The following is a 72,089-nucleotide window of genomic DNA, read 5'->3' as shown; positions in this document are numbered from 1 at the left end:
ACATCTTTCCTTATTAATGACTACATGGCCACTTAACCATTTCCATGGCTTTTAGTCATTGAATAACTTAATTTCAGCCATTTTTTTTATCTAAGCGTGTGCTTATATAAAACATTGGCAATTCAGACAGTTCCTACTTTGTTACCATTAAAGTCATCTATGGTGAACATGCAGGGCCTGCTGTATTCACTCGGAACACTACCTAATAGTTCCCAGGTGCCTCCAACTCTCATAGGGACTTAGTGACATGTTACTCATATATTGGGTGAAATCTCAGCTATCTATCTACCTACCTACCTATTATCTATCTGTCTGTCTATCTATCTATCTATCTATCTATCTATCTATCTATCTATCTATCTATCGAACCACCTACCTACTATCTACCTACCTACTATCTAACCACCTACCTACTATTATCTATCTATCTACCTACTATCTATTTATCTATCTATCTATCATCTATATATCTATCATCTATCTATCATCCATCCACCCACCTATCCACCCACCTATCTATCTGTCTGTCTGTCTCTCTCTCTCTCTCTCTCTCTCTACTTTGTGTGTGTATGTGGTGTTTGTGTGTGTGTATACACATGCATTCGAGTACTCATGGAGGCCAGAAGAGGATATTGATTCCCCTGGAGCTGGAGTTACAGGTGATTCCTGTGATCCACCTGGTGTGAGTTCTGCCAACCAAACTTGGGTCCCATGGAAGAACAGTACTGGCCACTTAACACGTGAAGAACAAAGAGTCACAGGTTGTCAGGTTTGACAGCAGGCACCATCTTTCTGGTTCCACAAAGTGTCTATTTTTTTTAACATTTTCTCATTCAACTGCTATTTTGGCTATGTGTAGATGGGTTTTAGGCAAGCTCTTTGCCATCGGAATATATCCACAGACCATGCAAATTAATTTCAGACTCAGCAGTAAATATCTGCAGATTACTCTGGAATTTTCTGGAGAATGGATTGAATCTAGGTATCAATTTCTGAAAGTCTGATTTCAGTGTAAACATGTTGGTCTTGAATCTCGAGTCATCATAAAAGTTTTGCCGAAGTTCTAACACTTATTTGTGTTGATTCTGTTGGAGTTTGCTAGTTTGTTTCACATGGATAACCATGTCACTTGTCAATAAAGAAGACCTTTTCTCAGTTTGAATTTCTTTAATTTTCTTGTCTTATTTTGGTGCCTGGAAACTCAGCGAGTGTTTAATGGAAATTCTCCAAGCAGTTGTCTGGTTGGAGAATTCTCTTGTGGTCCTTGCTGAGCACTTGTTTAAAATTAAAAAAGTAGGTGTTGAAGTTTTGTTGACTGCTTTTTGCCCTATCACTTGAAATGATCCTCTGGTTTTCTTTTGAGCTCTGCCTATATTGTAAGTAACTGACTTTTGAGCTGTCAAACCAGACTTCTATTCCTGGAATGGGGAGTTTGAGACATAAATTTGCCCAAAATTTGTTAAAACTTGAGTTTGAGGCTGTTGTTTCTCTTTCACCTCACTGTCTTTTCTTCTGATCTCTCCTCTCTCCATCCTCGCTCTTCTGTCTTAGGGTAGCTCTCACAGAAGGAGTTCTTTGTTTCAAGCTCCCTGAAAGCTGTCTACAATCCCTGCTATTCTTCCCTTTCGCATTTGGTAGGGTTCCCAGTGCACTTGTCTGAGCCCAGAATTTTCTCCGTGACAGTTTTTAACAATGCATTCAACTTAATTGATGTAGGACCATCAAGGTGATTCAACCTGTCTTGCAGCTCATGTCTGCTGAGTGATTTGTTCATTTCATCTAAACTGTCAAATGTATTGACATAGATTTGGTCATAATATTTTGCATTTATCTTTGGACTATATTTCAGAATCTTCAGCTAAACCATCTATTATTTCTGATACTGGAAATTTGGGTGTTGGTTCTTTTTCTCTTGGGGCTTATCAGTGTTATTGTTCTGGGGGTGTGCTCTTTCTGCCTACCTTTGTCGGTTTCCCATTATTCTCTATTTTCTAATTAATTGATTTCCACCCTGGTGCTTATTTTTTTTCCTGCTTATTTAGTTTTTTTTCTTCTTATTCCCCCCCCCCCCAAATTTCTAATGGTGAGAGCCGAGGTCATTAATTTGCGACGTTCGCATTTTTGTTGTACGGGCCTTCCAGGTCTACCCTCTCACTCACAGCTAGCTGAATTCGACAAATTTTGATGAATCGTGTTTTCCTTTTCATTCCATCCAAATTACCTTCTCACTGCTATTTGCTTTCTTTTCTCATGGCTTCCTCAGAAATGTGTCCTTCAGTTTTGTCACATTTGAAGGCTCTCCTCCATATCTTTTTATTATTGGTTGATAATGAAACTCTACTTTGCAAGAAAATGTGCTGTGTATGTGTGTGTACAGTGTGTAACGTGAATTCTCATACATTTGAGGACCCTTGCTTTATGGCCTATATTATGATTCTTTTGGATAAATGGCCAATGGGCATGGGGAAGAATGTATGTTCTGTGGTACTAAAAGTTGTGAAAATGTCACTTAGGCTAAATAGGTGAGTGATGCCTAAGCGTATTCCTATTGATTTTCCGTCTACACAGGCTGTCAGTTATCGAATGGGGAGTGTGGAGATATTTCACAAAAATGCTCTCTTTTCTCTTTCTTTTCAATTCTGCCCCTTTGGGAGTTGAGTGTTTCGAGGGGGCGGCTGGATGTGTGAAGACACGGACTTGTTTTCTGCTCTTGAAGAGCTGACCTCTGTCACCGTGAAGGGGCCGTTTTGAGCTTCAATGATCCACGGCACGCCGTGGGTTTCCTCCTCTCTCAGCTGTCCTTTGCTAGTCACTTGCCTTTTTTCTGCCTTTTTCTCCTCCACAGAGGGTTTTATTAGGTGCAACTCCGTTGTGTTATTTTATTGGTTTCTTCAGGGCTTATAATTTTACATAAATCTGCATATATCCATATATAAAGTTGATATCTTTTATAGTTTTAAGTAAGAGAATTGAATAATATGGGAAAAAAAGTCACTGTATTTACCCAGGCAGTTACAATTTCTAATGAATTTTCTCCCTTTCTCTCAAGCCAGCTTTACATCTGGAATAATTCCTCCTGCCCTAGGACTCCTTTAATATTCCTCGTATTATAGGTCTGCTAGTGATACATTATTTCAGATCTTAACACGTCTGCAAAAGTCTTTGTTTTGCCTTTGTTTTTAATAAGATTTAAAACGAGTTCTGGGTCAACAGTGTTTGTGTTCCTATAAATATTCTTGAGCATTTCTATGGGACGGTTAAATTATAGAGAAGTCGGTGCAATCCACGTGGGTCTTGTCTTTTACACGAGACTATAGCTGCTTTAACTCTGAGCTCAATTCTTCTTCTCTGCAACCAAGTCAAGGCCGCGTGTTTCTCAAGTTCTAACCAACGCTGCAGGAATTAAAAACTCTTCAGTCTGGCTTCTTGGAAAAAGCTTCAAGGGAGCATATTCTCTACCTCCCCCTTGGGCAGATGTTTCCTTGTTTGTTTGAGCCCCAGTCAGCCTCTCTGTTCACCTTCTCTTGCCTTCCCACCCTAGAAGGCAACAAACCTGTTAGGACGCCATTTACGTTATGCTCTCTGACGTCAGCCTTGAGCCCATGAAAGCGAACTCTTCATTCACATTCTACACTGCCCACCAGACCATCAACCAGTTTTGTATATAGAGGTGAGTATGACATAATAGGAGGATGGGGTGGGGGAAGAAGATACATCAAGTAAGCAGACTGTATAGCAACACTCCCTTTATTCATACTTAGGGCCTTTTGCCCCCTCTTATCTTTTTCTCCCTCTTAACGAGGCCCCCTCCTTGCCCACCACCCTATCTGGAGCTACCCACCATGGGGGTTTCTTCCTTATTCTCCTATCTCTAGTCAGCCAAGGATATGCCTTGCCTTTGTTCCCTTATCGTGGCTTGTTCAAGAATGTTATCTATAGGAACACCTAATTTGTTTTGAAACCTCTCTCACCTCCTCACGACCTTCATGCAGTAGCTTCCTTAGCAAGGTCAGCTCCAGTCGCCAGCTGCAGTCTTTGTTCCTTGTCTGTGCAGCAGGCTGCATTTTATCCCACAATCCACAGAGTGAGACCGCCCACATCCATTCAGGCCTGTAAATCCAGTTGTATCTGGAGGAGGAATAAAATTCAGTACTGTCCTCTCATGGCTTCTCTTGCTGGAGCTCCTAAAGTCACTTGGCACACAGTTTCAGGCAGCAGTCCTGTCTCCGGCCTGCATTGGCCACCATTTACTGTCCTAGCCCTGAGGTACTGTGGTTCTCAGGGCTCCTAAACTGTTCGGGTACCACCAGCCACCCCTACTACTACTGTCTTTGTTCGTGGGCATCTCAAAGCGCCCCATCCTTATTTTGTTGAGTAAAGATCCATTTTCCATCTTCAGTTGGTAAAGCCTGTTGCAATTGCAGTTGATGGTGAATCTCAAACTTTCACTTTTCAGAGTTCTGAAGGGAATTTCAAGATGGAAAGGCAAAGCAGCCAGGTATCTGTGAGGACCTACTTCCGGGTTTGTTCACTGCTGTCTTTGTGTGCTTTTATGGGGAGCATCCTGAGGAGGAAGAAGCGCTTCCTATCTCCTTGTAAGGATAGTCACTCCCCAGAACCCTTCCCACAGGACCTCATCGCCTCCCACCTCACCTCCCAATACCATCACACTGGGAGGTAGGATTTCAACAGAGGAGTGAAGGAGGAAGTGATCAGATCACACTAGCTCAGAACAAAGAAAACAGATAGGTTTATTATGGGGTAGACTTACAAGGTCAGGATGGTCTGCTTGAAGGATGGACGAAGATCAGATCCAAAAGCAAACTGAACAGCCAAAACAGGGTCCAGGAGCAAGCAGAGAGAGGAAGGAAGGGAGCTGGACATGCTTCTGCATCCTGGTAAATAGTCCATGAGGCCACACCCCAGTAGGCGGGTAGGTGTTAACCTTCCAGCAGCAGATGAGTTTTCTGGGTACAGAGGTAGACCTGCGTTAGCAGCAACCCTCTCAGTGCAAACAGTTCCTAAAACCCCAAGAAGCCTTTGCTTTCTTTTTTTTTTTCCAGCATAATCTACCATAACATCTATTCCTAGAGACCCAGGGCTTTTGTAGAAGGTAGGAAGGATGCCGCCTTTTCTGCAGGGCAAATTGCCTTTCTTTGGCTCAAAAGCTAAGGCACCACCGCTGTTGTCCTGACCTTGACACAGGAAGCCTAACCCGAAGTGGGTGAAACCACACATGCGTCCATAGCTGAACAACCTGGTTACTGCCGCTTCCGAACTGGGTGGCTTGAGATGTGGGGATTATGTGAACACCTGCCTTCTGACATCTTAGGGTTATTCGGAGTATTAAGTGCCTCAGAGCTAACGCTGTTTAGAGCGTGGCTGCAGGAGTGCTAACTGTCGCTCTGAGCTGCTAATGCTGCCGCTGTTGCTGCCTTTGCTTTGTGCTCTGCATGGTGAGACGCTTCACCTGCAGAGCTTCTGAAGCCAGAACTTAAGGTAAGCGTCGTGTGTAGCCAGAATCACCTCTGAATTCTGTCGGAGGTGCACCATCGTATTTCTTAATAAGTCCGAGCCAGGCAGTTTTCCTGCCAGCATTAAATCCAATTGTGCTGTCATGGTTTGAGCACTAGATGAAGGTGCCGCCTGCGAATTTATACCTCCACTCACAGTGCACCTGGGACAGGCACTGGTTCAGTGAAAAACTGCAGAATCATCCACACCGTTTAATTTATTCTCCCCGTCCCTTCCTCTTAGTTAAACTCATATAAGTTAAACTGGAATGGGCTTCCTAAAGCCAAAAGTTCACCCCAGACTGAGCGTCACTGGGCAGGAAATTGAAGTCTCTTTTCTCTTCCAGAGGCCCTTTATGGTGAGGTCCTCCCCTCCCCCCTGCAACGGGTCCTTTATGATGGTGGCTTTGGCCAAATAAGTGAGTGAAAGTTCAAAGTCCCAAACCCGCCAATGATGCCCTTGAGGCAGGTCATGTTTCTCCGCTCATAGGGAGTGATGATAAAAGGCTGAAGTCACTGCAGTCTCTTCTCCTTGTCACAGTCCCTGGTGGCTTCTGTGAATGGTGTACACTGGTCTGGAGGGTGTTGCTAGGCTTGTAGGGAGTGGTCTTCAACCCTTCTGGTGGCTGTCTAGGAATCAATCATTCAGCTCTCTGTGGCTGCTGAGCGCCACCAATGGTCTGATGGAGATAGTCTTTGCTCCTAGCCAAGTACTAACCAGACCCAACCAAGGCTTGGGTTCTAAGGTCAGATGCACTTAGGTGAGTTCAGGTTGTTTGTGGCCATAGACAATGCTACTGGAGAAACTGGGGTTTCCTTTTGGGTTCCTTAGTCTCATTAATAAAAATCAACAGAGAACTCAAGGACAATTCTATTAGAGTTTAAAAGAAAATAGTACCAGTTAGGTAAAAATCCCAGCAGACCCTGGAGGAAATGGAAAGCAATGCCTTTGAGAAAGGCATGGGATTGGAATAGATCTTATCAGCAAGGAAGAAGCTCTCCAAGAACGGAAGTGAACCGAGGAAAGGGGCCCGAAAGCATCTGGGCACACTGGGTGTGGTTTTTATAATTCTCCTCTCCCCATCCTGTTTTCCTGCATGCTTTTCAGTTAGATGATGCTGGGCTGAGGATGGCTTCCACTCTTCCCTGCAAGCTGATTTCTTTCCCATGCTGCTCCTTAAGTAGCCTTTGAGTCCTTGCTCTCCTACCATAGTGAGACAGGCTCTCTTAAAAGAGAGGCATAGGCAATGGTTAGTCACCTGCAATAGAAAGGGGAAAATAAAGATGGAGAGACCAATGCCCTGGACCAAATAATATCAATTGAGTTGTTCTTGGCTTGCTGATGTCATTGGTTTGTTTTTGTTGTGGTTGCTTCTGCCTCTAATCTTCATTTCACCAGACTCTCTTCCCACCTCTGAGGCTCACATTCCTCATCAATACCATTAGGGAGTTGCCCGTCATGGCTCCCTGACCATCGCCCTGTGTTCTGCTAAGTCCACTCAGTCAGTGGGAATTCTTTTTTGAAGCCTTTTCATTTCAGAGACTGTGGAAGAAAATGTGACTTTGCTCAGTAGACATTGCCTGGAGTGGGAAGAACGGGGGTGTCAGTTTCCTTTGGGGAACCCCTCTGCTCCAGTCCTTCTGCTTACACCAGGTTGGGTTGACTCCATCCAGTCAGCTCCAAGGATCCTTCTGTCCTCTTTTATATACCCTAGATGGTCCATTGAAAAACCTACCATTTTGGTAGAATTGTTGGGAATGAGGACTCTCTTTCCTCCAGTATGGGCAAACCAACAAGTTGGGAGGTGGTCATCCTCACCCTTGACAGAGTATGAGGCAAGCAAGAGGACAGGCAGGAAGTGTGTGTGTGTGTGTGTGTGTGTGTGTGTGTGAGAGAGAGAGAGAGAGAGAGAGACAGAGACAGAGACAGAGACAGAGAGGAGGGGGCTTCCTTTCCTCAAGCTTTATAGTATTAAGAATCTCTAAATAACCGTTCACTTAGTCCAGTGTGAACCAGGATTCTGTTATCTGCAGTTGAGTGTTGCCCCAGCACGAGTGGGGTATGTTTCCATTACTGTGCTGAATAGAGGCCTTGACTTGTGTTTAGATGATATAGAGAAGTGTGGAGGTGAGAGAAGGGGGTATAATCCAGACAGAGGCGCAGCCTTGGAAGCATATATGGTGTACTAAGCTGAACGTTCCCCTTCTCATACTGTCTCACTGGGTCCCATAACCCCATGGGGAAGACACTCCATAGAAAAGACCCCATTTTTATCGCCTTCCTTTGTCATAGTTCCTTCTTCTGTTACTTTGATGAAAAACCTCAGCAAAAGCAGTTTAGGAAGGAGGGGTTTCAGGTTATAGTCCACCATTGCAGGGAAAGCCACAGGGGCAAGGGCTTAGGAAGCTGGGCACATTACACCCACAGTCAAGGAGCCCAAACTGAATGACTTTTTTATGCAGGGCAGTATCCCAGCTGAGGGAATGATGCCACCCATAGTGTGGAGGTCTTCACGTCAGTTAATCTAATCAACATAGACCACTATAAGCTTGCCCGGAGTCCAGGTCTCATCAAGATGGCCCTTGAGAGGGACCCTCACACCATTTCTAAGGTTGGAATGTGGAGACCACATTCAGGATGCACCCAAGGTCACAGAATAAGCAGGAAGCTATGGTTACAGCCCGACTTGTGATTGTCTGAGTTTGAACTCTGCCTCATTGAACTCAAGTTCAGTGTCGATCTCTCTTTCCTACTTGTCTGCTGGGTCAGAGTGTCAATCAAGGCATTTTGGCTCCAGTGCCTGTTGAAGGAAGCAAAAGAAGAGGTGGTAAGATCCTTAACTGGGTAGGCAGAGTCCTTCGGAACTCTGTGAGTTCAAGGCCAACCTGGTCTACAGAGTGAGTTCCGGTACAGCTGAGGGAGGGTACACAGAGAGATCCTGTCTCAAAAATAAAACAAACTAACAAACAAAGATCCTAAGTTGCTGAGATGCTTGTAAAACTGAACTGGGAGAGATAATTACTTACCCTCCCCGTGTCTAATCCCGTACAAACCAAGATGAAAAAAGACCAAGAAAATTAAGTTTTAAAATAAATCTATTTTTTATTAAAGAATTGTGGTCTAGGCATGCGTTTTAAAGCTGTTAAATAGTTTAGCAGTAAGTTTGAACGTGAGAATATGCAGCATATTGCCACATCAGCACTCTATGAAGGACACTGGGATCTGTGAGATGGGTTTCTGGGAATCTGTTTGTCACCGTTCAACACATCCTTTTAATCTTTCCTTTTGCGTGGAATGTGCATAATCTTTCAGGAGGTTGAGCAGCCCCAGCCCCCAAATCTGGTTTTCTTTCCCTTTCTTTCTTTTCTGCTTCATCATCTGTGCATCTTTCTCTATAGGTCTCTGACTGACTGCAAGGAGAATTTCAACAAAGGGTGGGCCTTGTGCCACAAGGTAACTAACTCTTGTGTTTCTCTGGTACTCAGCACTTGAAGCACCAATAAAATCTATTAAGCAGATTCATTGTGTAGTCATTGAGGGATCTCATTATAAAACATCCATAAATAATTGGAAGCTAACCTAATAATTATCCTTAACATGCACCCCAACAATCACGTAATGTCTAAGCACATGGCTGGGTTTGTTATTGCAAGCTAAGTGCACTGTGTAACCGCCACCCACGTCAAGTAGTATACTGCCGTTGGCTTCCCAGACGTTCCCCTTTCCTTCCTTCCAAATAACTGGTGTTTTGACTTCCCATTCATTAATCGATTTTGCCTGTTTTTGAAACTGATACAAACTGAGGAATTAAAATCTACAGTCTTTCACACTGGTCTATTTTAATGTCCAACATCATTTTATTGACCCGCTGATGTAGGAACAGTGATGTGTTCCTTTTCATGGCTTTAAGATCCTTTGGCCATGGCACAGCACACGACTCATTCATCCTACTGATGTTGGACATTTGGATTAAAGCGGTTTTCCTCTTATGAATAATGTCACCCTAACGTCTTGTACATATTATTAATGCTCATGCTCACGCTGGGAAGGATGCTCGAGTCCAACCAAGCATTCATATTTTCAAAGTAGGTAAATATTTCTGAACATTTTCAAAGTGATGATTTCAATTATTGCTCGTACCCTGCAGTCAAGGACGACCAGGAGTACACTTTCAGTTGAATAAAATCAGGCCCATTGTTCATTGCAGCAAGGGAGAATGTCCCTGTGGAGATTGTGAGGTGATTCAGGAAAAGGGGGCTAGACAGAATTATAAAGGAGGGTCAAAGAAGTCAGGATTTACCTCTGATAGGGACGTGTCGAGAAGCTGAACTGGTTCCCGTGTTGAGTTTTTTATCACTTTTACCCACATGTCAGAACAAATGGAATAAGGCAAAGTTGGAATGCATACGGAAGCCACATTCATGTATGTAGTCAACATGTTACATACATACATGATGCCAGGACTGTGTATTAGTCACTTTGTGTCCCTGTGACCGCACCACCTGACAGACATGAGGAAGAAAAGGTTTGGCTCACGGTTTCAGAGGGTGTCAGCTCGTCAATGTAGGGAGAATATGGTGGAGGGCTCACGGACCCGGAGCATGGGGAGTCCTTCATGTCATTGCAGACCAGGGAGAACAGGAGGAGACAGGAAAGGCAGGTGGGTATAATCTCCAAGGTCAACCCATGCTGACCCTTTCACCAGCCCAGCCCCACATCCTGAAAGTTCCCAGCTCCCCCACATGGCACCATTAGCTGAGGACCAAACATTCAAAGTTGAGGCCTGTGGAGGGCATTTCAGATCATGCCTACAGTTGCTTTTTTTTTTCTCTTTGGGGGCCTGCCGTCCAGCTCCCAAATAATTCATGGAGTCTTCTTCTTACTTATAAATGCCTGGCCTTAGCTTGGCTTGTTTCTAGTCAGGTTTTCTTAACTTAAGTTATCCCTTCTACCCTTTGCCTCTGGGCTTTAACCTTTCTCTATTGTCTATACCTTTCTTTCTTTCTTTCTTTCTTTCTTTCTTTCTTTCTTTCTTTCTTTTTGTATTTTCGAGACAGGGTTTCTCCGTAGCTTTTGGTTCCTGTCCTGGAACTAGCTCTTGTAAACCAGGCTGGCCTCGAACTCACAGGGATCTGCCTGCCTCTGCCTCCCGAGTGCATCTTACTCCAAGCCTGGCTGGGTGACAGGCTCTGGTGTTCTCTTCTTTTATTGCTCCTCCCTCTTTCTCCTCCTGTTTGTTGTCTCTCCCTGCTAGCTCCCCCCAATTCTCTTTTCTGCCTAGCCATTGGCTGTTCAGCTCTTTATTAGAACAATCACCTGTTTTAGACAGGCACAGTAACACAGCTTCACAGAGTTAAACAAATGCAACATAAAAGAATGCAACACATCTTTGCATCATTAAAAAATATTCCACAGCATAAACAAATGTAACACATCTTAAACTAATATTCCATAATACATGCCTAACAGGCTGCTATAACAAAATATGACAAGCTAGCTGCCTTAAAGCAAAAATGAATTTTTTTGTCAATTCAAGAGGCTAGAGGTCAGAAGCGAAGACTGTCAGGTTCCTGTCTGTTATGTATGGAGAGAGAACCCGTTCTGTTCTCTCTTCCGGCTATGGTTATACTTGGCATATCTTAATGTATGTTGTGGCTTAAATATGAAGTGTCTCCCATAGGTTTATGGGTTTAAATGTTTGATTCCCAGTTGGTGGCTTGTTTGAAGGTGGAAACTTGCAAGAGGAAGTACGTCCCTAGGGCAGGCTTTGAGGGTTTATGTCCTGATCCTATTCCTTGTTCTCACTCTCTACTTTCTGTGTGTGGCTGTCATGTGATCACTCCTGACAGTCAGGTCAGCCTCAAGCTCCTGCTGTCTCGCCTTCCCCACCCTGATGGGTTATGTCCTTCCTGAACTGTGAGCCAAAATCAATGCTTTCTTCTCCAGTTTGCTTTTTGTTGGGATGTATTTTTCATCACAGCAACACAAGAGTAACTTATGTAGTACGCTTTGCTTTGCAATACATCACTCCAATCTCTGCCTCTTTGCATGTTTCTTCTCCCTCCCTCTCTCCCTCCCTTCCTCCCTCCCTCTCTTTCCCCGTTCCTCCCTCTTCTGCCTCCTATTCATTTGTTTAGTCTTTGAGATAGGGTCTCATGTACCTCAGGCTGGCCTCAAATTGTTATGTGTAGCCGAGGATGACCAGTGCTGGGATCAGAGGCCTGTGCTACCATGCCCAGCCTTCACTAGTTTATTTCCTATAAGGATATCGATCAAGCTAGATCAGAGCTACACACGTGATTGTATCTGCAAAGGCCTATTTTCCAAATACGGTCAGATAGAGAGGTTTGAAAGATGTCTCTTGAGGCATAGATACAATCCAGCATGTAACAGATAAGATTTTGGATATAGTGTGTGTATGTGAGTGTGTGTCTTTAAAGATGTTCTTAATTTGTCTGTTTGTTTTTGACTGGTACAGTAGGGGAGCAGTGACCACCTTCTTGCTCTAAGGTGTGATATTTCGTTTCCTGTTCCAGTTCGCATTTCTGATTCTCTGATAAAGTGCCATGACCAAAAGCGACTTGAAGAGGAAAGGGTCTATTTCACCTTACAGCTTGTAAATCCTTCACCCAGGGAAGTCAGGGCAGGAAACTGTATGTAGAAGCTGGTACAGAGGCCATGGAAGAACATTGCTTTATTGACTTGCTCCCTATGGCTTGCTCAGCCTGTTTGCTTACAGCATTCAGGACTACCACCCCAAAGGTGGCACCACCCACAGTGAACTGGCCCCGTTCTGCATCAATCACCAATCAAGAAAATGTACCACAGGCTTTCTAATAGGCCAAGCTTGGGGGAGCATTTTCTCAATTGAGGTTCTGTCTTCCCAAATGATTCTAGCTCATGCCAAGTTGACATGAAACTAGCCAGCACACTCGCCGAGCCCTTTCACGCCGGCATTGCCCGTGTTTTGCAGTGTAGCTCTGAGGCTCTATGTGTTTGCGTCTGGTGGGGGACGGGGGAGTGAGTGCAGTGACATATTTTAAGGGCTCATTTAAGGGCTCCCTTTGTTAGAAAATGTTTGTTCAAGTCTACAACCCATTTCTTTATTAGGCTGTCTGTCTTTCCCCTGGTTCATTGTTTGATTTCTTTATAAATTCTGAACAAGTGCTTGCTCTTGAATATGCCGTGAATATCTCCTGCTAACCCGTGGCTTGCCTTTCTCCTCTATTAGCTGTATCTGTCAATGAATAGAATTTCCCAATTTTAGAGTAGTTAAGTTTATTTGTATATTCCCTGGGGGTAAAGTGGGTTTTGTCCCTTTACGATACAAACCAGGCTTTATTCTTAAAGCGGCCTAGTCAGTAGGTTAGATGATTATAGAGAAGTAAAACAGGAAAACAAAAGTGATACGTGCGTATGACATGATGAGCTTCATTTTCAGAAATGGCACCTGAGTGGAATCTCATATTGTGTGCTTATACCACAACAATTCTCATTTTACAAAAGAGATTATTCTTATTTTGTATAGGGCTTAAACATATATTTCAATTTTCAGTTACGTGTGTGTGTGTGTGTGTGTGTGTGTGTGTAGGAATGCGCATGTGAGAGTAGGCACCAAAGAAGCCAAAGTCCCTAGAGCTGGAGTGACCGGCAGCTGTGGTCTGTCCAGGAGTGCTGGGAGGTCAGCTCAGATCGTCTGCAAGAAAAACCCTCTTCACCGCCGAGTTATCTCTGCTAGTCCCAATCCAGATTTTCCAATATCCCGCATGAACTGGTCCTCAAGAAAACCACAATACATGTACACATAAGCCCGGCAGGGTTTGAAGCAGCAGGCAGCATTCTGGGAATAATTGAGAGGCTTCTCAGTGAGATCCGTCATGTACATGTTTGCACAGAGTCATATCGGGAAAGGCACACACCAGACAACAGAAGCTAAATTTAAAGACAATTTGTTTATTTACTTATCTTTTTTACAAAGATTTGCTGATTTTTGTTTTGCATGTATGAACGGTTTGCTTCACATAGGCGTGAGAACTGGGTGCATGTCGTGGAGGAAGGAAGAGGGTGATGACTCCCCACATTAGGAAGATCGAGAACTGCTATATGCTCTTCCTAACCATCATACCGTGGGGATGCAAGTCAGGACCAATCATAGGAGCCCATTGGTGCTGGTTGAATCATGTATGGAAGGAGGCATTTGGTCCTGAGAGGGACAGGTGTCCTGGAAGCAGCTCAGCCTCAATTTATGTGTCAGTAGAGGTCCCTCAGGTCAGGGAACATGCTCCTTCGAGTACAGTTTGTGCCTGTACTTGAAGAACCAGGATGCCCTCCAGTCAGAAGGGCAGAGAGGAGAAGAGCATGCTCACCACTGGAATTTTCCCGCTTCCGTCTGCCTTTCAGATGTCGTGCAGAAACAGGCTGGCCCCGCATGACCCTGCTTAGGTATTATCTCCTCCTTCTCAGCTGGCCTGTCCTTTGTCAGGATGCTCTTCCCTTAGCTGTCCTCCTGTCTGGCACTGTCCTGGTTGTTTCTCTTCTTTCAGGTTGACACAGGTGGGCTCCTTTGGGAAGAGCAAACCTCAATTGAAAAACCGCCTTTGTCAGGTTGGTCTGCAGGCAAGTCTGTGGGGACATTGTCTTGGTTAAGGATGGATGTGAGAGGGCCCAGCTCACTGTTGCGTCATGCCATTCTTGCACAGGTTCTCCTGAGTGCTGCAAGAAAGCAGGCTGAGTAAGTCATAAACAAGCCAGTCAAAAAGCAGCACTCCTCCATGGCTTCCGCCTCAGCTCCTGTTTCCAGGTTCCTGGTTGGAGTTCCTGTCCTGACTTTTCTCAGTGATGGACGATGATAGGGAAGTATAAGCCAAACAAACACCTCCCTTCCCAAGCTGTTTCTGGTCATGGTGTTTTTGTTGTTGCTGCTGTTGTTAGTTCTTCCATAGCAATAGAACTAGGATGCACCCCTCCTTAGGACTTTGCACCAATCTGATTTTCTTCCTAGTGAGGACTGCCAACGTCAAACTTCGAAAACCGCTTATTCTATTTTCAGAAAAAAACTACTTCCTTTGTTTATTGGAGGAAGCTGTTTGTTTGTTTGTTGTCTTAATGACTCAATGAGGAACTCAGGGTCCAATGGGTCCCAAAAATTACTTCATGGTGTTGGTGGGAGCTCACCAGAAAGCCAAGAGATCAGGAGAACAGGTGATAATCTGAACCATGGCTTTGAAATCAACTGATTTTGGGTTTCTACCAACCGGAGACGTGTAGGTGGCCTGTAGGTGTAAGATGCTTAAACAGTTGGTGAAATAAAAAAACACATGTAATACCTGATGTTGGGCAACAGGGTGCAGAGGGCCAGTACTCGGGTCCCAGTGGCCATATTGAGGACTCACAGCTGCCCAAGACTCTATCTCCAGGGAACCCAGCACCCTCTTCTGGTCCTATGGGGACCAATAGACAGATGTGTACACTCATACTGTGTAAGTATATAATAAATACATTTTTATTAAAGATTTTAGTCTGTTCATAAAGACAGACAGACAGAATGATTTTTGGAGGACACTTTTGAGGATATCCCCCCAGATTGTCATTCTTGCCTGCCTTGGAGGGCTCTGTCCTGTTGCCAGGGATATTTGCATAGACGGTAGAAGGCAGGAGAGACTTGACTCTGGCGCGTCGGCAAGGTTGCATTTGGAGTACAGTGGCAGTTTACTTTGTGCGGTGCTCCTACAATCTGGTACGTCAGGAGTCCGCTGACTTTTAGATAATGAGTCTCCTTTGTGTGTCAGGCTCCAGGAAGAGGGATGACTAATTGGAAGCACGTTTCAAAGTCCCTGTGCCGGCCATTTATCATTTCGTGTTAATACGTTGACACCGTATTTTTATAACAAGCCTCGTGAGGTTTAGTGATGGGATCCACATCTGAGAAACGGAAGAAGCCTGCCGTGCCGGAAAAGTCAGACTTCTGTTTCTGAGACCGAGGGGTCAGTGCTAAGAAACTAATAAATTTATCAAGGGGGAGCAATTCCACTCTGTACAGCTTTCTGGGACACAGATCCCAGGCCTGCTGTTTCGGGGGTCACCTGCCTGTGTTGGAGAACCTGTAGCCATGCTTCTGGAAGTGTCCTTGGTGTGGTGCAGCTGCTTTCTAGATGAATTCTCCCCTGGCTCCCTTGTTCATGAACTGATGCTCTTGGGAGAGTTTGGGGGTTTCAGTGTTTGGCATCGTTGGGCCTGTAATACTAATTGTATTTTTTTTTTCTTGCTGTGTTCAGGGAAGCCTCAAAGTGTGAGACCTCGGGTCAACTACTTATCCCGACCCACTGACCCCTCGTGTAGTGTCTTAAACCTCTCCTTTGGTGGCTTGATGCTCAGATTTCTGATTCCTTTGTCACATGCTAAGATGTCACAGTCAAATATTATCTGCTGGATACTCTAAGTAGAAACTGTGATAAGTCACCATTTTGAATTAGCAGCGTCCCTGGGAACAGTGCCTGCTGGTTCTATGCCCCTCGTGCCTCTCTCCTCAGCTCTATGCGGGGGCTTCTCTCAAACTCCACAGCTGCAAATGCTAGGATTTTTTTCCCTTGCCTTTTGAGGAACTCTGAGCTGTGGTCAGGTGCTCTTGCTCTGTGCTCAAGACAAGGAGGAGAGAGAGCAGGAGTGAGTGGTCCAATATTTGGGTGATGAGAATTCAGCAGGGTACTCAGTAGGCTGCTTGTGAGAGGGAAGGGTCTGACTCCATCAAAACAAGAGAAGGGGATGGGAGAAGGGGAGGGAGAGGGAGGGATGGAGGGAGAAGAAGAAAGAAGAAGACATAAGCAAGGACACCCTGAAGAAGCTTTTCACTGGGGGAGAGGTGGTCATGCGTGGGTCTGGTGTTAAGAGGGCCAGGTGTCTAGGGAGAAGCTCAGAACCAACCCTCCTGTCTGTGGGGGACTCCTGCCATCTTTCCCGGTGTTAGGCCTCATGTGGAGAGCCTCTGTTGACTGTGCCACTTTTTCTCATGTAGCATAGTGTGCCACTTTTCACAGAGAACTGCTCCTAGCCGGCCCTTCGTCCACTGACTTTGAGCTATTCTGCCCCATCACGACTTCCAAAGTCTCTCCTGACTCCATCTAGGGTGGCTTGCGCTCTCAAATGCAACGCCCCCAAGAGTGCCAGACTGAAACTATTCCTGTAGAGTTCAACCAGAGGGTTAAATAACAAACGTGATTTGATTGAAGTGAGCAATCCCTGTGATTTCTCTAAGAACATACACATAAGAAAATCAGTTATTATTATGCAGGGATGAACAAAGTCTCCCTAGATTAGCAACGAAACAGACCTGGTGTGTAGAGAGGGGATGTTTTGGAGGTGTGGTATCAGAAGCCAAGGGAGAGAAGAAAGAATGAAGACACAGCCAACTTGCAAGAATTTGCCTTTATTGGCCTCCCAGTGGAAGCACTTAGCAACACCTTTGAAACAAATGTGTAAGGGGCTGGAGATGTGGCTTAGTGGGTAGGAGCACTTGCTGCTCTTCCAGGGGACCAGAGTTCAGTTCCCAGCACCCATGTCAGGCAGATCACAGTAGCCTGTAATCCCGGTTCCAGGGGATCCAGCATCCTCTTATAGTCTCCATGAGCACCTGAACATTCATGTCGTACATTCATACAGATGACACATGCACATGTAAATAAAAATAAAGAAATACATGGATGTGAAGACCCAGTGAGGTCTTCTCTGAGTCTGGAGCCATTGCTAAGGGAGTTAAGTGGAAACACAGTCATTCACAGAGACACGCGGTGTAAAAGATTGCTGTGATACCAAAGGCGAGAAGTCCTGTCTGCCCTCCTGGAGGAAGAGCATTGCTGACTGAGTGTTAGCCTCGTGGCGTGAGCACAGTGAATTCATTATCTCATTTAATTCTTAGGCTTGTCACGTGAAGAAGGGGCTGGCATGATCTCTGTCAGACAGATCAAGAGGACTATCGCTTAAAAGGCTTAAGTAGTAAGTGGGAAGGTCAGGGTGTCAGCCCCAGCTGTTGGAGTCTGAAGTCTGCATCTCTCACCTGCACTTTGTGACATCAGCAGAATTTAAAACAGCAGAGTAATGCTGGAAAGCTGGAGATTAGAGTTGGTTTGTCCCCCGGAGGGAAGATGATGACAGGGATGTGGGATGTCATTCTGTATGCTGTGAATATGTTTTATTACCATTGGTTAATAAAAAAAAAAAGCTGATTTGGCCAATAGCCAGGCAGAATAGAGCCAGGTGAGAAATACAAGCAAAGATAAAGGGAAAAAGAAGGTGGAGCCTGGGAGATGCCAGGTGCCACCAGAGATACAAGATGTGTGGTCACACCATAGCCACATGGCAATACGCAGATCAATATAAATGGGTTAATTTAAGATGTAAAAGTTAGTAATAAGCCTGAGCCATCGGCCAAACAATTTGTAATTAACGTTAAGCTTCAGAGTGTTTATTCAGAAACTGGTAAGCAGGAGAGAAACCTCCAGTTACAACAGGGGCTTAGGAATCCACATCATGAATTTTCTATGTGGCAGACTTGCTGTCTAAAGTGTCTAATAAGAGAGGGAATTGGTGCCTGGGCTGGCGGCTCCATTGGTAAAGTGCTTACTGTAGAAGCATGAGGATCTGAGTTCAAGCCCCGACACCCATATAAAAACATGGAATAGCCTTAAAGCTCTTTCAGACCCTAGTTCTACTTTTTCTGTAATGACTGAGTTCACAGGCAGGCTTTTCATGAGTGGTGGCCCTCCTAACAATCAGTGACTCTCATCTCGTCACTTCAGCAGTCATGTTAAAGCAAATGGCACCCCCATCTTAACCATATGTGTACTTGTCCCAGACGCAGCTGACACAGGCTCTGCTTGCATTCTGTATGCTGAGCCACACGATAATTCTCATCAGCCAGCTGGGGTCACTGACTATGCATGGGGGTAGGAGCGCGGGGGGGGGGCGGTCAGACATGGGGCCTCTGACTGTGCATGGGAGTAGGGGCAGGGGGATCAGATCAGACACTCTGAACTGGAAAGACTCAAGGTCAGGATTATTTCCAGAAGGACAGTCCTACCGGATGGTGTAAACAGAAGATTCCTGTGGCAGTCTGCAGGGCACTAAGACACAGATGGCCTCTGGCTTAAAGAAATTTGGGAGAACCAGCAGTTGAGACTTCTCTCTGACCACTAGAGACAGTTATAAAACGAAATTGCTGGTCTGACAGATGGCTAATTGGTCAAGAGGATGCACCACTTTTCCGGGGGACCCCAGTCTGATTTCTAGCACCCACACAGACAGCTCCCAATGCCATGTCATTCCAGCTCAAGGGGCATCCAAGTCTCCCGACCTCTGCAGACATCTGCACTGACATGCACACACACAATTAAAAATAATGAAATAAATCCTTTAATACAGAGCTGCTGAAGAAAACCAATCAGAAGTGGTAATGTCTAGAGAAGCCAGTCTGACAGGGGAAAGTGTCATCGAGACAGGAAGACAAAGAGGAAGGGCCAGATGCTTGCTGCCTGAACAGGAAGGATAAGATAGCAATCTCTTTGGAAACATGTGTGCAATCAGCTGCTTGCCTTTGGTTCCTGCATGGTGGCCCTGGCTGTGAGAAGGTCCTGCAGAGCTGTTTTTCTTGCCCACTCTGCGTTGTGTGCCCCAGCTGTACTGAACTAGCCTGAACTCTGGGTCTGCAGCCTCTGCATGTCTTTAGATTGCGGCTGGGATTGGGTCATTCTCACTGTCTAGGCTGCAGTCCTTCAAAAAACCCCTTCAAGTCATCCCCCAAACACGAACGAGGATGCTGACACCTTCCATGACACTGTGGCAGGAAAGCCCGAGCCAGCCTGTCAGATGCTGTAGAATATGTTTCTTTACGGGCAGCTTTAGCATCTGTTTTATTCTTGCCCCAGGTTAGGCACCCGACTTTTGGTACTTCCACTGCTATGAATGGACCACTTCAATCTCTATTTCTAAAGCCGACCTGAGTTTTCCTGATCCTTTGCAAAGACATGAGTCAGGTCAGGTCAAGCTCTGTTTGGAGCTAACGAGGGCTCTTTAGCTCCCTGAGAGTCAAGTCAGGTCTAAGCAAGGCTTACATGGTCCAGTCCTACACCAGTGCCCCTGCCCCCCTCATCTGCTATCCCCCTCTCTCTAGTACAACAGCCACCTCTCCTCCTCTTTTAGCTCTCTTATTGTCTGTTGAGCCTGTTCTTCTCTAGTAGGGCTTTGCAGGGTCAGGAACTTTTTTCTGCTTTGCTCACTGCAATGTCGTGATCAACTGAAGGACATCACCTACCATGGCAGGCGCCAGCTGAACTGACGTGACAGATTCACTCGTGCACACACGCGCACATGTGCACACATGCACACATGCATTTTGCCAATACGGACCGTGTGTATAGCAGCAGCAACTAATGCATTAGGGGCTGTGGTCAGCAAGACAAGCCTGGCATGGTTTCTGCTCCTGAGCAGCTAGCGCGGAGAGAGGAGTAGGCAGGGGTGGCCATCCACATGTGATGCTTAAGAGGTGATGTAAGCCCTGCAGAGAAGAAGTGGGTTATGGGGCAGATCGCCTTCCACTTTGGTGTTCAGGAAACTGTCCGGGGACAGGGCACACAATTGCTACTTTTTGTTTATTTCCCCTTGGGTCTCAGCTTGTAGGTACCACTTTCCAAGCCAATGCATACTAAATGCAATAGATTTCCCTCTCCCCAGTGGAGTTCTTACTCCCTACTAAATCCTGGGATCTGCTGGTGGGAAACTTTGGTTTCTTCTCCCTGCTGAGAGGAGGTGACAGACAGTCTTAAGCCCTCTTGGCAGCAAGTGCTCCATGCAGAGAAGAGGGAGGGGCAGCTAAGCTTTTGTTCCATTCAGGGGTTCTCATGCTGGGTGGCAGCAACTATCTTGTTTCCTACTTAACATAGTGCTTAGTTTTTTCCGAGTTGGGCTTCATCCATCTGTGTTAATTTTATTAGATTTAGTTTTATCTGTCTGGGTGTGGGTACTTGTGCATGATTACAGATGCCTGTTGGTTGCCATGGAACTGGTGTGCCAGGCAGTTGTATTAGCGCTGGGAATTGAACTTTGGTCCTCTGAAAGGGCAGCAAGTAATCTTAACTAATGAGCCTTCTCTCTAGCACCCTCTGCCAGTCTGTGTAGATGACATTATTTGGGCTTCCATCTAAGAACTGGCTACTTGAGGAGAGATGGTGCCCGGATGCTCCGTATGGACTTGTTACCTCTGCCTCACTCTGCTCCCTCATCCCTGTTGAAGTGTGAGCACAGCCCAGTCCCTCTAGATGGTGCAAGCCGTTTCTGGTGGCCCCAACGTTTAATGCTAAACATTTAGCAAGAAGAGGCATACTTGGGCTGCAGCATCATGGGAGCTTGGGATTTCTAGAGCTAGGAGGGGCCAAGTTGGCAGTTGTTGCTAGCGGTGGATGGCTTGTTCCTCAGAAAGGGTAAGCTTGGGAAAGAAGCCATCAGCTCAGTCTGCGCAGAAGAGGCCACACCCTGGCACCGCCTCAGGTGAACATGGCCCCTATAACTGTTACAGGGACAAATAAGTCTCTAGTCAGTATTGACTGCATGATGCCAGACTCACCCCTGAGGAATCTTTGGGAGCTGTGGCTTCCTCTAGTGGCAGTCTGCCCACGGACCTCTCTTCCCAGGAGCTTCATGAGCCATTTCAGGACATCTTCTTTGTCCACCTGACCATTCAGCTCCCCCTCAAACTTAGCGAAGATGCCACAGGAACCAAGCCTGACAAAACCCAGAGCAACCTGAATTAATTCCAGGAGTGACCACAGCGAATGTCTGAACACCTGTGAGAGCCTCCGGTTGCTGCTGAGTAAAAGCCACTGCATCCACCTCACGGTCCCAGTGCACGTTAGAGCACCCGACTTTGCGCATGCGCACTGTTCTCCAGAGTTGAGCCCTGGGTTGCTGGTTTTCTTAAATTTACTTTTATTGAGGTGTAGCCTTCACAAACTGATACAGAATCTTTCCCCGCAGGACTCAGTGGTTGGGGCGGGGAGTGGCGGTTGTTTTTGCTGATCAGTTTCACGTATTCTAGCACTTTATATCAATATCATCTGTCATAACATTTTGTGTTTATCTAGATTTTTATCGGATTATAAATGAAGACAGTGTTTTGATCGCATTGTAATTTATTCATCTTACATTTGGGTTTGCCATCAGTTTTTGCAATAATGTCACTATGGGCGTTTTTGGTCATGCATTTCTATGGGTTAAGTACTCATTTACATTGTGAATGGACAAGCTGGCCTGTTCCAGCATCAATCAGTGATACCAACCTTTTCCTTACATGGTACCATCAGACTCAACTCCCACCTGCAGTGAGTGACTGTCCTGACTCTCATACGTCTTCATCAGTACATCAGTTAAACAATGATGCCCAACCTTCAATTTAATTAGATTTGGAATCACTTAGGAGACACACTTTTGGGCATGCCTGTGAGGCTATCCCCAAAAACATTTAACTGAGGAGGGAGGAGCCACTCTGAGTGTAAACAGTATTGTGGGAGGAACTTTGGGCCTTGGCTGGATGAAACACACACACACACACACACACACACACACACACACACGCTATGTGTATGCATGCACATGCATATGCACAAGCCTGCACTCACATATGTGCACACACAAGCATGCACAAGCACACATATGCACACATGCACAAGCTCTCTCTCTCTCTCTCTCTCTCTCTCTCTCTCACACACACACACACACACACATGCTATGTGTATGCATGCACATGCATATGCACAAGCCTGCATTCACATATGCGTACACACATGCATGCACAAGCACACATATGCACACATGCACAAGCTCACACACACACACACACACACACACACACACACACACGCACACGCACATGCACCAGAGAATAAAAGCTGAGCTTCAGCTTTAACCTTTGCTACCTCCCTAGATATGACTTGAGCAGCTGCTTTGTATTCTCGCGATGACAGTCAAGGGCCTCTCTGTAACTTCCCTACTATGATGTCACTGTTCCTTCCCTACAATGATGGACCACACACCCAGCTGTGAGCTAGAATCTGTCCTCCTCTCCTTAGCTATTGTCAGATGTTTTGTCAAAGCAGTAGGAGAGGAAACTAAGACACTGGGCGCTGCAGGTCTTTGAAGCTCAGCTGTTCCAGTGTCTTACTGCGTATACACTTTGCATTTCTCCAGTGTCTTATTGAGTATGCACTTTGCATTTCTCCAGTGTCTTACTGAGTATGCACTTTGCATTTCTCCAGTGTCTTATTGAGTATGCACTTTGCATTTCTCCAGTGTCTTACTGCGTATGCACTTTGCATTTCTCCAGTGTCTTACTGAGTATGCACTTTGCATTTCTCCAGTGACTTACTGCTTATGCACTTTGCATTTCTCCAGTGTCTTACTGCGCATGCACTTTGCATTTCTCCAGTGTCTTACTGCGTATGCACTTTGCATTTCTCCAGTGACTTATTGATGAGTCAGCAATCTTCCCTTTGTGTACCTCCACATTCTGAGTGAACTGCCACTCATTTCACATTCCAAGCAGGTGTTCCTTGAAAATTAATAGACTGCCTTTGAATTCCTTGTCTTTTCCCACAAACCCTTCTCTGAGTTCTCCCATGGAATGTTTCTGTTACCATCCAGGGGTGAACAGAAACTAGAAACTGAAGGTCCCTCGTTCCTCCCATCCCCTTTGCAGGAAGTCACCATGTCCTGCAAACATTGTTTTATAGATGTCTCCTGTGTTTGCTTCTCTTGATTTTTGTTATGACTGTCCTCAGTTCAGTTTTATCCTGTCTCATTCAACACAGCAGAGGAATGTCATCTTTAAGAAAGACGGCTTCCATCCATTGGAGGATGCATTCCTCTTTGGCTCACCATGAAACACAATGAATGAAACACGGTAATAATGGGAATCACTAACATTTTAAAAGTATCACTGTGAAGCAGGTACTCTTGGGAATTAAAAATAATTTGAGACTCCATCTCACATCAGTCAGAATGGCTATAATAAAAAAGGCCACCAAAACCAAAACCCAACCAACCAAATTAACCAAACCAAAAAATTCCAAACTAAATGACCACAGTTACTGGCAAGGATTTGGGGAAATAGGAACCCCTTTCCACTGCTGATGGGGGGGGCCTTAGTTGGTGGAGCCACTATCAAAGGCTGTGGACAGGTTAATTAAAAAAAAAAAACTAAAGCTAGAACTCTCACATGACCTACCTATATCAGCTCCTAGGTAACAGGACTCTACATCCTACTTGAACATTGACGGCCATTTAGTGCACATAAACTCAGTGTAAAGATACATGAAATTATAAAACTTCTAGAAAAATGATGGACCTGAAAAAAATATACCCAGCAAGGTAATCCAGACCCAGAAAGGCAAGCACAGCATTTTCTCTCTCATGTGTGAATCTTAGCTTCAAAGTCTCAGTTTTGTATGTTTCATTTGAACAGATCAGGGAAGTAGTGAAGGCTTGTAAGAGCGGGAAGGGAAGAGAACCTAAGAGGGAGATCATGGAGCACACGGGATATGACAGTAGAGGCTGGGGGACAATACTGGGGACTGAAGGTTTAAATGGGACTAGAGGTTGAGAGACAAGAGAGGAAAAAGAGGTGGGGTCACCTTAATCAAAATTAAGGATGTATGAAATAACATCTAATACTTTGTAAGATAATTATATTTTCGTTTTAAAAGAAGGAGTTGGAACAGAACAGTGGTAGCCTGCATGGGTGGCCAGTGCTCCTTTCAGAAGACGTGAGTACCCCATTCCCATCTCAGTTTCAGATAAGGAAACTGGACTTTGGAGAGGCCAAGGGACTGGGAGCAAGTCTCCTTCCTGGTTGAGCCTGGGTTCAGACCCGGAGTCCGACTTCGGAGCCAACAGCTTTACTACTCATGATATTTGCAAATGCCGCTTAATTGTGTTTTATGAGCAGATTTTACTTTTTCACTCGATCATCGTTTGGAGATTTCTAGTGATGCAGCTGGAGATGGAACAGACCTGACAGCTGCCATCTTGGCGAGAGAAACACCCTGCACTGTAGGAACATGGTGGTGTCAAGGCCAATATTTCAGGTTGGAGCCTCTGTAGAGCCAGCAGGCTCCCAGAGTAAAACCATTGGCGAGCGCTGTGCCTCGTAGGGGGAAACCAGGCCAAGCAGTGGGAGGGGGGAGGGGGAGTAGGGGTTCCCGCAAGCTGTCACCTCCTGAGCAGGTACCACTGACAGTAGAGGTCCTGTGCTTTCTCCATGGGCAAACAGGGTGGCTTTCTGGAGCTGAAGTGTCAGGAGCAGGAACACTCTTCCCAGCAGGCCTTGAGGCAGTCAGGAAGCAATTGTAGGCGCCAGAGCTCATCAGGACATTGCTTTAGCATCTGGATCCTTGCATGGTTGTTTGTGTGTTGATAGAGACAGTGTATGTGCACCTGTGTGTTTGCAAATATGTACATATGCAAATGCCAGAGGAGGATGTCAGGTATTGATTTATTATTTATCCTCTGCCTTATTCCTCAGAGACAAGGTCTCTAACGGAATCCAGAGCGAGGCAGGCAGCCAGCAAACCCTAGCCATCCTTTCTTCTCCACCTGTAGTGCTGGGGCTACAGGGGCCAGGTGACCATGCCCAACCTTTACATGGGTGCTGGGGATTTGAACTCAGATCCTCACACATCAAGTACTCTTACCCAGGGAACCATCTCCCCATCCCATTACAGTGGTGCTTTTGTTTTTTTATTTGGGATCAGGTCTCACTCTATAGCCCAATCTGCTCTCGGTAGTGCAACCTGACCTCAGACTTAATCTTCCTGCTTCGGGATCCCTATTTAGATTACAGTTTGGGATTACAGACGTGAGCCACCATACCTGGCTTCTTATAGGACTTTGTAAAGGTTGTGGTGGTTTCATTGTTTTTAATTCATGTCTTCAGGACCCAGTCTTAAACCACTGTTTAATTTCTTAGACTCCATCTCAGCAAAATCACATACCATTTACTGAGTCCATACTGTGCCAGTAAACACACCACCTACTACCCAGAGGACCTCATGTGGTGCCCACGAACACTCAGAAAGAGCTACTACCACCAGCCCCTATTTTCAGATCAGAAAAAACGGACTTAGACAGCTACCCTGAGATACCCAAGGTCACACAGCTATTAAGTGACAGAATTACTTTTCTGAGCCAATCCCAACTCCCCCAAAGTTATTGAAAGGTCGCTGTGTGGGACATTGAGAGAAGGCATCATTGTTTCCTTGACAACAGGTCACTCACCAGCTCTGTTATAGACTCAAGTGTCTAGAAACATTGCACTTGGAGAGGGGGACCCCATGCTGCAACCACACATATTTAAACAAGCTAGGAAAAATAAAATAGAAAATTAATGGCTTGGTAGGCTAATCCTTATGTTCTCGGTTGTTTGTTTTGTTTTGTTTTTCATCCCATAGGCCTTCTCTTGTTCAGGAAAACTGATACTGCTTGATGTTTGCTTTTAATTTTAGAAAAATGACCTCTGCTCTGTGGAAGGATATGCATGCTTAACCCCACTGCCGGGAGAGTCAGGGGCCTGCATTTTCAGATCAGAGGGAGAAGCAGGGGGCTGGAGTTGCATTCTGTAGCTGCTGCCCTCACCAATTTTGGGAACATAGTAAACAGTAAAGCAGGCCTGACCCCTTTCTAATCCTGGGACAGCAGGCTGGAGCGTTTTCCTAATAACTGACAAGGGTGCATTTTCCAGGTAGGAAGGAGGGCAGAGGGGCTGTGATCATTTGGAACAGCTGAGGCCAGCAATGGACCATCTGGGTAACTTCAGTTATGCCTTCAGTGATGTTTCCCTGTCTGGGGACAAGGATCCCAAAGTCCCCACCGCACAGATGAGAGAGGCACACCTTCCCGGCCAGTGATCAGAGACAGCCTCTTTAAAGTAGCCCTGAGTAGCTATTAGCTACTAGTCTTGTGTACTCCAGACTTTTTGCCAGAGTCACCACTTTGCCCCAGAAACTGGAGACTACAAAGACCATTCACCTGTAGTTTTCAACAAAGGTAAAGAGTCCTACTGAGTATCATGGAGGCTGGGTAAGGGCTGAGAAAATGCTGCCCAGAATCCACAAGGACACTCATGGCTCTTTTCTTGGAGACCTGGAACATGTGGACCATGTGGAGGCTGGTGGCCTGCTCCAGTCCATCAATATCGAGCCTTTGGTACCCAGCCTTTGAGAGGAGTTACAAGCACTGCCCGGCGGGTGCTGTGTATCCCACCTGTAACAACAGCAATGCAGAAGTCACATTGAACCTTCCATCGCCACAGTTTCTTCCTCCATCCTAGGTACCACACATGACCCAGGGACCTCTTTATTTGGAATCTCTAACCCTTTCCCTGGCCATGTGTTGGTTTGGACACCAACAGAACATTTTTTTTTTGATAACACATTTAAATTAGTTTGAGGAATGTTTAACAAAGCAGTTTGCACACACATGTGTGGACAGAGTGTAGAGAATCACAGAGTGTCCGAGGGTGTGCCACACTTAGGCTAGCAACAAACCCTAGTCTTGAGGGCTGAAGAGAAGCTAAAGTAACCCGGTAGTCTGCAAAACAGAGGTGCTCTTCTTTGGTGAAGTTGTGGCACTGGGGCGGGGCACAGCCTTTCCTCATGACCCTGTAAAAAGGGGGCTTCACTTCATTGTCTTCCTTGCCTCTGGAGTTGCATTGGCTAAGCTTATACAGAAGCCAAGTCAGATGCAGGTGTGCAGTCCTTAGAGACAGGTGTGCAGCTACAGAAGGACTGATCTGCAGGGCTGACTCTGGGGAGTCAGCTCACCGAAGTGTGATCAGGACAGTGTGGACTTCTGACTCAAACTAGGACAGCAAATTCCTTTCCCGGAAATTTAGAACCAGGGCTGAGAATCAGTTATGAGATGGTATTTAGAGACTGTGTATGGTTATAGTTACATAGTATTCAGAAAACTGTGTCAGAGGGTCAAGACTACAGTATGGACAGGAATGCAGAGAAAACCAGTGCTAGAAGAGAGGGGTGTTGTAGAATATTATTTTAACCTGGCAAAGGTGTGTTACTTTTGTTTATGCCACAGAACATTAACTGTGAAAGGTGTGTTACTTTTGTTTATATTGCATTTGCTTAATTATAAAAAGCTGTTTCATGTTGCCTGCCTAAGGCACCTGATTGGTCCATTAAGAGTTGAATGACCAATAGCTAGGCAGAGAAAGGGTAGGTGTAAGGCAGAGAGAATAAACAGGAGGAGAAATTTAGGCTCAAGAGGGAAGAACAAGAGAAGGAGGAGAGGACTAGGGACATGTGCAGCTCAATAAGCCAGGCAGCCAACCAGATGTAGAGGAGCAGTGAAAGTAAGATATCCAGAAGAAAGGCAATAAGCCCTGAAGCAAAAGGTAGATAGAGAGAAACAAGTTAATTTAAGTTAAATAAAAGGAGTTAGCCATAAAGCTAAAGCTAAGCACTCAAAACTAATAAATCTCTATGTCGTGATTTGAGAGCTGGTTGGTGGCCTAAAAGAAAATGCCTGGTATGAAGGGGTAAGTCTAAAGATGTACTGAGAGAAACCACACCAGGCCTTGCCACTGGGTGGCTTGTCCAGATTGGCACAGCCCAGGGCTGGACCCCAGCTTTGCATGACTAAATCCCTGTGTCACTGACAGCTTTTCTCTCTCATAAGGGGAGGTGCTGTGTGACAATGGCCTTGTACCCTGTAAAGATTTGTCACATGTATTGATTTTAATAAAATGCTGATTGGCCAGTAGCCAGGCAGGAAGTATAGGCATGGTGACCAGAACAGGAGAATTCTGGGAAGAGGAAAGATTCAGTCTGCAGTTGTCACCCAGACACAGAGGAAGCAAGATGAGAATGCCTTGTTGATAATAGGTACCAAGCCACGTGGCTGACACAATCAAGGACTATGGGTTAATTTAAGATGTAAGAGTTAATAAGAAGTCTGAGCTAGTAGGTCAACCAGGTCATTAATGTAGACCTCTGTGTGTTTCTTTGGAACTGAATGGCTGTGGGACTGGGCAGGACAGAAACCTCTGTCAACAGGGAGCAGTCTTCCCTGTACTTCCATGCTTGGGACACCTGTGGCACACCCAGGGGTGTGCTGTTGCTGTGACTTGTACTACGCTTGCCTACCAGCTCCTCTTGCATGGTAGCCTAGGCCAGTACTGCCTGCTCCATCTTCTTCCTTATGGTAATTCCAAAGTTCCAGGAAGCTGCCCCTGAGGGCTCCTTGTGACTCTGATCCAGGTACAGCTGTTCCTAGGGCAGGGTTTAGAAGCTGGGAGGAAAGACATCTATTTCTTTCTTGGTCTTTGAACTCAGCTTTCTCCTCTTGGAGTCCATCACTCATTACAGGCTCCCAGTGCTCCTTTTCCTGTACCCAAGTCCTACCTTAACTCTGCTAGGTCCAGATGTAATACAGTGTCTTACTTTTCACGGGAGTCAGTCCTATAAACTGTGTTCTCGCCTGTCTTTGGGATCCTCCAACCATATCTTTTGGACTGCAAATGCCCAAACACCAGAGTTACACTACTAAGGCATCTCCATGGCACAGTGACACCACAATTCTGACCCATGGAAAGCTTCCCTTTTGTTTCCTGGGAACCTGGATCTGAGTCCAGGATACCCTTGGGCTGTCAGGGACACAGGCTCAGAGTCTTCAGGCAGGTCCTTCCTCTGCAGAACACTCCTTAATAACGCACATGACAGCTGTCAGGATGTCTCTCAGAGCCCAGTGACAACTCCCTGGATATCTGTCATTACAGTAATAATTTGAATCAGTAGTGTAGTAAAGCTGCCACACATTTATTTTACCCAAGAGATTAAGTGAAGAATTACATAGTACAATCTGCAGAAGAACAGAGAGATCTCCACATACAAAGGGAGTCTACATACTTGACTCCATTCAAGAGCTCTTCCTTTAATAGACAGGAAGGATAAACCTGTACATTGCTGGAGCTTTTCTTCTAGCCTGGCTAATTTGACCCATGTTGCATATATGTGCCTGTGTGTGTATACATGTGCACTTCTCTCTGTTCATGCTCACATGCTCTCTCACATACATACATGCATATACATATATAACAAATCTATATATGTGTATGTGTGTACATGTATGTGCCCATATATATGTGTGCGTACATGTATGTGTCCATATATGTGTGTGTACATGTATGTGTCTCTCTATATATATGCATATGTGTGTGTTCCTTATACATCTCAGAATGCTCCATCACCACCCTGTGCACAGCCACAGTTGAATATGTGCCCACAAGCTGTGGTCACAGCAGTTAAGATAACAAATATGGCCGACTGCTTTCTGTTTTCTTGCTTAGGTTCTTTGTTCCTCTCAACCTCTATCCTTCCAGCATGGTGACCCTCTGGCACCACTCTGGCCTTCTGAAATGTCCACGGTGATGGTTTTGTTTTCACACTGGTCAAACGCAGCTGCAATCAGCGGTGGGGTCTCCAGCTCCAGGGGTGGCATTAACTTCCAGGGCCTGGGATTTCCTCCCCGCCATCGTCTGGAGGGCTCTCTAATGTGCACTCGGTAGTTTGAACTTGGCCATAATTGCAGTCTTATTATCCTCACCAGCTTTACTTATCTCATTATCTCCTCCCTCTTGTGTTAGAGGTCAGTAGAACATGTCTTTTATTGCCCACTTAATCCTTCTATCTAGTCGTTCAACCCTGATTGATCCACTTAAGGTCTTTCTTTGTAGTTAACTTTGCTGACATTTGAGATTCCCACCCCTTGAGTCTGTTCACTGGGCACAAGCTGCCCGGTTCTCTGGCTCAGAAGTTCATTATCGTTAATTTTATTAGAAGGAAGTTGAGTCTCATCATTGCTCAATGAGTATTTTTACACCTCCTTTTCCCCCTTGACTTGCTCTGGAGGTTAGTCCGTCTATCCTTGCATTGTCTTGTAATATTATTTCTAAGACTATTTTGTAACAGCTTATGGTTACCTGAAAATTAATAGGCAGACCATGTCAAAGTGTGTGTGTGTGTGTGTGTGTGTGTGTGTGTGTGTGTGTGTTTGCATGCGTGCATGCTCAGGTGTGACAAAGCACAGGTATTTCCTATAAAGATGCCTTCCACAAATGTTTATCGGGAATCTCTGCAGTGTTCACTTATAGAGACGAAGTCAGCTCAAACCACCACTTCTTGGTCATCTCCCTCACCCTGTACAATGTTTCCCGGGGAAATAAGCTTAGTATATTTCTTTGTTTTAACATCTACCTTGATGCTAGCTTTGTAGAACATACATCATTGTAGAATCAGCTTCACACATTGTCTTTTTTGTGTTTTATAATCTGTAACATTTCTTAAATGGCATTTTAACACCGCTCACTTAAATTTCCAGAAATCACTGCTTGACATCCTTCTCTGGAAATGCTGGGGGCGGGAAACTGCCCTTAGCTACTTATAGGGCCTCAGAGTTATTCCTGGATATCTGTGTAGTGTGTCTTGGTGGTGAAGAGGGCAAGGAATATCATGCATGAGCAATACGGTTTTTTGGAGTCACAGTCAAATGCTGTCCTTGGAGAGAAGTTCACTAGAGCTATCCTGATCATCGTGGTCAAGCCTGGTCTCCTCTTCAGCTACAGTGAAGAGGAGGGGGTGAGTGTATGCTTTCTCCTGGGCATTCTGCTAAGCCAATCCTGGAGCTACCCCTACAGAGTTAGTAGTGTTTCCTTTGAAGCCATAGGGGTCTTCGAGAGAGGGTCCTTTAGTCTTCTCACAAAGATCCTCCTGACAGCATCAGTGTCAGAGGCCTGATACCAGTGGTTAAGGTGGGAACCTCCTGCAGCATGGTCCTTATTCAGTTAACGGCCTTCATGGGGGCATCAGAAAGACCCAGAAGTCTTCTAAGAGCACAGGCTGCTGGGTGTCAGCCCCTGAGCTCCCAGTTCAGTGTGGCTGAATAGAGCCTGGGATTCTCACTTCTGATAGATTTCCCGGGAGTGTGGGTGCTGCTCATCTTAGGCTGAGAGCCCGTTTACTTGACCGTCCTCACAAGCAGTTCCTGAAGTTTCACACAGGTAAATTTCCGTGGGAATCAATGACTTTCCCTGAATGATATGCTTTTGGTGGGGGAAATTGCTCCTAAAAACTTTGAACTTTAAATGTAAGAAAATTATAATGAAGGCAACTGCACCAGCCATCATATTTGGCAAATGTCATCAGCCAATCATATATTTGTGACAACAACTATTGCATATATAAGGGATTTGCCTGAGAGAATATGTTTACTTCTTAAACAACTGTATGAAAGTGGGTTTTTTATCCTCCTTCTGTCTTTATGTGTATGCAGGTTTATGTGTACATGTATGCACATATGTGGGAGACCAGAGGTCAGTGTCAAGTGTCTTCCACAATCCCTTTCCATTGTATTTTTAGAGACCAATCTCTTTCTATCTCCTCTTTTTTGGGGACGAGTACCTTCTTGACTATCCTAGCTGGCCAGTGAGCCTCAGGAACCCTCCTGCGTGTATGTCCCCAGCACTAGAATCCCAGGCATGTGCCACTGGGCCCAGCTTCTTATGTGGGTTCTGGGGGGTTGAGTTCAGGTTTTTATGCTTGCAGGGCAAGTACTTTACTGACTGACTCATCTTTTGAGTCCTTTCTTATTCTATATCATTTTACCAAATAACAGATTGGAGCTAAGAAATATTCAAGGTCCCTGGTTCTAATCCTGCAGTGTGCATTCAGGAAGATTGCTTTGAGCCCAGGGAGACTGGCCTCAGGGAATGCATGTGCTTGCTGCCTCAGTTTGACCTCCAGCATTCTTAGATATTTTCTTTAAAATATCCACGATGTTCCACATTCCATCACAGTTTTTGCATACCTTGCCTCTGGTCTCATTTCTGCTTATGTGGGCCCATCTCTCCTGGAATGACATATTTTTAGCTGTCTTACTTGGGCTTTGGTCCCTTCCTGGGGAACTCTCTGTTTTCTGTGTCTGGGGGCTCTGCAGGACAGGATGAAGAATTGGTGGGGAGATGAGGGCGATGATGATGATTCTGGAACCCCTTTCTCACCCATAGCAACCATAGATGATGACCAGTATTCTATAGCATGATGTGGACTCCATCCCAAGTTTCGATGCCATCACCTCAGATGGTCTCTGTGAGCTCTTACCACCGTCCCCTTCTCAGTCTTCCTTCTTGGCCAGCTCCATTGAACAGGCTCAAGCTGCTAACGCTTGCTGGCCCACTGGCTCTGGCCTCGACTCTTCTCTTTCATTGGGTGTTCAGTTATTCATTCCTCTTCCATTCACCAGCGAGCACTTAGTAAGCACCTACTATGTGCCAGATCTGTCGCGGGCCCTGGGTAGGTGGCAAGGACTGAGTGAGACAGGCAATGCTGCCTACTCTGGGTGCTAATGCCCCAGCAGACGCCTCTCTGGGTCTCTCTCTTTTCCAGATTTTTAAAGCTCCCTGCTCTGAAGCCTAACCCAGAACCCTGCCACCCTCTTACCAGTCATGGTTCTCTACCATGGCAGATGCTTCTGGAAGAAAGTCAGTATGTACAGGACTGCACCTAAGGTGTTTTATACAGCAGGCATTACAGTAGGTGTCTATGGAAGACTTTACAGTAATAATCTACAGCAGGTATCATAGTAGGCACCTACACCAGGCATTACAGTAGGCACCTACAGCAGAAATTACAGTAGGCGTCTACAGTTGGCATTACAGTAGGTATCTACAGTAGGCACTTACAACAGCCATTGCATTAGGTGTATACAGTGGGCACTTACAGCAGGCATTACATTACTTGTATACAGTAGGCACTTACATCAGGCATTACATTAGGTATTTACAGTGGGCACTTACAGCAGGCATTACATTAGTTGTATACAGTAGGCACTTACAGCAGGCATTACATTAGGTGTTTACAGTGGGCACTTACAGCAGGCATTACATTAGGTGTTTACAGTAGGCACTTACAGCAGGCATTACATTAGGTGTTTACAGTGGGCACTTACAGCAGGCATTACATTAGTTGTATACAGTAGGCACTTACAGCAGGCATTACATTAGGTCTCTACAGTAGGCACTTACAGCAGGCATTACATTAGGTGTTAACAGTGGGCACTTACAGCAGGCATTACATTAGGTCTCTACAGTAGGCATCTACCGCAGGCTTTATCATTGGTATCTGCAGTAGGCATCAACAACAGACATTACAGCAGGTGTCTACATCAGGCATTACATTAGATGTCTACAGTAGGCACCTTCAGTAGGTGTCTACAGGAGGCTTTCTAGTAGGTATCTGTTTAACGTAGGAGAACCTCGATATCAGGCAAAATTGTGGTGAAAGTCCTCTGTAAAGACATAAAATAGGAACCGCTCAAGTTGAGTAAGGCAGGGCTGGGGTCCCGTTGCACTCTCATTGTCTGTGGGAGAGGCCTGCACAGCATCCTTGCGGTGCCTTGGGACAATTTAACAGTCTTCAGGGTGTGTGCTTGGATGGGTGTTTTGCACCAGGTTCTGCCTATCTGATTGCCAAGGGAAAGAGTACGCAAAAAAGTTGGCCCAGCCGTTGTTCCCCTGCACCAGGGCCGCCCTCTCCCAGGGCCGCCATCTAGTGTCATGCCTGGTTTGGTTACTCGTTTCTCCTCCTCACGCCTGATATCCCCAGCCACTCATTTTGTCCTTGTGGTCTTTTGTGGCTGTTGTCGTTGTGCTTGTCAGGTCGTATTTTCTTTGAAGAAGGGGGGGCGTCCGCCCGCATATTATAAGAAATTGGCTCTGGCATGTGTGCCTGTTCCCTTTCCAAAGAACTCTCCATATACATTCCCTCAAAGCGTCATTCAGCTCTAATAGGCATCCCCCATAGCCTCCTTCCAAGCCCCAGCCCGACTTAACCAGGCATTTTCTGAAAACAAGGTGACTCTTACTTAAGGATTCTAAATGTATTCCAGTTCTTGGCAGTCTTAAGCACACAGCTGAATGCCTGCTAAGTCTAGCATGGATAATTACACCAGCTGTGACCTTTTAGAAACATGTATTTGGACTAAAGCGATGTTTAGTCACTTTTGATTGACTTAGGTTTTACTTGGTTTGTGTTTGGTGAACTTCAAATGTTTGCTTCTGTATATGCTGGTTAAATTCCCAAAGACGGGGCCACACATGGTACGCTAGGGGGAAGGCCCCCTGTGATGTCAGGAACATAATGGGCTACACACACACATACACACACACGCACGCACACACACACTCACAGGATTTGAGATACGTGAAATGGCTGATGACATTTGGAAGTAATAATGCAGCGTGACATGGAGGTCACGGGGTGTGAAGTCCGAAAGGGCACTGGCTGCGGGGAGAGAATATGAGCTGCTCCTGCTCCAAGATGGCACTACGAGCTGCTGACGGGGCAGGGAAGGTGCTGGAAGAAGCTGCCTGTCCATGTGTATGCAACAATCTAAGGCAGGGGTTCTCCACCTGTGGGTTGTGAGCCTGCTGAAGTGTCAAACGACCCTTTCACAGGGGTTCGCCTGTGACCATCAGAAAACACAGATATTTACATTATGATCGATTACAGCAAAATTGCAGTTATGAAGTAGCAATGGAAATCATTTTATGGCCTGGGGCCCCCACAACATTAGGAACTGTATTGAAGGGTCACAGCATTAGGAAAGTTGAGAACTACTGATCTATGGTGACCTTCAGTGATCTTCCTAAATTCTTCAGCAGTGAACACTGGGCATGCTCTGCCCTTGGGGGCTTCAGCCATAGACAAGGGTAAAGCAACCTGCCGCTGAGATGTGGTATGACCACAGAGGGGACAAATGCCAGTCTCTCCACCACCCCTTGTTTTTTTCTGCTCTCCTCTCTTTTGTCTTCCTCCTTTCCTTTTTTTCATCCCCTCCTCTTGTTCTTCCTACTCTCTTCTTTTTCTATTTTCTCCTCTTTCTCATTTCCCTGTCCTGCATCCCCCCCCACCCCATGCTCAACCTGTCTTCTGGTCTTCCTTTGTGGTCCTAAAGCATTATATCCAGAGCAGCCAGAGACGTGTCCTCTAGAAAGCCTTTCTAAGTTCTCAAGCAATGTCACCCGAACCTCTTTCCTCATGGCTCCCACAGCTCTGGTAGGAACTAGAGGCAGCCTGTGAGCTTCACTGCAGAGGAGGCAGACAACAGCCACGCAAGAATGCACATCTGGGCAGTTGCAGCTGGAGCCATTTCTCACCCAGCCAGGGCTGATTTGCTGCAAACTCAGAACCAACAGAATCCTGGGGTCCCGAAGGAGATCTTGCAGCTGGCTGAGGTCTCCAAGCCACTGACTTCAGTTTTTCAAATGCCTCCGAATGGGGGAAGCAAGTCTCCCACAGGGGGCATAGCTATCAGTCTTGCTCAGAGTCTTTGGCTCATCAACGCTTGGTAACAAGAATCACTCAAGCCAAACCTGCCTGGCAGCCAGCAGCAACTCACCTCAGCCTCTTTAAGCTTCACTATTTCCCTGCCCTTGGTAACTACTTTACTGAAGTATAACTCACACTACAGAGTGTGAGCATTTAAATGATTCTTGAGTAGGGTTTTTAAAATGCAGAATTATATAATCATCCCTACAATTGCTTTTAGAACAATTTCCTCATGCATAAAGAAGCCCTTTGCCCATCAATGTGTGTGCGTGAGCGCATGCATATGTGCGTTTTAGGGTTTGTATTGCTGTGAAGAGACAACACGACCATGACAACTCATAAAGAAAACATTTAATTGGAGTGACTCACTTACAGTTTCAGAGGTTCAGTCCGTTATCATCATGATGGGGAGCATGGCAGTGTGCAGGCAGATGTGATGCTGGAGGAGAAGATGAGACTCCTCCTACATCTTGCAGGCAACAGGAAGTTGACTGAGACACTGGGTGATATCCTGAGCATAGGAAACCTCAAAGCCCACCATCATAGTGACACATCTCCTCCACCAAAGCCACACCTCCTAATAGTGCCACTTCCCATGAGATTATGGGGACCAGTTACATTCAAACGACCACAGTAGGCATGCGTGTGCACACCCATTCCGAACAGAGGATCTTCCTGATCTTGCCTCCCATTGGTGAGCTTGTAGGTGCACACTGCCATGCTTCACTTTTTATGCGAGTACTGGAGAGCTGAGCTCACGTCTTCACGCTCACACAGCAAGCGCTTTGTCTCCCCAGTCACCTCCCCAGCCCTGCCCTTTCCCCTTCATTGTCAACTGTCATCCCTGTCCTCAGCCTTCAGGAGATAGCTGGCTTGCTTGCTTTCTCTATGGCTTAGCCTATACGGGCTTTTCATATAACTAGAACCATATGAGATCAATGACCTTTCGTGATTGCCTTCTTACACTGAGAACAGTGATGTTCTCAGGGTTCCTCCGTGGAGCATCTACCGCCGTGGCTGCCTAATATAGTGTTTCACAGATTTCTTAGAGAAATTCATTCACTAGTTGATGGACTTCCCCATTCTTCCTACCGCGTGCCTATTTATAAATAATGCCTCTGAATATTTGTGCATGCATTTTGGGGCAGATTTGTTTTCAGTTTACTTGAATGTATTCCTAGTACTGGAAATCTGGGCTCCTGTTACAACTCTGTTCCACTTTGTGACGAATCACTAGGCTGCTGTCGGACGTGGCCACATTATTTTGCAGCTTCATCAAAAACATACAGAGGTTCTAATGCTTCTATATTTTTCCAGAACTTAATTTTTAATTACAGGCATTCTAGCAGAAGTGGGGCGCCATCCTCCTATGGCCTGGCTGCAACTCACCGTCTGGAGATTCCACTCAGGTCTTTGCGCCTCAACCTTTGCATTTTTCCCAGTGCCCAGCTGGTCTGTGCTGAAGGGCCCCGTGGGTGGATGAAGCAGGCAGTTTTCTAGGCTCGCCCTCCCAGAGAATATCCAACTCTGCTCTTACCTCGCAAACAAAATTTTATCCTCTCTCCATTTTATATTCATTTTAGCATCTATCCCAATCTCTGCTTTTCCATTCTGTCCTTCCTTCAAGGAATTCCAGGTGAGCACAGCTGCTTCGGGGAGAACCTTTCAATGCTCCCTAATTCTCCACGTGGGGTCCACAAAGTAGCTCATGTTTTGTCTTCCAGCCCAGGGCCCTTTCCACAGGTGTTACCAGGAAACATTTCCCCCTCCTTTTCCTTCCCTTTTGTTTGGCTTCCTGTGGTTACCGCAATCTAACACAATGTATCACTTTATAGTTATGTGGGTCAGGAATCAAACACCAGTCTCAGGGCGGCTAAGGTCAAGGTGTGGGCAAGCCTGTTTCCATTGGGAGGGTCAAGGGGATACTCTATTCTCTTCCTTCCAAAAAGCCATTAATGTCCCTCAGCTTGTGGCTTCCTCTGAACCTGTCTGAGCCACCACAAAGGAGCAGATTCATTAGGGACTGTTAACCTGTTCCCATTAAACACCCACTTTCTATTGCTTTGTCGTAAGACATAGGATTAGACCACAAGGTCAGAATGCTTACGGGCTAGAAAACTTTGAGACTGGACCAAGCTCAAAGTATCACTATACTAGAAGCCACTGAAATGACAAAGACAGGGAGTTATTGTCCTATAAAATGCCCTTGGTGAGGCCCTAGAGGTGACAAGCATCCAAAGTGAGATTACAGATTCGCTCTCAGTGGATTTAAGTCAATCATTTTGAGGTCACATTGAAGAATACAGTGTTAGCTTCTCTCTATGTTGACATGACACCTCTGACGGGGATGATGCAGAGTTGTCTAGATTATCTTGCCCAAACTTCTGAGTTTCTTTGAACACTTGTAACTGCTATTACTGAAAACACAGACCTTTTACTGTGGCCAATACATATCCGAAATGGTTCAAATGAAACACAGGGCCTGGCATCTCTGCCTTCATGTTGGTCCTGTCCTCTTAATGTCTTGGTTTTCAAATCATCCACTCAGCTCTGTTTGTAGACACGCCCATTATTTCACTAGGCTATCACACTGACATGGGATCAACACGATCCGCTGCCCCTGAGTTCCTTGTCCCCTGGTGTGTGTGTGTGTGTGTGTGTGTGTGTGTGTGTGTTGGCAACTCAAGCTCAGGAGTCCTTCCGTCCCATCGCCAGGCAATGGTGCCTATCCTAGAGGATGAGGCTAGCTGTCCAATTCCTAACTTTAGCTCACTCCCAGAAATCAATGAAAGCCACTCTTCCCTTTCCTAAAGAAACAACCTGGTCTCTTTTGATCAGTGCTGGCTTCCTTGGGTTCTAGTTTGCTAGACTGAGTTGAAGTCCAATATAGGACCATTGTCTGTCTTGTTCACAAGCGTCTAGGTCTCGCTTCTACTGTTTTCACAACCTAAGATCCCATAGTTCTATGTGACCCCCCCCCCTAACCTCAGAGCTGGCTTGCTGCAGCTCCTAGACAGCCCCCACAGTCACGGCCCCATCTGACAGTCTTTTGCTGCTTCCCTTCCCCACTTTTGAGGACCCCTGAGATTTCTTTGACCCACCTAAACAATCCAAGGTAATCTCTGTGTTTGTAGGGCAGCTACTTAGCAACACTTTAATCCGACAGCAGTGGAGCCCAGAGAAGTCGTCCCTGAGGACTGGATGCTCCCATCTCCGGGAGCCAGTATCCTGTGTTCCGCCCTTGTGTTTTCCTTTGGTCTTTTTCTTTCCTCCTTTTCTTTCTCTTCTTCTCCCTCCTGATCACCCCCAACATATTTTAATAAGGGGAAAAATGGAATGGGCTCTCACTTTACTGAGCATGCTCATGGGCCAATGGCAGATCTGGGGTCTTTACTGAAATGCCAAAGGCAATGGAAGCTGTCTATCAAAACCGGCCTTGTAACTTGGAGGTCTTTCAGGGTGGATTCTTAACGGAGCCCCAACTCCATGGAGTTCATTTCTTCAAGACTGTTGTGAAGTTGCAGATTACAGCATGGAATTCTTTCATCCTTTAATCAGAAGCATTCAAAAGGCAAGTTATTCAGGCATCGTATGCAAAGAGGATAGATTGCAGAGTGCACAGATGTATCCAGGAGATAGGAAGGTGATGCAGGGAGGGGCCTGAAGCAAGAGTCCTTCTGTTTGTGACTTTTTCCCCAGATCTGAGCAAAGGCCGATGAGATGAAGCTCCATTGATAGGATAACTGGATTGAAGCTTGGGCAGCAAACTTGGGGCTGGAGTGGTAAGTGGGGGAAGGAGAAGGGAAGACAGCAGAGGCACAGAGCAATCTAAACTTTCTTTTTAAAATTTTCCCATGAACACGTTTGCAAAATGACAGATGAGAGCAATTTTGTTCACTCGCCGACTCGTGGCTTGGCATGTTCAGTTTGCAACGGGAAATACTAGACATTGTGCATGGGGCAAGAATTTTGCAGAGGAAAAAGAGAGAAAGCATACAGATGACACTTCCTGTCAATAAACTGATTTTAACTGTCATACCCCCATCCTTCGCAGACCTGGGGGAGGGGCTGCTAATGTCGTCAGTGGTTGGGTGTGCTGGATGCATGTTCAGTACTTAACTAATTTCCCCGAGTCTGGAGTCTGTGTTCCTGTAGCACTGGGTGTTCTGCCTAGAAATGTCGAAGCAACCCAGGGGCATCATTCCATCAGCAGAGAGTGGACATTGAGTTTGACCCAATCAGGACGGGATGGACCCTAGAGAGAGACAGTGAGAATTGATTCCTCACTGACAGCTGCTTCATAGTTTCATAGGACCAAGGTAGCAGATGCCATTGTCAGGCTGGTTTGCTAAAAGGTGCCACCTCTAGGTCTCCTAAGGCTGCCTTCATTCTTGATCCTTTCCTTCTATTAAAAAATAGAATGTATTTTATTTATTCTAAGACAATTTCATACGTGTAAACAATGCATCTTAATGATATGTACCCCAGATGTCCCTTCCCATTCCCTACAGGAAGGCCCAGTTCCCCCTCCATCTTTCTCCAGGTGCCCTCAGTGTGTCTTTTATCCCTTTCACATCTCTTCCATTTTTCTTAGTAGCTCACTGAGTCCAATTAGTGCTGCTCGCCGGAATGTTGGCTGACCTTGTTGGCTCGGTCCTGTGCAGTTGATCACAGTATCAGCATGTCCCTGAGTGTAATGGCCACGTTGTGTTCAGAAGACAGCGTCTCATGGCACTCCGCCTTATCACCTAGCTCTTACATTTCTCCCAGGCTTCTTCCATGATGTTTCCCTGCGTGTGTGTGTGTGTGTGTGTGTGTGTGTGTGTGTGTGTGTCTACATACATCCCATTTGAGGCCGAGTACTCAATAGCCATTGGTTTTCATCACCTTGACAAGCTATGAGTCTCTGAATTAACTGATATCCACGGCAGAGAGAAGCTTCTCTGACCAAAGTTGAGGCCAGCCAACTCTTATCTATGGGTACAAGCATAAATTTTGAGAAGTCATTTTGACAATGTAACATTTAACAAAACAACAGTAGTAGGTTTCCCCATTGGTCCTTCAGTATCCCAAGCCATGGGCTTTTGAGTAGGTTTGTTGAACCAGGTATGAATTCCCTTGTGGGTAACAGTCCTCAAATTCAAGACAAATGCAATTGGTTACCCCCATAAGACTTCACACCACTATTATACAGTGTACTTTATCATTTTCTAAGTTAGGCTTCTGTTTTCCCATTCATCTTGTCAACCCCAGCTCCTTTCTCTAAATCTTGTCTCTATTCTTTGTAGCTAACTCTGTCTTTTGTAACTTAAAACTCAACTCTGTACACAGAACTGTTCGTTTGCTAGGCTGGAATAACAACAGTGGCCACTCATGCTGACCTCATAGGATGTCCAGGCAGCTAAGTCTTTGCCAGGCCAGTGGGTAATTCTCCCTGGACATGGAGGTCAGAGTCAAATGCTTCTGTCTCAGAAGTCGCTACCATTAGCAGCTTGAACAACTACCCCACACTGTCCTCTGTTTTCCAGCTGCTTCAGAATTCTGCCTGCCCATGGGCATGACTTGGTCTCACGCGACTGACTTTTCCTAGGGAGATACAACACACACCTCTACTCACCCCAGATAGGGAGCCCACAAGAGACCAAAGTATGAATACCACCAAAGTCTGATTTGGTGAACCAATGAGCTTTAATTGGGTTGCTTACAGGAATATGAATGGAAGGATACTTATGGGAACAGAAATGACACAAAGCCAGCTGGGAACCTGGGACACACTGCATAGCCTACAGGCAGCTCAACAGTGTCCTTTCCAAGGTGTCTGCTTCTTCCAGGCAGCTGGTCTGGTTCCAGGCTCTTCTATGCAGCTCGGCTTGTCTGAGAGTGACTCCCAGCAGTCTTTGTTGTCTCCTCTGGGGAGGGGGTGGTGGCTTGAATAAAAACGGCCCCCAAAGCCTCATCTGTTTGAATGCTTACTCATTAGGGAGTGATACTACTTGAGACTAGGAAAGTCATCTTGTTGGAGTGGGCGTGGCCTTGTGGGAGAAAGTGAGTCACTGGGCCAGTCCCACTGCCTCTCTCTTTTCGTACTGCCTGCCAATCCAGAGGTAGAATTCTCAGCCACTGTGTCTGCCTGTGTGTCACCATGCCCCCCACCATGAGGATAAAGGGCGAAACCTCTGAAACTGTAAGCCAGCCCCCGCTGAATGATTTTCTTCATGAGTTACTGTGGTCATGGCGTCTCTTCACAGCAATAGAAAATTGACAGCGGGAGAGACCTAGTGAATTCCTGGCACAATTTTGCATTGTTTACTTTTTGTCCTAAAGAAATGCCCTATAGGAAACTGCTAAAAAAATACTTGGGGATCTGTAAAATATAAAAATTTTGTATCCACTCCACATAGAGTTGACTAAGTCAGTCTGGAGTCAATGTGGACATGGATTTTTTTTTAAATATATCGTTTTTTTTATTCTGTGTGATTTTTTTTACAATGTATTTTTGTTCATTTTCATCCCCAACTCCTCACCCTAATTATTTCCAGATCCACAGTTCCCCAGTCTCCACTCCCTCCTAACTTCATGTCACCTCTTTTTTTTTTTTAAAAAATCCCATTGAATCCAACTTATGTTGCCTTTATGTGTTTGAGAGTGCAGCCACCCACTATAACATGGTTTACTAACATCCCACGTTAGGGCTGGAGCATGGCTGTTTCTGCTCATCTGGGTTGGAGGACAACGAGTGTAAGATCTGCCATGTTCTTGCTGTATGCTCTGGAGAAAGTCACCTAACCCGTCTAGGCTTTCTTTCACTCACGGATAAAGTGATATTGAAATTGTTATAACACTTGTCTCACAGGTTTCTTTTTATGAGATGCTGAATAGTCCACCACAAAGACCAGGTTCGAGTAAGCCAAAAATTTATTTAGAACAACTGGTATCAGAGAGGCGGCAGGATTCAAACTCCAAACTGTGTCACCGAGGCAGGCACGGCAGGCAGTTTTAAAGGGATAAACCACAAAGAGACAACTCCTGAACCCCTTCCAGTCATAATGTAATATGGGGAGAAGGAGTCGGGGACTTCACACGGTGACTCACTTTCTGCCTATCAGGGAGTTCTGTGGTCTGGTGGTTCAGACCTGGCTTTTGGTCAACCAACGAGAAGAGGTAGAACATTTGTGGCTTACACCTGTGTGAGGGGTTTGGAGGGCTGCAGCCTAGCCTCAGGAAGTTATGGGTAGCAGCTCAGGGAGGAACGACAGACTGGGACAGAAAGGGGTTTCTGCGGCTAACTAGAATCTAACGCGCCCCCTCTTCAAGTGGGTCATCAAAATGTTGATGTCAGAGACTCAGGTCCATATTTTAGGAAACAATATTGGGCCAGCAGGATGGGAGCTTAACCACATTGATCCTCCTTTGAATGCAGAGGGCGATAGAGTTCAGTAGGCAGAGTGCACATAGCGAGAGTAGTAGAATTGTAACTAAAGGCCCCACCCTTCCTTTTCTCAATTGGCATTATAGGTAGATCTTTTCTCATTTGGCATTATAGGTAGATCTTTTCTCAATTGGCATTATAGGTAGATCTTTTCTCAATTGGCATTATGGGTAGATTTTTTCTCAATTGGCATTATAGGTAGATCTTTTCTCAATTGGCATTATGGGTAGATCTTTTGTCCTCTCTGTCAAGAAGTTTCCTTTTGACTGAGCCTTTATGGGGGGCTGCTTCCGGCTGAACTTGGGTGTAGGTTGTCAAGGTCCAGGAAGGTCAAAAGGCTCTTCAAAGGCTGGGCAACGGGGCATTTATCAGAAGCACCTGATTAGCTTATCCAGGTGGAGGGATGAGAGGCGGTCACATCGGCTGGACTGGTCCACATTAGCTTTCAGTAAGTCCAGAGCTCAGTAGCTTGCCGTTTGCAGGTGCTCCGTGGAGAGTGTGTCCATCAGCCAAGTGGAAGTCTGCTGAGATACAAACTATGAACAGAGGTTAAATTTCAGCCAGGAACTTAAGAACGTTAAATTTGGAACTTTTTCCTTTGACCTGTGACAGGTGGATTCAAACCTCATGACTTTGATTCCTGATGCTTCCATGAATTTTAGTTTATCAAAGGAGATGAACGTTTTAGATATATTAGCATTACCATTGTATCGAAATCCACATTGTAGAAAAAGTAGTTGGCAGGTGTCTGTAAAACAGCTGGGACGGATTTACACCATGGAGTCAGCAAAGACTATGGCTTTGGATTAGAAGGTATGAACATTTCTTAGAACATTGTATGGACTTCAATAACTCACCAGAGACATAGTTAATAGAGAACAGTCATTGTAAAGCAAGTTTCTTAATGGAAAGTTACACCTGAAACCTGTTTATCCTTTACCATGAAGCCCGCGAACAGGGCAGACCTGTCTGTCCCTTTTAAAACAAGAAACCTAGTAGCTTTAACTAACTAATCAAGTGACCTAACGAGGTGGCTACAACCTTGCGAGAAGGAGCTGTTAAAATGGTGAAGCTATCACCCATTAGTTGTAGACATCATCAGAGATCTGAAAGGGACCAACCGAAAGGACAGAGACCTACCATCCACCCAGATAGCTCCCCCAGGTTCCTCTGTGGTCACTGGGCAGAGGTCCCAGGACAACATGAGTCTTCAGCTGCAAGCCCCAGAATACTCAACAGACTTTCCTGTGGAGCAGGAACTTGTGGGGACTGGCCTATCTTGTCTCGGCAAAGCAAGGCCATCATTTTTTCCAGTGTCCCGTTTGTCTACAGTTTGGACAAAGTCTTGGCACTAGATGAGGTGAAGGGCAGGTTTCTTTCCCACCCTGTGGCCAGCTTTGCCATATTTAAAGCAAGTTCTGGGTAGAGGTTCTTCTGTACCCATCACCTTCTCAAGGGTGCTTCCAGGAACCAGCAGGTCTCTCTACCATGAAAAGCCTTTTTATTAAACATTTTAAATGCCATTTTCTCAGATCTCCAAATCATCTGAGGACCATTATCTATTAAGTGTAATTCTCAACACATCAAGACTTAACTTTGAAAAATATATGTAAGAAACTAATCTGAACATATCAAAGAATTTGATCCTTTATGAGTAGACCGATTAGGATCAAGGTAAGAGTTTTAACTCATAAACGTAGTCCATAAGGAAGGACATTGGGAACTTTCCTCATCTTTGTATAGTGTGCCATTTTAGAACACAACAGTTCCCTGTATGACTCAGTTTACCAAAATAGCAACAGCCTAACAGTACTAGCAAAAACGAGGGAGTTAGACATAAATCTTTAAGCCAATGGGTTTTTTTTTTTTTTTAGCTTTTGGGATGCATTGTTATGAATCATGATCCAAACATCTGACCTGCAGGCAACCCTAGGCTATTCCTGTAGAAAGGTCTTTTGACCTTGAAAGCTCATGGTCTGTAGTGAAAAACCGTTCCATGTTCTCTTGCCAGACTGTTTGAGGTCACCATCTCATTGCATCATAAGATAGGAATGTCACAGTTTTTGTTGCTTAATAGTTGGGGCCCTAACTTTAGTTGGCCATTGACTACACTGGGCTTTTGGGATTCCAGTGCAGTCTTGGGCCTAAAAATCATGTTTTGGGTTGACGTATTTCCATTAACAAAAGCAGTCAGAAGCAGAACTAAAGGGGTTAAAAAAATAACAAGGTTAGTATATTTGAATATTTGCCTAGGACTATCAACACTGATTGATTAGGTCTATGTTTTAAGATTACCTGTGTAATCCTTTGACTTTTTAACTATTTGCTAAAGTTTTGAGTTAACATTTTTGTTGCAAATATTATAAATTTTTACATACCCAGTACATTTACACTTTGCCCTTGTTCTCCCTGCCTGCTAATTTTTAACCCTGGACATAGATACTTTATAAAGCAAGTCTGGGCCTGAAAGATAGTGAGCCAAAACCTCATTCCAGAGCCAGCTCTTCAACAAAGCAGAACAGCATAAAAGAGTTTTAATACTATCCATGTTCAATTGACATTTGAATCCCTGTTACATCAGATCCAATGACCAGAGCTCCCGGAGATAAATCCTGAGCCTGGGTGGCTCTCTGCAACAGTAGCGGCTGAGCTGCAGTCGAAAACACAGAACACAGTAAGCTCACACATTCAGGACCAGTCAGAAGCAAACATGAAGCGGCACATCCATGCATTCAAGACAGGCAGGCAAAACTTCTCTTACTTTCTCCAGCTGTTATTTCAAGGAGCGGGATGGAGGAAGGGCCCACCAAATTCCCATGGTGTTATAGTGAATGTGGGGGATGTGGAGGGGGAAATGGAGTTGGAGGAGGATGGGAGCTTGTTCTCAACTGTAGCAGCGTTTGGGCGAATAGAAAGTGAGGTAGGAACGGGAGCCTGGGCAGCCTCTGCCTTTTGCCTTTTTCTTTCCTGAGGTGGTACGTAAGGAGGGGGCGGGGCTCTTCCTCTGAGAGAGACATGATATGTATTCCCTCTGGTTGCTCCCCTCCCCCATGGTTTTGGAGCCATCTGGGGGGTGCGGTTCCAAAAGGATTATCCAGGCCACAATAAGGCGGTTGGTCAGAGGGACCCAAGCCTCCAAAGACTTTGACCTGAACTGTACAAGAAACAGTGAGGTTGAAAACGCCCCCAGGATGCCAGATGACTCCAAAAGCTGGCCACGGACAGAATGCAGCGTTTTCTGGGGAAGGCAGAATCTCCTGGCCCTTCTCTTGAAGTTTTTAAAGGTCTAGGAAAGAATTAGGACCCAAAGATGGAGCTTGTCCCATGGTTTTGAAATTCGAGAACAATAGCCAGACCACAAAGTGAAACCGATAATCTGAGTTGGCAGAAACAGAGAGACTGGTGGCTTGCCACAAAACGAGACAAGGAAGAGACACGGGTGACAATCAAACACGAGCATGTTCAGAGTCAGGTGGATCTGCTGCCTCTCTGGATGATCCCTAGGGCACAGACACTTTAGATGCTCCTGACTGGTGGGGGGGCTGGAGGTCAGAGGACTCAGCTACTTTTGAGCCCCAGAGGCTAGATGCCTCAGCCACTACCCCAGTGGGAGCCTAGAGGCCCAACCAAGTCACCTCTTTGACTGTGTCCCCCCAGAGAGGGATTGAGATGTCTCTCATCTCCCTCTGACCCCAGGAGCAATATTGCTTCCAGTTTCTCCGCCTTTGGTTCTCAGAAAAAAGGCACCACAACCCCAAGATCTCTAGTGCTTAACTCCAGAGATTGCCACAAGGGCCAGAAGCAGATACCATGACCAGATACACAAACAGGTGGTTCCCCCCAGATCCTGATGAGCCTCCAAATGTTAGGGTTCAAGAATCCAGAAATGATCCACCACATAAGACCATGTTTGAGTAAACATCTCTGTGCCAGGGCCCGACCCCTATGAGTCAGAGTTAGTGAACTCCCCCACACACATACAGAGATTTTTTTCTGACTTTCTTGTGCCTGAGTGTGTTAGATAGTTTTCTGTCAACTTGACATAAGCTAGAGTCATTGGAGAGGAGGGAACCTTGGTTGAGAAGATATTTCTACAAGATCAGGCTGTCGGCAAGACTGTAGGGCATTTTCTTAATTTATTATTAATGGGGGATGGCTCCTGGGCTAGTGATCCTGAGTTCTATAAGAAAGCCAGCTGAGCAAGGCATGGGGAGCAAGTCATGCAAGCCAGTAAGCAGCACTCCTTCATGGCCTCTGCATCAGCTTCTGCCTCCAGGTACCTTTCGTGCTTGTGTTGCTACCCTGACTTCCTGTGAGGATGAACTGTGATGTCAGTGTAAACTGAGGAAATTTTTGTTTCTTTCCAAGTTTCTTTGGCCATGGTGTTTCATAACCACAACAGAAACCCTAACTGAGATGCTGAGGTTTCCATAATCTCTTTCTCTTGTTACCACTTCTCCTGACTCTCTAGCTCCCTAACAGGACAGTCAGCAGGTCCCCAATCCTTTTTGATATCATGTATATTCAGGCCTGCTTTGGGACAGAGATGGCTGCAGGGAAAACAGTAGATGCCTGTCATCCCCTCCCTGTGGCTATGGAGACCTTGGTCACAGTGGCACTGCAGACTCCTGGCTCCTGTGCTCACCTGTCTGAACCAAGTTTTGCATCAGAAACCCAGCTGGGGATCAGCGAGAGAGTAATGACATCCTGGGGAAGACGTAGGCTGGTTCCTGTCTGAAGGGCCCTTTAATCCATTATTCGTTGATGCTGTGGATGGTTTCCAGTTCCTTCCATCAAACTGATATTGACATCAGAAAATTATCATTTCTCTTTCTTTCAGAAAGTGCTCAAGCGGTATAGGTCTTTCAAAGAAGCGTGTCTGCTGGGTGAGTATTTCAGAGAGGGCTGAAGCCTCCCAGTTCCCAGGCAGCCACCTTCACTGTAGGTAGAGTGGCCACGTCTAGCATTAATCTCTCCAGGGTCCCTCAACAGCCAGATGGTTTCCAAGGCAACGATGGAGCCATCAAGTCATCAGATACAGGTTTCTGCTCTGGCCAAGGCTAAACAAATCAGGGGTGAAGAAAGCAATGGTGCCTGCCACTTACAAAGGACAGGACCCATGCGTTCTCCCCTATCTGGCTCTGTTCTTAGCTCTCTTTGTCTCTGGACAATGCTTCCTTCCTACCTGCAGTTAGGACTCTTAGTCTCCAACCCTCTGGCAGGCTGACACCCGGTTACCCAAGGTTGGATTTCAATCTCCCAGGTGGCGTTCTATCAAGAACTCCCGTCTCTGCTGAGCTCTGTGAGACAGGCAGGTTCTGCTCCACCCCTCGCCCCTTTCATTTTTCTCTGGTACCCGCTCCTCCTTAGTACTCTACTGAAGGAGCCCTGAATTCTCTTAGGACAGCAGCATCTATCCCTTTGCTGGTAGACCACACATCTCAGCTTCTCTTTCAGCTAAATGGAATTGGATGGGGGAAATTTGGCATGTAAATTATAGTCAAGATCATGTCTAATCCATCTGGGGAGGTAGAACTCATCTGGGAGAAATCCCCTTTGTCTAAGGTTGATAGAGACACTTGGTGCCAAGCCTGACAAGCCTAGAACCCACACAGGGGAAGAGAGCAGGCTCCTGCAAGTTGTCCACTGCCCCCACAAACACTGTGGTACATACACTTCCCCATGCCATGGAACTTTCTGATTATTTACCATACACAATTTACTCGTGTTCCATTCCTTTGAAGTGCTAAAATCACAGCTAGTGATGACCTCATCTTGTAAGAAGTATTTCTGAAACTCATCCCGAGTGCTCTTTTCTCTGTCATACATGGCACAGTCCATTTGTAAGCTTTTATTTATTGTGTGTGCATGTGTGTGATGGGCAGGGAGGCACAAGTATGTGCCATGGCATGTGTGGAGAGGTCAGAGTTATTATCTGCTTCCAGCGTGCAGGTCCTGGACATTGAACCTAGGACATCAAGTGTGATAGCAAGCACCCTGACCAGCTGAGCTATCTTGCTGGCCCATAGTTCCCTCCCCCCACTAAATGGTACATAGGATGTACATAAACTTGTTAGTAACTTCCTACTGCTAATTTGTGAAGGAATACTTTCTACTTTAAAATCTTATTGGCGGAGTGCTCTCAATGTGACAATTGTCTTCTTTCTTTCAGCGTTTCAGCCCTTCCTTCAGTTTCTCTCTCTCTTTTGGGCCAACTGTCACACTCAGTTCTTACTGCCCTTCTGCAGAAAAACAGCACAGAACACTTAAATCAGAAACAGAGAAAGGGAACCAAGCTAAACATGAAAATCAAATGCCTTCTGAAAACAAACAACAAAGGAGCTGAAGAGTCTCCTTTTGGTGTTTATAAATTGATCTATTACTTTTGCCATTTTCTATTAGGAGTGTGTGTATGTGTGTATAGTTAGTGTGTGTATAGGTGTGTGTGTAGTTATGTGAGTTTATGTAAGTATGTGTATGTTTGTAGTTATGCATGTATAGGTTTGTATGTGTGTAGATATATGTGTATGTAGGTATATGTGTGTGTAGATTTGTGTGTGTAGTTATGTGTTTACGTGTTTAGGTATGTGTGTGTGGGTACGTTTGTGTAGGTTTGTGTGTGTAGTGGTATGTGTGTTTGCATGTGCAGGTTTGTATGTATGTAGATATGTGTTTGTAACTATGTATGCGTAGGTTTGTATGTGTATAGGTACTTGTGTATGTAGGTGTTTGTAGGTATATGTATGTATTACATATGTAGGTGTGTGTGTATAGAGATATAAGTGTAGTTATGTTTTCACGTGTATAGGTATATGTGTGTATATAGATATGTATGTATAGGTTTGTATATGTGTGGATATATGTCTATGTAGGTATGTAAAGGTGTATATATAGGTGTGTATATGTAGATATGTGTGCGTATACATTTGTGTTTGTAGTTATGTGTTTACATGTTCAGATATGTCTGTGTAGATGTGTGTATAGGTATATGTGGTTTTGTATGTGTGTAGATATCAGTTTGTAGCTATGTGTGTGTAGATTTGTGTGTGTTTAGGTATGTGTCTAGGTAGATGTGTGCATTGTATATGTAGGTGTATGTGTAGTTATTTATTCATGTGTATTATATTGTGTGTAAGTTTTTGTGTGTGTGTGTGTGTGTGTGTGTGTGTGTGTGAGGTGCCTGTGCATGCAGACCTCAGATGAACTTGGACATCATTTTTCAGGTGCTGGTTACCTTATTTTTGTGAGGTACATTCCCTCTCTGGCCTGGAACTCACAAATGGATTAGGATGACTGGCCATTGAGCCCTAAGAATCTGCCCGATTATCCTCCCCAGGGGCTGAGATTAGAAGCATGGACCACACCTGGCTTTTCTATTTGAGTTCTGGGCACTGATCTTGGGTCCTCATGTTTGGAAACCAGCGCTTTACCAATGGAGCCATCCTCCCGCCCTGACTCTGTTATTATAGGAAATCGCTAGCTAAGAAGACGTGAGAGGACTCTTTGCCAACATAAATTACCTCACAGTCTGCGTGGCTCAGCACACACCCAGCTCTGACACTCACACACTGTGACTTTTGTGTGTCCATTTCCAAGGCTCCTCTAGCATAAATGGCAGCTGTCAACTTTTAGCCATTTCCCGTGACCCGTCAGAGAGGAGGAAACCTGCCGACTCGGCGCTTAGAGGAACACAAACACAAACCCACGTTGTGTGCCAGATGATACGATAAAAATAAAATGGCCCACGCAAGCAGAACGCGGAATGAAGCCGCTAAGTAATGGACATTTGCTAAGCCCGTTTACTGGAAAAAACGCTCACGCATGAAGGGACTTTTGAGACTTATTAGAATCCCTTTCATTTTCAAAACAATGAATGCGGCAATACGCTGCCGAAAGATTTAATGAGAAATTAAGCACAACACACAACAGCCCAGCCAGGTGAACACACTCATTAGTCTGAGAGTCTGCTCTGCGCAGCTGGCAGAGGGAGAGCAACACCATGGGGGAGGAGGCACCGCTCAGCCAGGGAGGGCAGCCTAGGAGCAGCAGGCTCATGTGTGCGGATGTCTGCATGGGAAGACCCACAAGACTCCCCCCCCCCCCCCCAGACTCCCAACTCAGGCTAAACTGAAACCTTTGGGAAGACGAGTGTGTGTGACAGGGGTCGGGGAGATGGAGGCTGGAGGAGGAAGGAGATGGAGGCTGGAGGAGGAAGGAGATGGGTTTCGCATCTAGACCCTCCCCTTGGCTCTTGTGTGCTTGGACTGCACTAGCTCTTTCTGCTCCGGAAGTTGCTGTTTTGACCCCAGCAACATCGCATATGGTGGAAATCTCTCTCACAGAGCTCTGCGCCTGATTTTTTCTTTCTTCCTTGATGGGTATTTTTGATTCCATTAAATGATTAATGATCTCGTGCTTCCTGGGTGTCCACCATGGTTTCAGGCACGTGTTACTCCAATCCGATGGGTCCTTTGCAGGAGGTTTAGTGGGTTGCTTCTGTCTTTCCATTAATCCTTTGCATCCAGGTAATGGATCACCAATGACAATGGAACCGAACTTATTGGTGAGGGCCAGCTGTCCCTGCCTTCCAGTGGGGGTGCCATATTTTGGACACTGCCTGTAGGGTTTCCAGCTGTAAAGACTCTGAAGTGGGACTCTTTCCTGGAGAACAAATCAGAAACTATGGAAAGGCCCTGGCTATGTGGTGGACCCATTTTGTCTTGGCCTGATCCAGGCCTTGTTAAGTACCCATCACAGCCATGAACTCTGTCCTCAAAGTGCCACTGCAGCTCACGGAAAAGGGCTGTCTCTCCTTCTCAAAGCCTCTCATTTGGCACCATCCAGTCACAGGTACCTTATAAGGGTGTGGGGGGGTGGCATATAACACTGCTCTGTGGGGTTGCTATGTTTTTAGACACACTTCCATTTGCTGATCAGTCCTGCATACACAGCACAAGCACCAAGCTTTTCCTTTAAAGGAGAAGCAATATATCCCAGGCTTCTATCAGAGCTGCCAAGACGAACCACCAGGGTCATGTACTCTGACAGGTGGAGGTCCCCACACTCCATCTCAGACTAATGAATTTGAATTAGCTACAATTCAGAGTAAATAAATATATGGCAATGGGTGCCACTGAAATGTGTGAATGGATAGAGAAAGGAAGGAGGGGGAGAAGGAATGGAGGAGGGAAGAAATGGAAGGGAGAGCGAAATGGAAATGTAAAGAAAGGAGGAAGGGAAAGAAAAAGGAAGCAAGGATGGGAGGAAAGGAGGAAGAGTGAAAGGGAAATAGGAAAGAAAGAAGAAAGGAAGGGAATGGGGGAAGGATGGAGGGAGGAGGGAGGAGAGGGGAGGGTCAAGCTGAAGTCACCCATAGTCCACAAAGAGCTTCTGAGCTGGCATTTGCCACAGCCTTGTGTCAACCTAGCGCTGCAATAAGGGATTGGGGGCTGTTTTGGCGACCCTTCTATTGCTAGAGACACCATGGCCAAGGCAACCTACAGAAGCATTTTACTGTGGAGTGGCTTCCAGTTTTGGAGCGTGAGTCTCTGACCATCATAGTGGGGAGCATGGCAGTGGGCAGATGGGCAGTGTGCTAAAACAGTGGCTGAGCTTAAGTCATGAGCCATGGCAGCTTACAGAGAGAGCCGGGGAGACTCTGGAAACGTCAAAGTCCACCCTCAGTGACACCCCTCCTCCAACAAGGCCACACCTCCTTATCCTCTCTATACAGTCACCAACTGGGTACCAAGTATTCAAACATCAGAGCCTATGGGGGCCTTTCTCACTCAAACCACCAGAGTGGCCCGTGGAAACACAGAAACCACTTCATCGTAGAGATCGAGCTGCGTTTCCTCTGCGTTTGCAACAGAGATTTGAAACTGGCTTCTTTGGACTCACTCTCTGGGGCTCGTCCTGGCTGCCTACATGCAGCACTCAGTTCCTCAGCTTGGTCACCACAGCAGCCCCAGCACCGAGCCCTAGATAACAGGTTGATTCCCAGTGTTCTGTGCTGTAGGTTTGGTTCCCAGGACAGTGGTGTGTAGAGATGGGACATTTTGGGGGTGGTTACCATGAGGGCTCTGAGCTCAGGTGTGGCTGGATGCACATACAGATGACAAATGGATGGCCAACAGGTGGTGTCCGAAACTTGCGGAGGCAGAAACTCCGCAAGGAGGGGGGAGTCACAGGAGCTCAGTTTGAGCAGTATTTTAGTTTCTGTTGATCGCTCCTTTACTTCCCGGTAGCTGTGAAGTGAGCATCTTTGCCTTTCCACGCGATCCTAGCTGTGATGTTCCTCCTCACCAGAAATAACGGGACCAAGCGATCGTGCACTGAAAGTTCAGAAATTATGAGTTTCAGTCCATGTAAGTAGACCTCAAAGGTGGATTGAGAGGTTGTGTTGGGCAGTTTTCTACTGCTGTGACCAAACACCCAAGACATTCACTTAAAAACCAAGAACTGGGCTGGGTGGTGGCAGCACAAGCCTTTAATCCCAGCACTCGGGAGGCAGAGGCAGGCGGATCTCTGTGAGTTTGAGGTCAACCTGGTCTACAAGAGCTAGTTCCAGGACAGGCTCCAAAGCTACAGAGAAACCCTGTCTCAAAAACAAATCAAACAAACAAACAAACAAAAAAACCAAAAAACCAAACAAACAAAAAACTAAGAACTGGTTGTTTTAGTTGATGATTTCAGATGCCTTTGGGCTCTTGGCCACTTGTTGTTGTTGGTTTGGGTCCGTGGTGGCCCGGTGTTATTGGGCACATGGTGGCAGAATATCGCTTTTGAGGACATGACTCCAAATGACCCAATTTGCTTCTATGAGGCTCCACTTCTTACAAGTTCCCCTTGACCATCCCTGGGAGGACCATGCCTTTAGACCACGGGTCTTCAGAGGAAATTCTAGCGCCCTCCCCCCCACGATAAAGCAAGTGCTAGGATTATTGGCACTCGTCCGTGGCTCGCACCTCCCAGTGCGCCCACCCAGGACGGAAGGAAGAGAAACACGTGAGACGTGTCTGCCTGCTCATTTCCCGCTTGCTGTGTCGTCGCTGGGTTCTCCGAGCCTGAAGCGGAGCCAGGCTCCCCCGAGGAAGCCCGCAGCTGTGCATTTACACAACTTCTAAACCTTATTTTACAAAAATGAAAATCACTCGTTAAAATGTCAGCTCTGTTCTCCAGTTTGGGGTTTGGCGCCTGGTAAGACGTTGGTGGAATCAAGGACAGTTTTGCACCATAGATATTCTGGTTCAGGGACTCTGAAGTGTCGGCTTATATGGAGACTTCACATAAAACATGTATCTGCTGCACCCACCTGCCACCGGTATTCGGGGAAGACGGGCATCAGCTCTGGGGAACGTGGGTGCTCTTTATTTTTCGTGCGCTTTCCAGGGCATCTAGCTAGCAGAGCTGGAGCAGAGAGCACAGCTTGAACTCGGTCGGACAGACGTTAAAGGTATTCCCTCTTGTGGGTACCCGTCATCAGTTGGTAGTGAATCCGGGGAAAGTGTGCTAAGAAGGAACCCGAAGCCAAATCCAACCAGTGGTGCATTGTGGCACTATTGATTAGCGATGCCTGTTGTGGGTGGAGCATGGCATAGGGGTGTGGTGTCATGTGCAAATCTGTCTGGACAAATCTGTCTCCAACTCGATCGATGGTTCGTGTTTGATGGACTTAGCGTGTATGCCTAGGGCATTGCCATGCCGCGTAGAAGCTTGACCTGTGACTGCCGAGTGAGCCTATGAGATGGGCAGTTTTCTTCCAGAGAGTGTGGAAGGAAGAGGGAAGAGCAAGGTAAGAGATTTAACCTCTGAGGTAGAGTGTGTGTCGGGCGGGTGGGGGGCAGCCTTTGAGGCCACACAGTCCTCCAGTCCTGCTGGAGTCTCACATGATCGGTGTCCACCTCCTTGCTTCTGCTAAAGCCCTTTCTAGATGCGAAATGTCACAGCTGCCACCAACACCTTCCTTCAAGTACAGGCCAAGCTGCTGGAAGCCACAGAGGCTCAGCAGGCCCCGAGCTTGGGAATGGATTTTCTGCTATTTGTGAGTGCTTCAAATGATAGCCACCTGTGGAGCATTCTATAGGCGACACATTAAGGTGTTTAATTGATTGGTGTCCATTTGGGGGCCTTGTGTATCAACATACCAGCTTTCTAGTCTCGGGGGTGCATTACCCCGACTAGGGCAAGTCCTCCAGGTGTGCTGCAGCTTCTCACGATCTGCCAGGGTACCGCAGAGAAGGAGCACCTGCCTGAGCAGCACAGACGTGAAGGGGGTCTGGAGCAGGTCAGAATTCCAGGTCTGAGTGCAGACGGAAGACCTTTCTGTTGTTGCAGTTTGAATGGAAACCACTGCTGGGTTTCCAGGATAATTCTTGGAATTCGCTTTTTAATTGCATTGGAAATATTGGGTCTCTGTACAGTGTAATGGTTGATCGATCGTTCTTGGGTTCTTGACGGGGTATGTCCATGAAGCCATTTTCAGAGTGGTTTGATTGAGAAGGGCAGAGACCCAGCCTGAATGTGGGCCACCCTGATGCCAAGGACTGCAGTTCTAAGCTGAAGACAGGGGGAAAAGGAGGTCAGCTCACTACCAGCTTTCCCCTTTTTTCTACTTCCTGGTTTGCTGAGGAGTGAGGGAGACTTCTCAAGCTCCTGGAGTCACAATGGACCATGCTTCCCCGTCATGATGGGCAGTACCGCTTCAAACTGCGAGCCTAAACAACCCTTTTCCTCTCAGTAGTTGTTTGTCCAGTATTTACTCGTAGCAACGGGAAACATAATTAATACACATAGTATATTGCCAAAGTGAATGAGATTCGGTGCCCCACCTGGGTCAGAGTTGTAGCAGTGGACACTGTGTGTTCTAGTTTTATGACGGCTTGACCCAAGCCAGAGTCCTCAAGAAGGAGGGAGTCTCAACTGAGAAAATACCTCCATAAGATAGGGTATAGGCAAACCTGCAGGGCATTTTCTTAATTAATGATTGATAAGGGATATCCAGCCCATTACAGGAGGTGCTATCTCTGGGCTGGGTGGTCCTGGGTTCTCTAAGAAAGCCGGCTAAGCAAGCCACGAGGAGCAAGCCAGTAAATAGCTTTTCTCCATGGCCTCTGCATCAGCTCCTGCCTCCAGGTTCCTGCCTTGCTTGAGTCCCTCTCCTGACTTCCTTTGAGGGTGAACTGTGATGTGAAGTGTAAGTCAATAAACCCTTTCATTCCAAAGCTGGTTTGGCTGAGGGTGTGTCATCACAAAATTGGCACCAGGATAGTGGAATATTATTGCGACAGACCGGGCCATGCTATTTTGGGGAGGACTGTGGAAGGACTTGAGAACTGGAACTATAAAAGCCCTTGAGTGTTGACAGGTCAGTGCGTGATTCCATAGGATCTTGGAAGACTGGGAGTAAAACAGACAATGGAGGCCTGGCTTGTGACATCTCAGAGGGAAGCAAAGACTCTACCAGGGCCTTCTGTGTGATAACGCTGTGGTGTCTGGTCAGGTGGAACTGAAGAATCGGCTGTGATTAACAAGAGACCAGAAGTATGAAAATAAGACCTTTGTCTTACTGGGATACTGGATGCCGGTTACCTGGAGCTGAGAAATTTAGCAGTGGTTAAGAAGAGACTAGTACTGTCGAGGTGAAATCTTCTGGGAAGTGTTTCCTTGGAGTCAACACATGAAGCTGTGTTACAGAGGCGGCCAAGGTTGTACCTTGCACTGGCAGCTGAACATGATAGTGTAAGACTCACCCAGGTGATAGTGGTTTTGAAGGCACGAAGGGGTCGTGGACAGCAGCTGAGGTTTGGCACTGTGAGAGATCAGGAGAGGCCATTGGTGAAGGTGTAGCCTCAGTAGCATTTGAGGGCCCAGCACTGAAGGGGTCATGCAGAGAAGTTGAGGGCTGGCACCATGAAGGGAGTCTATGACAGGCTACGGGAGAAAGTGCAGCCAAGCTGCAGTAGAAGACCCCAGCATTTTGTAGATGCCCGTACCATGTGAGGACCACAAGGAATAGTAGCAGTGACAGAGATGAGCCTATCTGACCTTGAAGTCAAGCTGTGTATGCTGCAGAGGGTAGAGTTGGAGGGGTGACCCAAGCCCTTTGGAGGAGCCCCGAAGGTTGTGAGTGAATCCCAGACATTGGACACTGGGTTACTTATATAATAGGAGCTTGGTTTTGCTTTGTTTGGATTGTGTCTGTGCCCTGGTCCTTCCCTCTTGAAGTGAGAAGGTATTTAATTATGATTTTTACAGAGTCTACAGCTGAAAGGCTTTGCACTTTTAAAAGAGATTTTAGATTTTTAAAGAGAATGGATTTTTTTTTTCAGGAGATTAAAGTTTTAATGTGCTTGGATTTGTAAGGACTGGAACTTTCCAAGTTATGTTTGATACTGTGATAGTAATATAAGTGTGCCATTTGAGGATAAATGAGAAAGGAATGGTTCTAATTGAAAAGAGATGTGTTTGTGTGTCAAGCTGACAAGGTTTCCATTGTGATGGCTACTTTTATGTCAGCTTGACACAAGCTAGAGTCATCAGAAAGGAGGGAGCCTCAAATGAGATAATGCCTCCATAAGATCAGGCTTCAGGAGAGCCTGTAGGGCATTTTCTTAATTAGTAGTTGATGGAGGAGGACCCAGCCCATTGTGGGCAGTGTCATCCCTGGGCTGGTGGCAAGCCATGAGGAGCAAGCCAGTGAGCTGAACCCTCCATGGCTTCTTTTTTAGCTCCTGTCTCCAGGTTCCCCCCCTGACTTTCTCTGATGAAGAACTATGATGTGGAAGTATAAGGTGAATAAACCTTTTCATCCTTAAGTTGCTTTGGTCGTGGTGTTTCATCAGAGCAATAGCAATCCTAACTAAGTCAGAGGCATAGTGGTGAGCCCAAAGTCTCACCGTCTGTCAGTAACCAGGCATCCTTATCTCCAAAGACAGAGCAAGAACTTGGACTTTTACCTGTTTGATCATTACAGAGGCATGGTATCAGTGTGGCATGCACAGTGCCTGCTGAGGCAAGAGATTAAGTACCTAAATCTCAATGTATAGGAGGGAAAGTGTTTAAGAGACTATGAAAGTCACCCATCATATCAAGAACCAGGATATTTTCAACTAGTACAAGAAAAGAGCATAGACAGAAATCAACACCCAGATGGCACAGATATTGGAGTTATCTGAGGAGTTTGGCGGTGCTTTAGGGAGCCCTCCTCATGTCACCACCGACTGTGTTCTTATGCTGACTCTATATAGAAAGGAGGCAGAGTAAACCCACCCCTTGTTTGCCTAAGCCCAGGCCGTTGTGTCCAGGCCATTGTGTCTAGTCTGTATTGTGAATGGGGGATCCATGGATTTGGAAAGAAGAAGAAAATGCTTCATTGAGCAATCAGGGACAAGCTTGGAAAAATGAATGAAAAAGTTTCATCAGATGTACAGAAAGTCCCAGGAGAAAAACAATGGAAGGAGAAAGAAAAATCAAATGGAAGCATGGTCACTGCATCATTAACTGGAATTTCAAAATAGGCACACTCAACAGCAGACTGGGAAGAAGGAAGCACCAGTGAACTTGGGGACAGAACAGTAAAAACGAGTTAGTCTGGATGACCACAGAGTTCAGAGAGCCCAGAGGAGGAAGTGGACCTCAAAGTGCCCCCACCAATAAGAGAACACACCACAGCCATAGATCAGGGGAAGAAAAAGAAAGCATTTCAAATGTCTCTCTCTGACCCTCATAATGATGAAGTTCAGCAAGACAGCACAGTACAGTCCCGTAGAGACCATGCAAGCCACTCACCACCAGACTTTGAACACCAAAGACTGAGAAACATTCTGAGAAAGAGCCAGAGGAAAAAGTTTATCTTACCCCCACCTTGAGTTGGAAAACAATTTAAACGACAGCTAGTTTCTTATCAGCAGTCCTGGACCCCAAGAAGAAATGTACAGTACTTTTCAAATGGCTAAAGAAGAGATTTATCAACTCAGAAATCTATGTCCACTAAAAATACCCTTTAAAAATAAGAGGAATCAAGATGTTTTAGGATTAAGGCGAGCAAAGAGTCTTTGTCACCAATAGATCTACCCTAAAAGAGTGACTGAAGAGAATTCTCCAAGGCAGGAAGAGAACATAAAAGATGTATCCGAACATTGTAAGAGAAAAAAGAACGAAGACCAAAATGTAAGAAACATAAGAAGAATAAAAAGTGAGTAACATAAAAGTGTTTTCTTACTGAGCCTAATTTTCTCATAATGTCTGGTGCCTGAGGCAACAACCATTGTTGATTATGGTCTTCGGTGTATGTAGAAGAAAGATTAATGTTGTAAGGAGGTGAGTTTAGTGATGGGGTTTGTAAGGGGAATTGTTTCTTTGTGACTCTTGAGCTAATGAATGTCAGCACCACGTGACTATGAGAAGTGATCTGGGCAAATGTGATATTTAATGCAGTCATCAAGAAACCTACACAAAGAGATACGCTGGGAATGACCACAGATACATCACACTGGGTTAGAGAATGTTCAGGGAACTCCGAGTTCTAGAAAAGAGACAGAAATGAGAAGCAAAGAACACACCGAAACAAAAAAGACAGAGTTAAGCTCCAGCAGATGAGTAATTACATTAAATATAAATGGTCTAAATGAAACAACTCCAACACAGAGACTGACAATAAATTTAAAAAGAATACAGCTGTTTACTGTGAGCAAGATCTTAATCCAACTGTAAGTGGAAATAAATAATTGGTAAATGACATAATGTGAATCGAAGGAAAGCTGGTAGGAATAGCTGTATTAGCAACAGATTAAATATACTTTCAAACAAAACCAAAAACACTTACCAGGCATGAATCAAAATGTTACATAGGAACAAAAAGGTTGGCCAACCAAAAATGTATGGGGATCCTAGATGTAGATACATGTGTTCTTAATCTGTTTCTTGTTGCTGTAACAGAATACCAGAGACTGAGTAAGTTATAAGCAAGATAAGCATATTTGGTTCATGTTTTTAGAGGGCTAAAAGATCACATCTGGTAAGGGAATCCCTGATGGGACATGTCATGACTAAAGGTATCATATGGCAAGCAAATATAATGGGAGGGGTAGATCTGTCTCTTCTATAACTAACCCTCTCCCATCATAATGTCTTTAATCTTTTATGAGAGCAGAGTCTTGTGACCTCATCACCTTGTCAGGATAAATACTGAAAACAGATACAATGGAGTCCGTTTAACCCATGGCAACCCTAACAGAGCCATAGAGCATGGCACACAACAATTGATAGAAATGAAAGCAGAAATGGACAAGCCTGCAATTTCCAGTTGGAGACTACAGCACTATTCTATTTGACCATAGAAAGAACCATAGAGTGTCATCAAGGCTACACATAACTGTGCACAAACAGGATCTACAAAAGTACTCAAAGGCAGCAATGTACCCAGGGAACAGTTGTGAAGACAGATCATCTCCTGCACCGTGAAAAAAAATGAACAAATTCAAACACACTGGAATCATACAGGGGTATCCTCTGCCACATGGAATCAGCTGAATCACAGGTGGGAACTTAGCTCAGAATTTCAAGCGATGCATGTGTCAAAGAGGAAGTTTTAGGGAAAAGTACATCCAATGAAAATAAGTACATAGAGACAAAAGTAAATGTCATCAGAAAGGGCAGCTCCCTTTTTATGAAAAATATTTATTTTATCTTTAATTATGTGTATGCATGTGTTTGCATGTCTCTGTGGGTGACTGTTGAAACCAGAGGCATCAGATTCCCTGGAGTTAGAGTCACAGGTGGTTGTCAGCCACCAACGTGGATGCCAGGAGCTCAAATCGGGTCCTTCGTAAGAGCCTTGGCCTTCTTTACCATCTCTTCATCCCGCAGAAAAACGAATTTTGTGTGTAATAGAATTGAATCAAAACAAGGAGGAAAGGCTATAGAGACTGAGAATGGAGGTTGTTTCCCAGCAGAAAAAATAATCGAAGGCATGAAGGAAAAAAAGTGTCTGAAGTACCAAGTCCCAGTCACATTTCTCTCTCCCAAGAGCCAGAGCCCCATTGTTCTCAGGTCTATTTCTAACGATGCTTTCATGAAAGAACCAGCCAACAATGTCTAGTTAAAGGGCCACCTATGAAAGCGTGCCTGGGGCCTATAGAAACCACAAGAGGTGTTGAAAATGAACAATAGGATTGGTCCAAAAGACAAGACAGCTTTTACCAATCCAACGGGGAAAGTGGCAGACTTGCTGAACATGGAGCTGGTGAGGGGTGTTGAGAATCAGCCAGGAAGCACTGTACTCTTTTGTCAAGTGAGTCAGCCTTCACCAATCAGGACACCTGACTGGGAGGAAGCTGAAGCCATGGGCTACCTCTTGCCTTCCTCTCTTGTCGGGATCCCCAGATGGCAACTTAACCTGGTACCCAGAGGCAAGGGTCCCTTTGCCTTCTCCAGTTCGAAAGCATGTGTCTCCCAGGTCATAAGCAAGATGGGAAAGAGTTGCCAGAGGGTTAAGAAGGGAAGGGAAATGGGAGGCTGGGAGGAGGTGGAAACTTGTTTTTTGTTTATGTTTTTTTTTCTTCTTTTCGCAATAAAAAAAAAAGGAAACGGAAAAAAAAAAAAGAAGGTCAGAGGCGGGCAACTGTGTGGGTAATAGAAACAATCACAGGCAGGGCAACTGTCTCCGCGACATGTTTAAAATGCTGGTAAGGGCAGGAGAGATGGGTCAGTCGGTAAGCAGGTTGCTGCATAAACCCAAGTTTATCCCCTAACACCATGTCAAAGCTGGATGTGACACTGTTATCCAGGCCCGGGAGAGGCAAAGACAGGATCCCTGCAATTTGCTGGTCAGTCAGCCTACCTGAGTTAGTGAGTCCTAGGTTCAGTGAGAAGCACCGTCTCAAAAACAAGATGGAGAGTGACTAAGAAAGATGCCTGGCATCGACCACTGGGCATGTGCACAGCACTCCCTACACACACGGATGAATTCAAATCCACACATTAGATAATAAAACCACTCTGAGATGGGCTGCTTGTTGAGTCGCCGAAAGGAGCCACCCAGCCCAACTGCCTGCCGCGTGAGAGCGAGAATAAACCTTTATTACATTAAGCCACTGAGATTTGGGGTTGTGTATTAAAACAGCTAGTGTTAATTACCCTGACTAATGCACCCAATAAAAGTCAGGGCCTCAAAGTCTGTGTGGAGTCGAATATTAAACGCACACCCAGCACTCAGGAGTAATTAAAAAGTGATTCCAATATTTACTTGTGTCTCTCGGAAAACACCAATGGGGATTCAATTCATCATTTTAGTCACTTGTCTCGAAACCTATTTTATTGCCAATATCATCCCCTTTGACCCAGGCGCATCCACCCATCAACCCTCAAACATTTTCCCCAACTTCAAGTTCACGCTGGATTTTTTTTTTCCCACAAAGGCTCCCTTTCCTTCTAGACTTTCATAATGTAGGACTTTTCGTCTTCTCCTCTGTCCCCATCTCCCCTCCTGCTGTCCTTCTGTTACCAAGGAAGATCCAGATTGGGTTGTCTGACACAGAGGGATGTGTAAGGCTTACATGAAATTAAGACAGGGAAATAGCAGCAATCCTGGGACATGGTAAGACACGAGCATGCAGCCGTCGCAGGTTGCTTTCCCAGGACTCTGTCTCTGAGACAGAGCTGTCAGGCGGTTGTTTATGGGAAACACGTTGCATACCTGTGGAGGGAGTAAAAGTAAGGAGAGACCAAGGCAAAGCAAACAGTGTCCCAGGAGCCAGATCTCACGTCTCCGTGTCTCTTCTTTGGGCTAAAGGGGCTGAGCCTTCATCTTCCTGCAGCCATCCTCCGTGAAAGTGATCTGCCTGGGGAGCAGGTAACCTTGGTCAAGGGCGTTCCTGAGAGGCCTGCCAGCTGAAGGCTGCTGCTGACAGCTCTCTCTGCCGCTGGGACAGTGCATGCTGCCTTGTGGGAAGATCGTGGCAGCAGGTCACCATTCATCACTGTACTCGGAGCTTGTGTATGTACTGCAGGTGGGCTGCTGTAGAGCAGCCCTGAGCTGTCTGTCCTTGCCTTGTCGTCGGCTCCTCTTCTCCCTGCTCTTTCGTCTCTGGGAGGTCGAGGGTCTCTTATTCTCCTCTAGGCTCGCAGCTTGATTGAAGAACCACACCAAAAATCCCTTCTTCTAAGAACCCTGTGATCTGATGCTTACTGTGCCTCACTGCCCTGCCCCAGTGCTGGCCAGTCTCCCAATGCTCACTGAGACTCACTGCCCTGCCCTGATGCTGGCCAGTCTCCCGATGCTCACTGTGCCTCGCCGCCCTGCCCCTGTGCTGGCAAGTCTTCTACACAGGAACAGTGACCCCAAGGCTTCTTCCTGGACTACAGGGTGACAGAGCAGTGTGCTGCTGGCCTTGCTGCAACAAATTGATTTCTCCTGACTATTAAGGACACCATAATTTGGCTGTAGTCACCAGGAGGACTTGTTAATGACTCTGTCCCTCTTGATTGTTACCTGAAAGAGCACCTGGGGCTGTGCATGTCTTCAAGATGACTTTTTTTCCTGGTTATCAATAATTAGGACTGGGGCAGAGGTAGTGTTTGCACTTCCCTTCTCTATGCAAGCCTCATTCTTTAATTCTTGCAATGACTCAGACCAACCTTGGGTAAACTTGATAGTTAAGCCCGAGTAAGTCACGAGAAGAGGGGGAAGAAGTTATATGGAGCCTTCTCTACTTGGATTTAAACCCAGCACCGCTGAGAAGGCCTACATGGAATCAGAAAGTATCTCCATCCATGCCCACTTCAGCTTCTTCCTCTGTGAAATGCAGATAATGCGCCTGCCTAGTGCGGGTGTTGTAAGACAGATACTCATATACGTCCTGGGTTTGTCCTCAGGATAAACACTTGGCATGTCCCCTAGATGCATCTGCTGTATGCAAATTATTGATATTTACATTTTTTCCCCTTAAAGTGCGTTCAGTTTGCAATTAGTGCATCCAGTTAGCCCGTGACAGTGCCTGAGAACCTGCTTCTTCAGCAACCTTCTCTTAGCATTCTCTGCCCTGCCCCCATTTCGTAAATACCAGCACAGCACAGACTACAAGTCCTCCAGTGAGCTGAGTCCTGGGCTCATCTGATTACTCTCACTCCCCATTGCCAGCATGAATGGCATGAATGGTCCTCCTGGCCATAGTCCTTCTTGACTCAGTCGGAGCACTTCATCTTTCAGGATGACGGCCTGGCTCTTGTGGAGAGTGACTTTCCAAGAGAGTGGTTTCTAGGGAGCTTTCGGATGCGCCCACAGCATCAGCCTCATTTCCATCAGCGGCTTCTTTAACTCTAATCTCTAGCCATTTGCATTTTCTTGAGAATTCCTTGCTCAAAGTTTTTGAGCTTTTTATGCAGGCTGTTTCTGTGGGGTGGACATCTCTTCAGTTTCCTGTCTTTGCGGGGCTTATCACTAGTCTACCTTAGAGTCAGGGTCTTCCCTTATCTGACTCCTTCCAAGATTCCAGGGTCTTTGGGTTAGTGGGTACACTCCCACTGAGCCATAGGCTTCTTTCGTCTCTTTCTTTTGGTATGTCACCACCTCTCTTGGCTGCCACCAGTGTAACTTAGATCAGCATTTTCTGACTTGGACCTTGGGTGTGATGTGGAAAAGAAGTCCCATGTCTCTTCAGTTGCTTGACACAGAGACTTCTGTGTGCCACGGTTCTGGGTATCCACCCCCTATGCCAAGCTGATAAACTTCATACCTAACAGTAGTATGTTATCCGAGCAATATAAACCCGAATCATGACAAGGAAGAATCTCCACCTTCAATGAACTTGGCACCTTGTGTAGGAGATAAATTGTATGTACAGAAGTTATAGAGAATGTTAGTGGCATATGACTAAGAACAGATCTTTCTACTGAAGCAGAGGGGAAGGAATCCTTGGTGCTTTGACCCCGCCTGGAGGGGAAGGAAGATTGCAACAGGTCTCATTAGAGATGGAGCAGGCTGGAGAACAAGCAGAAGCAGTATCTCATGGTGTGATGAGGTCGAACACTGGGGCACTTCCCTTATCTGTGTGTGGCTCCACAATGGGCATCTGGTTGTACAAGAAAGAGGGAGGCTGGAGAAGACATGCCGACTGCTGTTGATACTGTGAAAGGTTTGGGTGTCAGAGTGTCACAGCAGTGCTGTGCCTTGGGTATATTTATTTCTCGAGAGAGAGCTCAGTCCAAAGACTCAGGAATAACATGATTATTATGTCAAGTTAGTCCAGGCCAGTTGTGACAGACTGTATCCAAGACAAGAATATGGAGCATTCATGAAGCCAGGAATACACAACACAACTTTCATGTCATGATGTATGTGTGTGTGTGTGTGTGTGTGTGTGTGCATGTGTGTGCCTGTGTATGTGTGTGAGAGGGAGGGGGAGGCAGGCTTGTGTGTGTATGCATGTTTGCATGCAGGTAGAAATACATGCATGTGGAGGTCTGACATTGACATTGGATTCTTTTTAAATCATTTTCTACTTTATTTACTGAGTCAGAATCTTTTCTCGAATGCTGTCGACGGGCTAGTCTCGCTAGCCATCTTGTCCTGGGGACCACAGCCCCTCCTCCAAGGTACTGAGAATATAGGCGGCTTCCATACTCGCTGGTGTTTGCATGTCTCTGTGAATGACCAATTTCAAAATTTTCCCAGATTTTAGTCACAGGTAGAGAGAGGGGGTCCAAACACCCAGTCCTCACACATGCACAGCAAGTGTTTCAGCCATTGAGCCAGCCTCCAATGCCTGGACATCGTGATTGAAGGCGGTCTGAGTTCAAGCAAATGCTGGTCCTTACAGAAGAGCAAGTTTAGGGGGAAAGCAAAGATTTTTCACCTCAGGCAAAAAGAAAAGACATTAGAAGTGCAGGTGGGCACATCTGGAGAGAGGCGTTCTCAGTGATAGCCAGAGCTACAGCATATGGGTGTGCTGAGGTTGGTATACATGGAGTATCAGGGTTGGTACCAGAGAGATTGCCTTTGTTGCTTTAAATGCTTGTGAGGAGGAAGGGCAGAAACATGGAAGCTAATAGCCTTATTCTTAGTGTATCGACTTCTACCTAATGAGAGAGACCCATTAGCCACACAACAGCTATCCTAATCTGATGATGAAATGAAACCAGCTACCTAATGGGTGGATCGAGGCTCCCAGAATCATCTAGCTAGGCCAGTTTTCCCCCACTCTGAGTCTAGGATATGCATCTAGGTGTTGGCTTTGCTAGTCCCAGGTCCCTTCTTTTAGTCAACCAGCTACTGTATTCAGGACACAGACCCCTTCCTTTCTCCACTCTGGCAGATAATGAAGGACAGAGTTGCTGAATCAAAGCTTGTCTCTTTCTGGGGTCCCAGAAGGAAACAAACACAACAGAGTTGTGTGATAACCCAGAAGGTGTGGGCTTCCAACCATAGTGACGCCATATTGGGGCCTTTAGGAGCCATTATCATCTGTCTTTAACAGACACTGGCAAAGTCTATTGTCCCTGAGTCCTTGGGAGTTTACGGTTGTGTATTAAATCTAACAATTCCCTTTTGATGAAGTATTTTATGATGGGTATTGTAAATTACTGGAAGGAAACTTTTTGATCAGCGAGAATTTATGACAATGATAAATTCGGGCAATGTCTTTTTAAGTGTGTCTATGAATGAACACTTCCAAAATCTCCCCAGGTTCTAGTCACAGGTATAGCCTCTTGGTGATTATTTTTGTACATCTCAAGTGACTTCTTTTATTAAGATTCCTATGAATAAGACTTATGATTTATCTTGATGACATATTAACAGCCAGTCATGCCAAATACATTTTTCTTTCTTATGTACCAGGAAGTATATTCTTGCTGTCAGCCTTTGGGGCACAATGAATTTTGAAAAGTTCTCTGGTGTTCCTCCCTCATCACTGAACATTCTTTAATTTGGTAAGTTATCCAAATTGTGGTAAAAAGGTTCTGGAGGAAAAAAAAAGAAGAAGCAGGGAGATAGATGCCATGGTGTATTAACAGTAAGATATACCAAATGATGAAAGCCAGCCTGCGACTTACACACACACACATACACACACACACACACACACACACACACACACACACACACGACTGAACTGGGTAATCTTTATGGTGGATCCCATTAGCAGTGAATGAGGGATCCCCAAGTATTTAGATTTCAAGTTGGTGTATTCTGTGGACTTGATTAGTATGAAAGAGAGTGTACATGTTCGATTAAAAACCATCTTCAGTCTGTGTCATTTGAGAAAGAAACAGATAAAAGTGTTTAAATTTCACAGGGCCCTTTATCTATGCCTTCGGGCTTTCCTCCTTGGATATGTTTACCACAGGAAAAGCAATCAAATCACAGGCCACTTCAGATTTTCCCAGGAGAAGATGAGTCACTCATGACTCATTCAGAGGGAAGCATCTCTCTCACCATCGGGGGCAGCGGGTGGGTGGGTGGGAAAAAAACAAAACTCAAGGAACGTTTCTTCTTTTATCTACTGTGGCTTACCTCATCCTCTGCATGAGCCCTCACCTTTCAAGTTCAGAGTCCTAATAGCGAGTTAAAAATACTCACCACGGCCTCTGGGTGTTTCACCAGCTGCTTAAAGAATTTTCATGTCCCTCTCCGGTCTCATCTTGACCTTAAAGTTTTCATTTGCGTTTTTATAAATAGAAACAAAAAAAATGTACAGTGCCAAAGGGGGACACTGAGACAAGAGTGGCTTGGCATTGTTTCTCTTCTGAAAATAATTTCTTCTTCTTCTTCTTCTTCTTCTTCTTCTTCTTCTTCTTCTTCTTCTTCTTCCTCTTCCTCTTCTTCCTCTTCATCTTTCTCTTCTTCTTCCTCTTCCTTTTCTTCTTCTTCCTCTTCTTCTCCCCTTCCTTTCTTTCTTCTCCCCCCCTTCTCAGAAGCATAGTGTAGACATGCAAAAATGGGGACAAGAGAGATGGCTGGGTCCTTAGAGTATTTGCCTTGCGATCCTGAGGACTGAGGCCATCCCCAGAATCTATGTAAATGAAGCCATGTGTGAAGGCCCTCTCCCATCTGTAATCAGCACTGGAGGAACAGCTATAGGTAGACCCCTGGGACTCAGGCTAAGTAGCCTACCCTACCTACCCTACCCTGGTGAATTGCCAGTCAGTGAGAGATCCTGTGGGTGGAGCAGCACCTGTAGTTGTCAGATGACTCGCACACATACACACCACACATGCCTGTACTCATGAACCCAGACCCAAGCAAAGCAAAACTGAGTAGCAAAGTTGGATTGGCTCTTGTCATGACGTGACATGTTGACCTTCAAAGAGAGACCTTCTGATTTCATGTGCAGAAGAGAAGTCCTTCGTGTGAACCCGCTACTTTATGGAAATTTGTGGAGTAAGCCAGTTTACCCAAACTGGCAGGGTTGAAACTAGAGGTGTGTGTTGTGTAAAACACAGACATGAATAAATAGAGGAAAGAACGAGTATGTAGGGGGTGTTTTCTGAAGGCTGTTGGGGAGGAGCACTGAACCCAGTGCTGTGACTTCCTTCTGGAACCTGTGGATGGCAATGCTGGCTCTCCGAAGGGAATGTAACTGGGTGAAAGTTCACAAGCCAGTTTTGGTTCATCTCGATACACCCTAGAACCTCCACTAGGTTACAGTGACACTCTCAAATTCAGTCATCAGCTTGAGAAAAACAAACAAACACTTTCAGGACATGATTCCCCTGAATGCTTGTATAAGCATTTTGAGATAGATACAAATATTTACTGTATAGTTTAAAATTAAAGTGTAATGTGATTTAATAATATTGTTTTATGTATTTAATATAATGTAATTTGATGATATTAAATTGAACATGACAAAAGCATAGTCCTAGGCACCTCCAAAGCATCACCTCTTTTTGTTATTCCCCCCCCCCCCATCCCATCTCCCTTTTCAGATTTCCTTCTGTGTATGTTCTCTTTTGGATATTTTAGGGTGTAAGGGAAACAGCAACACCAAGCAATGAGGTCTGCCTTCCTGGAGATTTACAAATGTTAAACAACAGATGTTAAAATAAAGACATAGTGGGGCCAGAGAGATGGTTCAGTAGTTAAGAACACTTGCTGCTCTTACAGAGGACAAGAGCTCAATTCCAAGCGCCCACATCAGGCTGCTCAAACATATAATTATAGCTTCAAGAGCGCTGAAGTCTTTTTCTGGTCTCTTCAGGCAACTGTACATGTATGTCATGTGCTCACATAGACATACACACCTAAGAAAAAATGTATCTTAAAAAGTAAAGAGTGTTTTAGAAGAAAACGTCAGCCAGGGTGATGGGGCATGAGAGGACTTGAGAGAAAGAGGGAACTGGATGAGGAGCCTGGGAGCCATGGCTCTGAAGGAGAGCGTGTGTGCTGTGAAGTAAAGAAGAAAGGAGAGAAAATGAAGCTAACCCACACAGTTTCAGGAAGAGCAAAGGCTCCCTCAAGCTGAAGCAAAGGGGGTGCTGGGAGAAGGGGGTAGGGAATGAGGTCAGATGATGAGATGGAGCCTTGTGGAGACCTAGGAGCCTTGGCTCTGTACAGACAAGGTGAAGCAAGCTACTGAGTGAACCCACTTCTGTGTTCATGGCATTCTGCCTCTTATGGAACCAGACTGGGGCAGAGTGGGAGGAGCAGATGGGAGTACACCACAGCATATGCCAAGTGAGGGTGTGTCTGTGACTGGACCAAGGTGGAGCAGCAACAGATAGGGACCCATTCAAGATGGTTCTAAACCTAAGGGGCTCGATATGGTAAGTAAGTCGGTGTGTGACACAGAACCACACAGGCCGGAAGCTCCGGCAGCTCAGTTGGCAACCTCATCCTGGGCACGTCTGCCTCGCAGGGCATGAAAATTCACAGGGGGATTCTGCCTGGCGAGTGTTGCTAATCTGTGGTTTGAATTGTCTGTCTCAGCTCTGCTCATTCGTCAGCCATCAGCAATGGCAGTATTCATGACGGCTTACATCATTGTTTGCTACTACATCCATTTACCTTCCCCAAATCCGGGAAGCTGAATGTGTTTGAGACTATGAGATCCTTTTTTTTTTTTTCTGCCTAATTTATTTTATAAACGGCAAATGTAAATCACAGGGCTCCCACGTGTGATTTCACTTGAGAGGGGTAGCGATGGCATCGCCGTAATTGAGACGTTCTGACTTGGGGGGTGCCTGCGGAACTGCTGAGTCGGAATGCCATTTCAATTTTTTTGGGGGGGGAGGGCATGTTTTTAGTTTAAAAAATAATTTCCAGAGTGTCATTTTTGTAATTCTAATTTCAATTTATAGCCTAAAGATTGCAATGAGCGTTGGGGGGTATTGCTGCTTGCTTTGGGTCTTTGTCTGCTAATGTGCCTATTATTGCATCTGTAGCGAAACAAGAACATTTAAAAACAAACAGAAACCTAAACTTCTGACATAAGCGTTTTCTAACTGTGTTCTGTCACTGGGTGCCAGACACCGCAGGGAGCTGGTTGGGTTGTCGCTGGAGTCTCTTGGACTGTGCTATTACGGTGTTAGTTTTATATTGTTTTTGGGTTTTTTGTTTGTTTTCTTCAGGAAAATCTAAGGTCATAATTCCTGACTGGGGACTGTCCAGAATGGTGCAAATTTTAGTTATAACTCATTCCAAGCCTTTGATTTTATAGATGGAGAGACAGAGGCCCAGGATGGCAAGTTAGTTTGCTGAAGAGCCAGTGCATATGTTGCTATGGTTTTCTTCCTCCCTTCCTCCCTCCCTTACTTCCTTGCATTCTCTTTCTCCCTTCTTCTCTTTCATTTCTTTTTCTTTCTTTTTTTTTTTTTTTTTTTTTTTTTTTGCTTTAGACACAGGGCCCACTCTGGATCCCAGGTAGGAGTGGAACTGGCAACATAACTCTCAAGCTGGTCTCAAACTTCTACCATTTTGCCCCAGCCTCCTGAGTACTGAGATTCTAGGCGTGACCTCTTTCCCCAATATTATTAAACTATGAAATCTCTCATCTGCCATGGTAAAGACCAAAGGAAGAGCAGGGAATCTAAGTAACCATTCTGTCCCCATGATGAGGCTGCTTGACCAATGACAAGACCCGTCTCTCTTCCAATAAGAAGATGCTCAGCTGGATCATCCTGACTCAGTGAGACACCAGGTCTTGCCACGCGTTTGCCGTCATTGTGTGGAGGGTGGCCATTCCTCCCGGTTGAGGTTGTCAGGCTCACAGACCACCCCATCCACAAAGGCACACCTGTGCCTCCTTCATAGTCATGACTGCAGCAAAATGACTGTCATTCAGATGGCAGGAAAGTGGCACCGTGGGAAATGGGTGGAAACATGAGCTTTTGCTTAGCCCTGCTAATGGGTAGTAACAGATGTGGAATGGAATGTGCCCAATGATGTAGTCCCTAAAGAGGATGCAGGTTATGGTGACCTTAGGCAAGAACTTGGGTCTCTATTTCCCCATTTATAGAATGAGAATGGTAGCAACAGCCCATACCTTACTACGTGAGAGGACAGTTGGGTGCCAGAGCAAGAGAAAAACAAACAAACAAACAAACAAAAAACAAACAAACAAACAACAAACAAACAAACAAAAGAGTTCTGGGTGTCATTTGGTGACATTACATGGGGCTTCTTTATGGGAAGCTTTCTTTTGGCCTGATGTCCCCAGTGGACCCTGCTAGGGCACTGAGCATCTGTCCAGCCCAGCGGGCGAATAGTCTTCCCT

At 45.7% G+C, this 72,089-nt stretch overlaps 1 non-coding gene across 1 annotated transcript; it reads left to right on the top strand.

The window, feature by feature from the left end:
• The first annotated feature begins 58,576 nt into the window (after positions 1-58,576).
• On the top strand, positions 58,577-58,723 carry LOC121447728. Its single transcript, XR_005974251.1, has one exon. It is a non-coding gene; the product is annotated as a small nucleolar RNA SNORA51 (small nucleolar RNA).
• Positions 58,724-72,089: the final 13,366 nt, after the last annotated feature.

Source organism: Microtus oregoni, unplaced genomic scaffold (genome assembly GCF_018167655.1).
Source record: "Microtus oregoni isolate MIOR12 unplaced genomic scaffold, Mior012 000004F_ref0000308, whole genome shotgun sequence".
Classification (NCBI taxonomy): Eukaryota; Metazoa; Chordata; class Mammalia; order Rodentia; family Cricetidae; genus Microtus; species Microtus oregoni.
This window is presented reverse-complemented; position numbering and strand designations above follow the sequence as displayed.